Below are 50,590 nucleotides of genomic sequence, written 5' to 3' on the forward strand. Positions count from 1 at the left end.
CCACATGAACACTTGTGGCAACCACCCTGATATAGATAAAAGTTTCAGTGTTTTGTTGTTGTTGCTGGTGTGTGTGTGTGTGTGTGTGTGTGTGTGTGTGTGTGTGTGTGTTCGTGTGTCCGTGTCCGTGTGTCCGTCCGTGTCCATGTGTGTCCGTGTGTGTGTGTCCATGTGTCCGTGTCCGTGTGTGTGTACATGTGTGTGTACATGTGTGTGTGTGTGTGTATGTCCGTGTCCATGTGTCCATGTCTGTGTCCGTGTGTGTGTGTGTGTGTGTGTGTGTGTGCGCGCGCGCGCGCGCGCGCGCACGTGTGTTTGGCAGAGAAGAGAGCTGGAGAAATGGCTTGGCTGCCAAGAGCACTTGCTGCTCTTACAGAGAACCCGGTTCAGTTCTCCCTCTTTTGGCCTCCTCTGACACCTGTATGCACATGGTACACAGACATACACTCAGACAGACAGACAGAGAGACACACACACACACACACACACACACACACACACACACACGCACATTAAACTTTTTTTTTTTTTTTTTTTTTGGTTTTTTGAGACAGGGTTTCACTGTGTAGTTTTGGTGCCTGTCCTGGAACTCACTCTGTAGACCAGGCTGGCCTCGAACTCACAGAGATCCACCTGCCTCTGCCTCCCGAGTGCTGGGATTAAAGGAGTGTGCCACTGCCACCTGGCCAAACTTTTTTTTTTTTAAAGAGTAAGTATATTAAATGGCTTTACTGTGTTTATATTTTTTGAAAAAAATAGATTGAGACAGATTTCTGTGTTTACTGATACAAGACAATTTCTAAGATGTAGGAAATGGGAGGAAACAAAAACAGAATAGCATGCAGACATTGTCATCAAAACACAAGTAAAATCCAGTCATTCTACGAAGGTTCCTTCTAGGCTCACGATGGGGACACAGCTGGGCATGAGCAGATTTCCTGGTGTGCCCTGCCCTGCGAGTTCCCTAGCAGAGCCTTTCTACATGGTCATGGCTTGAGCTGTGTTCCACAAAAGACATGGTGAAGCTCCACCCCGACTGCCTGCAAACACAACCATATTTGGAAACTACGTCCTTACAGTGCAATCAAGAAGAGGGCGTCAGAGTGGACTCTGGTCCTGTGGTACTGTGTCCTTCTAAGAGGGTGATCTGAACAGAGGCAGCCAAGAGGAGGCATGTGAGGAGGCTGGAGTGACGCCAGCCCCAGATCACCTGAAACAGCTGAAAGGCGGGAAGGATCCTCGCCCAGCGCCTCTGGAGGGAACACAGCCCTGCAGGTCCACGCCTGCCTCCAGAACCTGAAACACATTCCTATTGTAAGCCAGCCAGCGTCGGGCATGCTCCCCATGTGTTGCTGAGGTTTTAAGACTTATCTGGGGGCTGGAAAGATGATGGGTCGCTGGTTAAGAGCACTTGCTGCTCTTCCATCCAGGGGAACCGGGTTCCCCAGCAGCCACATCAGGCTGCTCATAACTGCCTGTAATTCTAATTCCAGGGATTCTGACACAGGCTCCTGCACACACGTGGCACACATAAACCCATGCAGGCATGCACATACACACACGTAAGTGAATAAACAAAAACACGTTTTTAAATGTTTAATTATGTGCATGTGGAGGTATGTGCATGTAAGTATAGATGCCAGTGGAGGCCAAAGGAAGCCAGATGGCTATGTTCACACAAGGGTGACCAACCATTGCCTACTGGGCAGCAGCCCAAGGTGGACTGACAGAGTACTGGGAGAGGGATGACAAGGCCTGAGGAATACATCATAACACCTGTCTCGTGATCAAACGAACAAGCGCTATGCCTGACCCTGTCTGGAGTCCTCCATGCTCCCTGAGGAAGGAAGCAAGTGAACTGAGGCAGAGGCCAGCCTTTGGCCTCCCCCGAGGTGGAATGTGTGGTCAGACTTTTGACTCAGGACTGCAGGCCCCAGAACTTAGGCGGGAGCCATCGTGGCCTGTACTTGCTGGCTCTGGGCTTTGGAGAGCCTGGAGGTGCCGAAGAAGAGGATGCTTATGCATGAAAAGGCTGCACAGGCTCAGACGGGGCATTGTCTTGCTTTGAAAATCCCCAGATTTTGTTTTGCTAAAGCGTGCAGTTTCTTCTGTGTGTGAATGGCACTTAAAACGTGTTTGTAATGGAACTTGACTGTATCCAGCTGTCACCAACTGTTCCTGTGCCACCCAGAAGGCAGCTGGCCACGCGCCACATTGGGGCGTTCACTCCAAAAAGAGGAATTATTGCTCTGGTTCCAGCTTGACTTCACCAAAATGCTTTCAAGTATGAAAAAGACAAAGGGGCGGGGTGGGGCCCTCAGAAGGCACAGGAAAGCCAAATGGGTAAGGAGGCTTCAGAGGCCTGGCTCTGTGTGTGTCGGTGCTGGGGGAGGGGCTGGCTAAGTCATGGTCACGGTCATGCTTCCTCCACACGCCTCTCTAGTTCACCCATTTGTGGGGCGTTTACCCACCACCCCCACAGCTTCCCAGAGTTTTCTTGAGTGCGAGCAGCAGGAAATATTAGATAGAAGGATTTATAGCGGAGAATGTTGCGGAGATAAACAGATAGAAAATAAAGGATAGCCTCGAGAGGGCCTGGAACCTATTCCAACGGGCCCCGACTGTCTCTGGTCCAGGGTTTTTATAGAGACGCCAAGGGGTGGAGCAAAAGACCTCCTCCCCCAGCACAGCCAAGTGCAGGCCATCTCAGACACCTGCACTCAGGCCCATGGTCCTGATCATCCTCTATTCGGACCTGCTGGGTAAAGCCACGAGGAACCCCAGAACGGGCTCCCACACCCATTCAACAAATGTTACCATCAGACAATGACCCTGGTCCCTGACAACGGGACCTATTTAACTATAACAATGTATGAAAGAAATGTCAGAATAGGGGCTGGAGAGATGGCTCAGCAGTTAAGATCACCGGCTGCTTTTCCAGCGGACCCAGATTCAATTCCCAGCACCCACACGGCAGCTCAATCCTGTCTGTAACTCCAGTTCCAGGGGATCCCATACCCTCACAGAGACATACATGCAGGCAAAACACGAAAAAGAAAAAAAAAACATAAATAAATAAATTTTTTAAAAAGTCAGAAAATACGTCAAGGTGTGGGGAAAATACACTTACAGGGGTTGGTTGCTTCTAATATCGCAAGAACAGAAGGATCACAGGCAGGGGGGAGATGGCTCTGAGCTCCATCCCTGGAACCTGCACAGTAGAAGAAAACGGGCCCCCATACACTACCCTCTAACCTTTACTTGTGTACCCTAGCACGTGCCCGCACCCCACAAAATAAATACATATAACTCAAAAATAGAAACCAAATCCTGTAAGGTCTATTTTAAGAATGTCCACTCTGAGCATGGGGTGGGTGATGATGGTTTAGATTTGACGATACAGTCACAAAGGGCTGGAGAGAAGGCTCCGCAGCTAAGAGCACTGGCTGCTCCTGCAGAGGACCTGGGATTAATCCCCAGCACCCACATGGAGGCTCACAACTGCCTGTAACTTCAGTTCCAGGGGATCTGACACCCTCTTCTGGCCTCTGAGTTCCAAGCTAGCCAGGACTACATAGTAAGACCCTGTCTCAAATAAATAAAATTTGTAAGAGTCGCACACATTTCAGAGCAGGTGTTTGTTATGTACCTAGACGCTGTCAGAAGACACCCAAGCACAGTAAGAAGCCGCTCTGTCCCCACAGCCTGGCTGTGCTGCCCACTGACGCTTCTGTTGACAGCGCAGGCCATCCTCCTAAAGGAAGGAGAACAAGCAGATGAGAGCCAGGGTGACAATGACACCGGGGTGGCTCCACCCCTGCGCTTTAGAGGAGCAACACAGAGCTGACATAGTGGCAAGGCTGACTCGTGTAAGACCCTGTTACACCCTGGTCTAGATTCCTGTCCTCCTCCAGATAGCAAGTCATGATCGAAAACCTCGGTCCAGCCGGGCAGTGCTGGCACACACCTTTATTTCCAGCTCGTGGGAGGCAGAAGCAGGCAGAGGATCTGGGTCCGAGGCTAGCCTAGTCAAAGAGTGAGTTCCAAGGCTATATAGCGAAACTCTGTCTCAAGAAAACCAAAAGAAAAAGAAAAAACCTCAGTCCAGCCTGACCTCAACCGTGGCAAAGCTGGATCCAGGCGAAGCAGCTGTCCTTGAGGAAGCCTTGGGCCTAAGCAACAGCCTCCAGTTGGCTAACTGGCAAGGGGCTGGTCCCTGACCTAAGGCACCTGGTAGAGGTGGACCTGAGACAGGCGCTCCAAGCTCACGGGGCTTCAGGGATGTCTTGGCTGAGAGCAAGGGTACATCACCTGACTCTATCCTCTCACGGGAGCGTGTCTGTCCCACCATCCATCCAGTCAGGGTTTCCTGTTTTAGGAGACAGTGAAACTGGAGAACTCGGTGGGAGACCAAGTCCAGGAGAATGACAGCGTCCCAGGCTTAGTCCGGTGGAAGGAGGGCATTTCAAGACAGTAGGCAGTTAGATCGGGTGTTCAGGAGCAGACAGGGGAAGAACTCCAGGCTGAAGTCAGGGGCTGTGGCCAACTACAGGAGTGAGTACAGATCAAAGGGCAGACCACAACATGCCAGCAGGGCGATCCCAGCGGGCCACTTGAGCTGTGTGAATCCATACTTGAGTGTCCACTGGCTCACCCTGCATGGTGCATGAGAGGAACGGGGGAGGGGCGGTGATAGGCGGTCCTCAGAAGCCGGGGGGCAAACGCACATCACACATGGGAGCTGAACGGGGCCACGGATGGAGCAGAGAGAGAGCAAGAGGCTGAAGCATAGTAGAGGAAAGCATAACATCGCAAGACAGAGGCTTCCGAGCACAGTGGAGAGGGAGACACAGGCGGCAGCAAGGTCCACCCCCGGAAGGGAAAACCAAGTGGGAGCCCAGGCCACCCCAGAGAGGCACCTCTTCCTGTGGCTGCAGGCCACAGAGGCTAGAGGACAATGGTGTCCATAGCTTATTTCAGGCATGCAATGGTTAATATTGCCAGCTTGACAGGATCTAAAATCACCTAGGAGGCACATCTCTGGGCAGGCCAGTGATGAAACTTCTAGACTGGGTTTACTAAAGTGGGAAGATACACTCTAACTGGGGGTGGCTGAGGACAGACTGCATAAAAGGCAGGCAGTTAGGCAGCAGCATTCATCTCTGCTTCCTGAGAGCGGATACAATGTAACAGCTGTCTCCCGCTCCCTCCGCCATGACTCTCCCATCAGGAAGGACTAGAGGCTCAAACCGAGCCAGAGCAAACCCTTTCTTAAACTGCTTTCGCCGGTGCTGGCCGAAGAAAAGTAAGGAACACTACACGTGTGGGTCTCTGCACTTAGCTCGGGGCTGGGAGCCTTCTTGGCCTCCCACAGGCCATCTTCCCGTGTCCTCTGTACTCCACCCCTTTCCAGGTGCAGAAGCTGTCAGCTCAGGTGTCGAAGAGGCCAGTCAGACCAGGCTGGCCAGTACCGCCTGCCTGGGTCACGTTTGTCACTGCCTGGAGTTAGTTGTGTCAGGAGCCCAGGCTGACCTATCAACACCCTCACTGCCCTCCTCCAGGCACTTCCTCCACACCTTCCTCCAGCCGTGGGGTCCTTTGTCCCCATAGTTCCTACATTGGAACTGTCAGCTCTGCCTGTGGGATGCTCCTGCTGCCAGCAAGTCATCCGCTTGGCTTCACACTCATACCAGAGCCAGCTAGGGGTTGGGGAAGTGGCACTAAGAGGGTGATCTTAGCACCCCGTCACCACTGTACCCAGAACAGTCACTGCGCCCTCCTCAGGTTTGTGGCCAGCAGTGGCCTCACCTCACCTGCATGCTTGCTTTTCTGTCCCCATCTTGACATGCCTGGATAAACATCTGAGAACACTGAGCCAAACTCCCTGTGTCTGCTAGATTGGAAGCTTCCAGAAGTCCCTAAAGGAGGAGGCATAGAGGTGCCAAGTCGACACGGAACTGCTGAGTGGCACTTGGAGCAAAATCCACTAAACTGGAAGCTGCTTCTGCCCCAGCAACTGTCCAGACCTGAAGGGTGGCTCTTCTAATTGGAACCCTCCTGCACACAGGCACCCTCAGAGGGACCTATCTGATCCCAACTTTTAGGACAGGTGCTCTGCTGAGAAAAACCAGAGGCTGGGATAGACATGGAGAACCCAGCAATTTCCATACACACCTAATGAAGTCCTCTGTCAATGGAAGGAACCCCTCGTCCACACAAAACACAAGTGTCTTCTCACCATGCCTCCAACCTGCAGCTGGGAAGCTGCTGGAACATGGTGCCACCACGAGGCCAGAAGGGACTATGGTATTGCACAACACTATCCTTGGAACATAAAAGCCACTGTACAGCACTGACTCAAAATGGGGTCAGTTGACAGCTGACAGCCCTGCTGAAGGATGGGCTGAGGAGCCTCACTCATCTCCATCATTTCCCCCGACTCTTCCCAGACAATCGTCCATCCGTCTGTCCGTTTGCCGTAACTTACATGAACCCGTGGTCTCAGAACTTGCTGGGGTACATACACTGAGGAGGGTTGGCAGAGGGTGGGAAGTCACTGTCCACGCCTGTGGTGTGGCTGCCTTGCAGTCACAAATGCTCGGGACTTTTCTACCGTTTGACACTGGTGCCCTATGAGGTGGTGGACATTTGTTTATGTCTCCCCAGAAAGTGTTCCCCACAACAGATGGCGACAACATTCTCCACCTGTATGTAGGTCAAACTCAGATCCAAATCCTCATCCTGCCCTCTTCTCGCCATCTGTGAGGCAACCTCACTTCCTCTGAGCTAAACAAAGCAGCACATCTCTGAAACAATGCTGCCTGAGCTTCCTTTCTACGGTGTTCATTTAAAGTCACCCCAACATTTACAGAACCAGAAGCTGCCGTTGTCCTCCTCCTCCTTACAGGGTTTTTCTGTGTAACAGCCCTGGCTGTCCTGGAACTCACTCTGTAGACCAGGCTGGCCTCAAACTTACAGAGATCCACCTGCCTCTGCCTCCCGAGTGCTGGGATTAAAGGTGTGTACCACCACTGCCTGTCCGTCTTCATTCTTAAATTTAAACAAATACAATTATGGGATAAATTTACATGTATTTCTTTAAATCTTTTATTAAAAAAAAAAAAAAAAAAAAAAAAAAACTTTTCCCCCCTGAGAAGGGGATTCCAGTACATTGCTCAAGATGGCCAACACTCCTAGGCTCTCTGATCCCAGCTGTGGATGGCCACCGAGAGTGCAGCATGGAAGTACATCCACCTGACCAGGAGAGGCAGCCTGGCCATTGCTGGGATGTGCTTTTTTAAAAAAAAAAAAAGGAAAGGAAAAGGCAGACACAGAAGGAACTCACAAAAATGCATTACTTTATTGCACCAAGATCTTGGCAATATCTGGGGGCTCCTGAAGAGGGAATGAAGAGTTTGGGGATCCCTGTACACATACAGATGCAGCCACATAAGGATGTAGGATGAGAAGAGCCCCTAACAACAGGCAGGTGAGGGAGAACAGAAACACCGGGAGGGGGCCCTCTGCACACGGGCCCAAACCATAGCTACGGCCAAGCACGCAGTTCAAATGATGTGACTTGATCCAACAAAATGGCTGCTTTTAGAAAAGCTTCAGTTATTTAGGACAGTACACGTCACCTAGAACTTTAATGATTTTTCCAGGCCCGTTCTGTCCCTAGCCTGTTTCTAATGGCTTCTGAGGAAGGAGAGGACTTACCTTCACTGACAGCAACACATGCTGCCAGAAGTCAGGATGTCAGTTGGGGGACCATGACTACCCAAGAGGCAGTGGATTACACTCCCCTGGAAGAGATTTTGCAACAGATAATCTATTGGACAAAGGAAGGAACCCATCTAGAGGAAACATGGGAGACAGATCAATTCTGTGCTGGCAGCTCCTACAACTTTCAACCAGAGAATGTCATAGGAAAAAACAAATGTGGCCAGGAAGCAACTGATAAAGGAACAAATGACAATACCTCAAAGGAAATGATAATCCCTGCCCATGAAGGTGCCTGCCTCCCTTCAAGACAACACATGAAGGCCACACCACTCCTGGACATGATATCCAGAACTCAGCCCACACAAGACTCATCACAGTTGGCTGGGAGACTCAGCCAGCAGACCCACCACAAACTGCTGCTCAGAAACGCCCACATGGAAACAGGACCTCACCTCCCCACACGGAAAACACAATTCTTTTTCCACATTTGCAGCAAGTGAGGCCCTGATCAGGCAGCTGGATAAAATGCTGCTCGTGGAATTGATAAGACAGCTCCTGCCCCTCCCAAGAAGCCCAGACTGAGGAGGCCAGCCCAGAGCAGCCTAGGACTCTGGGAAAGAAGAGGTGTGCCCCATGGGGAGGAACCTTCTGGCACTTTCCCTCTCCTGGGTGCTGTCTTCCCCTCACCAAGGAGTCTTGTTTGTTAAACCCTGAGTCCACAGGGGCAGCTGGAACAGGGCAGGAAAGGACTCTTCTTGAGTTGTACAATCAGCTCACTTGCAAAGCACTCACAAAACTGAGCAAATGAAGCCAGTATTTGCATATTAGAGGAACAAATTGCTACTGGAAGCCACAGGCCTGGTCAAAAATAAATGTTTTATCGTAAGTAGTAAAATAACGGAGAATTCACCTCTAAAGACCACCACCTTGACAGAGACCCGCAGGCTACTGCAGATGCAGGAGAAGCTCATCAAAGTCACCTCGGAGGGGTCAGAAGCTTTAGAAGCAGAGGCGCTGGCACGTATTTCAAGGCTCTCTGATCCCTAGCAGCTGCTGATTTCTAGAAGGTGTGGAGTCCTTTTGAGGAGATGCACTTGGGGGTGGGGGGCAGTGCAGTCACCAGGGGGTCCTCCTTCCTGCAGCTGACAGTCAGTCACACAGGGGCCCCTCTGAGGAGAGGGCCACGAGACAGCTCCAGTTCAGGAAAGCAAAGGAGGGCTCACCACAAGAGGCACTAACATGCCGCCATCCTGAGTGAAGGACATGCTGGGAGGTGCTGGCTCCAGTCCTTGTCTCTGACAGTCCCAGACCAGGAACAGAGGGGTTTTCCTACCTAGACCCCAGGGTCTATGAGGATGCTCAGCCTTTCCAGATGTCTCCTAGGTTACTGTCAGCATGACATCACAGGCCAGGCTTTCTCTTGTGAGGTTCATTATGAATGCCACCAGAGGCCCTGAGCTGAAGCCCCAGGGCTCCTACACTGGATCATCTATGAACTGTGGCACCAGGAGCCTCTGCCATGACAGGCTCACAGTGCAGTTGAGGCTGCAAGGCCGCTCCTCAGATCCACGTGGACAGTCCCCAGGGTATGATGTGACAGCTCTGGGATGCAGTGACACAGGCATCCTGGTCTTCCTGGTGAGAAGAGAAACCATGACAATCAATCCTATGACTTCCCTGGGTCCTTCAAAAGACATTGTCAGTCACACCTACAAACAGACACAAGACACACACATCATTAACTTATGCACCACACACGTAATACATTTACCAAACAAACTCACCACAAACACACACCAGACAGAACACATATACCAAATGGCCACAGACACCATACATACCACAGGCCACATGTGCCACATATATACGACACACATACCAAAGACAGATACATACCATACTCACACCAGACACATAAGACAAACACCACAGATAAACACATACACCACAGACCATACACCAGAGACTACACATGCTACACAAACACCAGATACACACACATCAGCCACCAGAGACAGACAGACACAGACCACAGAGCACACACACTGCAGACAGACACACATCCAAGCTGACCTCTAACAAGTGCAGCAAGCTCAGCGGCGATAGCCGAGGCTGGCCACCTTAGCAGGGTGAGTCACAGACCAAAAGTTCCGTTTACTCTGAAGCTTCTGGAAAGCGTTGAAGTTTCTCTTCTTTTCTCTCTTGAACTTTTTAATTTTCTTTTCCTACATTAAGAATCACAGTGTCAGTTCCCAGAAAGGCTCCCCCAAGCCTCGGAGGGTTCTGGCTACATACATGGCATATGCCTCCTAGACATAGGTGCCGTTCCCGCCCATGGACAGTGCCCTCTGAGGGAGGCTCCTGCCGCCCCCACCTTCCTGAGGAAGAGAGAGGTGAAGAGACCCACACCTGCCCAGGACACTGGATGCACAGGAGAAACATCCCAGCGGGAGGGGAGCCAGGAGGCTGACTCCAACCTGGCCTGACCGCTCTGTGCACACCTGCACCACAGACTGCTCTCAGCACTCAAGCTGCCCCGAGCCTGTGGTCACCGCCGCACGCCATACCTTCCCTCGATCAAACTCTTCATCCCAGTCGTCAAGGATGGTCTGGGTCCGGGCCAGTCTGCTGTCTTTGATAGCATCCTGACTGACCGCTGAAGGCTCACCATCCCAGGTCAAAACTGCACAAGACAGGGTCCAAGGTCAGTGCCCATGGCTCCCAGTCACCCTGCAGACTCTCGTCAGGACTCATTTACCACCAAGGCCCGTCTACGCTCACCACTCCAGGTTCTACTGCCTTTTAACAGAAGGCACCTGACAGGGGAGGGGAGTGTGATCAGTGTGAGCTCCAGCTCCAACTGTGAATGTCTTCTCTGTAACCTGTGCTCTCACTTCAGAAAGAGTCTCTTGTTTATGCTCGCCAAAGTCAGGACTGCCAACACCAGAACTGGAGGGTTCCATCCCCTTGGCCTTCTGAACTGGGGATCGGGATATTCTGGGCCCAGGGTTTATGCTTCCCATTTTGTCTCCTGCTCTTGGGCCTCAGATCTTTGGGATCCATGAACAGAATCTGCCTTTGTGCCCCAGCAGGGGTCAGGTTAAACATAGTCAATAACTGTTTAAGTTCTATAAATCTGAGCAGCATGTCTACCACATATCAGTACACCAGAACCCCCCCCCACCCCCCCCAAATGAATCAGTCCCTAGGAAGCGAAGCCCTGCCTCAGAGCCGTACCTTTTTTCCCATAAGCCTTATCAGATGAGTCCTGGAGCAACTCTTGGACCACATCAGGTTCTCGATCTCTGTTCCAGGTCATAAGAGGCGCTTGTCCCAGCCCTGTAATCAGAAGACACACTGAAACCGAGTCACTGAAGAGACGACCACACGTTTGTAACGGCACCACAGGACGAGCTGCCAAACTGCTCCCTTCCCAGTGACGACCCTACCCCATGTCCAAAACAACAAAAGCCAGCAGCACGAGACCCCATCCTCTGTCTGACAGAAGAAGGGGACTAGCTCTAAGGGAAGCCTCCTAGCCAGCCACAAAGGGCCTGCTGCCGTGGAGACCTTCAAGTCCCCCACAGGCCCATGCCCTAGAGGCCTGGACCCGAGAAGGCGGCTGCTCCAGGTGTTCAGGTCACTGGCTTGCCCTCCCTGGGAAGAGTAGGACCACAGCCACCCTTTCCCTCTCTCTCTGGCTTCCTGACCACAGTGGCAGTTTTGCTCTGCCATGTGTCACTGTGACAAGCTGTACCAGAGGCCCAGAACTGCATGGGGCACGGAGCCGAGACTAGAGCTCTGCCTGCCTCCCTCTCAAGCTCTTGGGTTATACACTCAGGCACTATGCCCAGCCACGCTTTTTCTCTAAGACGACCATCTCAGGTATTAGCTAGTGACAGAAAGCTGACATCGGTTAGTGCTCCCAGGAGCCTGCAATGAGGAACAGTAAGTTGCCACCTCGGTGGCTATCAGCAGGAGTCCTCACCTAGGCGGTCACTAGAAAGATGGCCGTTCACACTCAGCTCAGGGACTGGGGTGATGCTGGGCCTCGGGCTCCTCTGGCCTTCTGGGTGCTTGCTTTCCTCCTCCTCCTGCTGTGACTCACGCTTCCTTTTTCGCCTTTTCTTCTTCCTCTGCAACTCTGTCCTGGCCTCAGGCTCACAGTGGTCTGCAGGGGAGCAGCTGTGGGAGCTAGAGGAGCAGCCAGTCAGCCCCCCTCCAGGTACACCTGCAGGCAGAGCGCACTCGCCCCTGCAAGGCACCACAGCTCCACCCGAACTCTGCAGAAAGTTCCACCCTGAGCCTGGGAGACAGCTCAGCTATGAATGGCACTTGGCACCAAGCCTACTAACCTGGATTGGATCCCTATTCCCTCAAGTCGCCCACTACACATGTGTCATGGTGTGCAAACATGCTCACATGCACACAGGTAAACAAATAAATATAATGTTTTAAAAAAGTTGTTGAGATGGCTCAGTGGGTAAATATGCTTGCCATCAAAGCTGACAACTTGAGTTTGATCCCCAGAACCTACATGGTGGAAGGAGAGAATGAACACCTGCAAGTTGTCCTCTGACCTCCACATGCATGCATGTACACACCCACACACACACACACAAATTAAGGGCGGGGGAAGAACTTGGAAAGAAACCAAAGCAGGGCTAGAGAGATAGTTCAAGAGCATTGGCCGCTTTTCCAGAGGACTCGGGTTCAATTCCCAGCATCCACATGGCAGCTCATAACCACCTGTAACTCCAGTTGTAGGGGACCTGATACTCCCACATCAACACACATCAAACAAACAAATAAAAAACGAAGCTCCCCCACGACACTCCTAAGACTGCTGGCAGTGCTGTGTGAATGGTGGCGGTTCACTCCAGAGCTGAGGAGTGTGTGGGAGGCTTGCTGTCCACAGCCACAGTCAGCATGATGCTAGAGAGAACACACGGTCCCTCTGGCTCTATCGGGCACATACACTGCATCCACAGGATGTTGCTGCAACCTTCTAAAGACAGTGCCTGGCCTGGGGCCACCTGACCCTGTGTTCTTGGCTGTTCTTATGCACAGTGATAGCCATGGCCTAGATGTCCTCTTCTACCCTAAGGGAACTGGCACAAACGGACACAGGGCACATTCCACCCCATGTCAAGGCCAGCACTATACTGTTAGCCCACAGCACCTGGGAGGCTATGGGTACATCCCAGCCATGCTCTTACCCATGCTGTAGTAGGTTCTGGGACAGGGTGGCTTCCTGGCTAAGTCCCTCTGATCTCTTCCTCTTCCTCCTTTTCTTGCTTCTCACATGGTGACTGTCCAGGACGTGATTCACTTGATGGCCATTTACCTGGGGATGTGTACCCTCTTCCTTCCGGCCCCTGGGACTCCAAGGCTGGTCCTGAGACTGGCCTTCCTGCTGGGGAGCTGTGGCAGCCTCTTCCTCTAGGCACTTCTTCTTCTTCTTCCTCTTCCTGCGTGCTGCTGCAGGTGCACCCCCAAGGCACTGTGGGAGGTGTGTATCTATGCCCAGTCTCTGGGGATCTCCATTAGGGGTCTTTTTCCTTTTTCTGGAGGGGCTGTGCGGGGCCTCGCTGGCCTCTGGCAGCTGGTGTAAGTGGGACATGAAGTGCCCATTGACCTGAGGCGGGGGCATCCAGGCAGAGGCGCGGCAGCTCTGTGGCTCTGATGTCCCTAAGGGCTTGGCGCTACTACTGGACAGTGATGCAGAGTGGGGGTGGATGGAATGCTTCAGGAGGGTAGATGGTTGGGGAGCAGGTGCAACAGCCCTGTAGACAGCGAGTACAGGGAAAGTCACTGTAGAAGATCTGCACAAGTCATTCTTCCACCAACCCCCACTCCACCCGCCTTTACACCGTAAGAATTTGGGGGGAGCCAGGCGGCGGAGGCGCACGCCTTTAGTCCCAGCACTTGGGAGGCAGAGCCAGGTGGATCTCTGTGAGTTCGAGGCCAGCCTGGTCTATAGAGCGAGATCCAGGACAGGCTCCAAAACTACACGGAGAAATCCTGTCTCGAAAAACAAAACAAAAAAGAGTTTGGGGAGATGAGGTCTCCCTATGAAACTTGGGCTGGCCTTGAACTCACAGAGATACATTTGTCTCTGACTCCTAAGTGCCTGGGTGAGTGCCACCATGCCCAACTCACCCTAGAATTTTAAAAGGTTATTTTGCTCTGTAATTCTTAGATACACAAATCCCATGGTTTTTGAAGACAGGCTAACAAAATTCAGTTTACCTAAAATCAGAGTTAATAAAAGCAATACATGTCTCAGTTTTTTGTTACAAAGCATTTTTTTTTTTTAATAGTGCTGAAAGTTGAACCAAGAATCTTGGGCATGCCAAGCAAGCACTGTACCACTGGGCTACACACCCAGCACAGATCTGAGTATTATAAATTCTATTTTTTTTTAATTTAGGCATGGTGGTACACACCTGCAATCACAGCACTTAGGAGGTGGATTAGGAGGTAGAGGCAAGAAGATCAGGCATTCAAGGCCAGCATTTACTAAGTGAGTTGAAGACCAGCCTGTACCACTTGACAGCCTATCCTTAAACAGACAAACAATAAAAAGTGTTAACACTTGCTTGTGAACCCAGAACTTAGGACATAGAGGCTGGAGGATCAGAAGTTCAAGGTCATCCTCCAGCACATAGCCAAGGGCTACAACAAAACAAACAAACCACTGGGCATCCCACCAGAGGCCTCAGACAGCACCTGGGAGGCAGAAACGGGTGAGTTCCTGGCCAGCCAGGACTATAAAAGTAAAACCCTGTCTCAAAACCAAACCCCAAAACCCTCCCTTCAAACAACAAAAACTAAAAGCAAAAGAAACCAAATCCCAATGTTTCACATTTTCAACTGGAATGTGATAGGAGGTGAAATGAACAAGACGTCCTGTCCAGATTTATCTTCCAGAGGCCATCATGGTTCCCCTTGGGGACTGAGCATTCCAAGAACAGCCCAACAAGCCATGCACCATCCATGGTTACGTTCCTCTGAATTCGGGGTGGAGTCTGGGAACCCACTTTCACAGAGGCGACCATTCTAAGAGAAGGCAGGGCTGAGCAGGCGAGGCATGCCTGTGGGACCCACAAAGGTTTAGTGGATTCACAGAGACTGTACTTGCCATCATCCAAACTAGAACAGACTGGCAGTGCTGCCCGGACTAATGTGACTCTAAGTGTCTGCCAGAGCTTTAAGACACACCTACACGGGGCTGGGAGGTGGCCCAGCAGTGAGGAGCACTTGCTGCTCTGGTGGGTCATTTCCAGCACCCACATTGCTCACGTTCCCCTGTAACGCCTGGTCCCCTCTCCTGACCTGTAGGCACCAGGCACACACATGGTGCACAGATACACACGCAGGCAAGACACTCACACATAAACCTAAAGTAATTAAGACAAAAGCGTCTATGCCAAGTGTGGTGGTGCACAGCTTTAGCTCCAGCACTCGGGAGCAGATGGAGGAGGATCTGAGTCTGAGGCCAGCCTGGTCTATAAAGTAAGAGCCTGTCTCCAACAAAAACATGAACAATTCCCGCAGTGTCTCAACATTTAAGAACACACCAACAATGTTATGCTGGAGACAGGACGTATGCACGTTCATGTTTGGGGTGGAGGCAGCAACAGCGACGTCACCCTCACAGCATCCGGGACTGGAGGAGCCCAGCAGTGCCACAGGACCTCACCCTTGCCCTCTCTCCATCCTTGTCTCCCAGCTGCCGAGGCATCTGGTCCCTGTGAACCCAGACAACCGTGGATCTTCCTATCCTGCACTCAGCACCCTAAGGGACACAAGCACCGTGTATTCCAGCACCCCTCTGGATCGGGAAGGTCATCCACAGATGAGATTAAAGGGCCCTGAAGAATGCTACAGCACTTGAGAACCCAGTCTCGCCCCTGCAGGCCTGGCATGCGGCCGGCAGCCCGGAGACTCAGGATGCCTTACAGGGAGGGCTAAGGCAATGGAGGCACTGTTGGAGACGAAGTCATGAGCCTGTAGGAAAGCTGTCCCCGCGGGGTTCCCGTGCCTCTGGACTCACATGGGGTCTGACTCTCTAGAGGGCACAAGTCAGGACAGTGCACAGCACTTCAGGTTGCAACATGCTGTGGCAGGCAGCTGAAAACTCAAGACTTGGGACCCCAAAGACTAAACCAACTCTGACCAACTGAGGTTCCTTTACCAGACAGGGGTGGACAAGAGGGGCCTCTGTCCTGATGGCCCATGGGCTCTTCACCAGCCAAGTACACGAAACCACAGGAGGGAAGGAGTCGCACCCAGGGGCCTCTGCCCAAGCTCACCTGGCTTTACTGACAGGCCGAGTGGAGGCAACGACGGGGTGGGTGGCTTTCATGGGGTAGGTGAGGTCGGAGAATGCTGAGGGGGGAGGTGAACGGATGTCATTGCCGGTCGCCCTCCGCAGGGTGCTGGCCTGCAGTTATTGACATAAATAAAAACTTGGTGGTCTAAAAAAGGTTTCCGTGAGTGAAGAGGGAAAACAAAATTAAAAATAAATAAAAATAAAATAAAAGAGCCCAGAACGATGAATAAAGGGACAGAAGAAAAAAACAGGGAGGGGGAGGGGGAGAGAGGGGATGGCAGAAGAAGAACCAGAGAGTGTTGTTGGTTAGAAATAAAAAGGAAAAAGGAAGGACATTTAAACAAGTATCCCAGCACAGTCCCCACATACCACTCTCTGCCCCCACAGCTGAGTGGGAAACTCCTCCTGCCCACTGTGCCCCTCTCCGTGCCCCCCCCCCCCCCCCCCCCCCGCCAGCTGTCCTTCCCCTGAGCAGCCTGCTGGCCCACAGGTCTTCCTCTGCGGCTCAACTAGCAGACCCATTTGTAGAAAGCTGGTTAGTACTCTCAGCCTACACTCCACTAGTAGCCTGAGGTGCTGACCTACCACCTCCACCCAAACATCCCTTCCACCTGTCACACTGCCGGGAATACCCATCGGCAGGCACTCGGGTCCTCTGGACTACAGGAGTGAGGGAGGCCACACTCCTCCGTAATTTCTCCTCTCCCTATCCTCACATCGAGTCCCAAGGCAGAGAGGAGACGCCCCCAGACCCACCTTCTTGGCAGACAGGGCCAGTTTTTTGGCTGGTGGAGGAGACATGAGGCTCGTGGGCTCGGTGGCGGTGCCGCTCAGGGCAGGGGACTTCTGCTTCACTATCTTGGAGTCTACTCCGTTCAGCAGGGCTTTGGAATGGCCAGCAGTGGGAGAGTCTGTTTCCTGAGAATCACAGAAATGTGCAGCTCTGCTCTCTGGGGTCTGTGGGGCCTTGACAGGGTCACTGCTGGCAGAGTGCTCAGGGCTCGAGCCGCTCGAAGCCCCCTTCTCCAGGTCCACACCATTGCCTTCCCCCTTCAGCCTGTGCCCATTAGCAAAGGCTTTGGCCAGGAGCTTTGGTGAGGTAGAGAAGATGGTGTCCCTGCTTGACCAGGAGCCAGGCCGCTGGCTCCTGGATTCACTGGTCCCCGGAGAGCCCTGAGAAGTGGTAGGGGATGCGGTGAGGGACTGCGGGGGAGCTGATTTCTTCGCCTTCTTTCCAGGCTCATCTAGAATGGTGGGCATGTTTGTGGGTGTTGGGGTGAGTCTTGAAGGGGACCCGGCAGGTGCCTTTGCCGGAACACATCCATTCTGTAACTTCAGGCCTGGCACAGAGCCATTCCTGGACACAGGCACACCAATCTCCTCAGGGGTCTGCAGCTTTCTCATCGGCACAGAGTCTTGTCGCTAAGGAAGAGCAAGAAAGAAAGTCATCAGAGCCCCCACGGAGCACTGAGCAGGGATTACGGTCAAGCCAAAGCATGCATCCCAATCAGGGCAGCTTCTGGGAGCAAGCTGGGCTCTGGGTAATGGGAGAGACTTTCAGTGCTTCAGGACTTGTATACAAAACAGGCCGCGCTCTGTGACTATCCTCACTGTAACAGCAACGGGGCTTCACCAAGATCTGGGAGAGCACACGGGGAGAGAACGGTACAAAGCCCACCGTGTGAACACCGTTCCCTGGGTCTCCTCTGCACCCGTGTCATCACTGTGCACAAGCTAACCCGTCCGTCCTCACAGGGTCCGCCCTCACAGGGTCCGCCCTCACAGGGTCCGCCCTCACAGGGTCCGCCCTCACAGGGTCCGCCCTCACAGGGTACGCCCTCACAGGGTACGCCCTCACAGGGTACGCCCTCACAGGCCTCAGAGTCTCCCTGCAGCTCTGCACCTCTTGAGGGCTTACATACGCTTGTCTTACTCCCTACGCCATGACTAAAACATACAAACAAATGAACAAAACATTTGATAGTTTAGAAGCCATCTTAAAAAGTCCACGAGGTCAATCTAAAATTCCTGGAAGTCAATGGGAGCAATTTTGAGGGGCTGGAGAGATGGCTCAGTGGTTAAGAGCACTGGTGCTCTTTTAGACCTTGGTTCAATTCCCAGCATACACCAGTTCTAAGGAATGCAACACATTCTTCTGGCCTCTGTGGGTACTGCATGTACATGATGTACAGATATACATGCAGGCAAAACACTCATACACAGAAATAAAAACAAATCTTTAAAAAAGGGAGCCATTTTCTTCTGGTACCTCTTAGTCTGCCCACTGCAAAGAACTAAGGCCCACAATGTACCACAGCATGCTTCCAAAAGGGGTTTCTTTCACTACCCTTAGTTGAAGATTTAAAAAAGGTCAAAACCTGCTTTTTGATATGCATTTACTATGAAATAAAAAAAAATCCTAAGACCAAGATTATATGAGAGCAATCCACTGTTTGTAAATCTTTCATGGTGGCCACCTCCTGCTTGAGCACACACCTCCCTGCATCTCTTTCCTCAGTCACCAAAGTCCTTGCAGCTAATGCAAGGCCTCACACCCAGTACATTAAAAAACAACAACAACAACAAAAAAAAAAAAACAGATGGAAGCCTGTTCTGTACTCCACAGCCATGCTAGTAATACAGAAATGGGATTCCTGGGCCATGGATTACCTCGTGACCATCAACACACGGGGTCAACCTGAGTTTCCTCTTCACTGGCCATGTATGCGTGTCTCCACACACTGACAAGGCACCCTGGCTCTCACCACTCCACCATCCCTACCTCCACAGCAATCGCTGCAAACACGAGCTTCCTGTACCTGCTACAGTTCTATGTGTGTGTGTGGGGGGGGGGGAGGGGGGGCGCAGTACTGGTGCTGGAGCCTGGGGCCTCACACCAGCCAAGTACACAATGCTCACTGAGTGACACCTTCCCAGCCCTGCTTTGCAAACATTTTTAAAATTTTACTGTTTTTGTTTTTTGTTTCAATTTTTTGAGAGAGGGTTTCTCTGTGCAACCGTTTCTCTGTATAACTGCCCTGGTTGTCCCAGATCTCTATCTGTAGACCAGACTGGCCTCAGACTCAGAGATCCGCCTGCCTCTGCCTCCTAGCGCTGGGATTAAAGGTGTAAGCCACCACCTAGTAATTTTTATTTTATTTTATTTTACCTAAAAAAGTTTACATTTTACTTTAGCCAATTGCTACGTTTCCTACCAATTCAAAAGTTAAAAAGCCTTCTTTCTTTCAGAAGTTTAATTAGTTCAACTTTCTTCTGAGTTTTTGGCTTACATTTTATAATAATTTTTATAATACTTTTGCAACCTGTTTCCTGACAAGAACACATCTCTTTCTCTCTCTGCAAAACCTTGTCATCTGTTGAACATTACACCTGCCTGGACTCACGGAAAGTGAAATGATGCTGGGTGTGACAGCTCACGTCTATAATCCCCATATTCCCAGCACCCAGAAGGCAGAGGCAGAAGGATCACTTTAAATCCAAGGCCAGCCTGGGCTCCAGAGTAAGACCTGGTCTCTTCCCTGCTCTTCCCTGAAAGGTAGCTTTACCAATGTGCAGTATAGGAAGGTGTGTGCTGACCTGGATCATGCAAGCAAAGCAGCCTTGCCCGCATAGCTGCACTGCCATTGCCTCTGCATGCCCAGGTTTGCCTCCTTCAACCGGGGGCACCTCTGCAAGTGAGGCCTCCCCACGACTCAGTGACTTCCAACTCTGTAGTCAAATGTGGGTTAAAATCCAGAAGTCCAAGATGACTACGTTTCATTGCTGTGTATGTATGTGGGTATATGTCTGTGTGTATGGAAACATATCTGTTTCTACTCTGAACCATTTGAAGAAACTGCAGACACTACATCCTTTTACACACAGGTATGTCTGTATCTAGCACCAAAGAAACACAAGGTCATGACTAAACTCAGGACACCGGCATGAACAGAAAACACAGTGGTTTCCCTGGCACTCCTGGGCAGCAGCTGAGCCCTACGTTCCCATTTTCCCCTTCCCAAGGCAGCTGGTAACCAACTTATGGAATAATACGATTGGTACAGCGCCACAGCCTGCAGGTTCCTCCCACCATGGCAAGGTCCCCAGAGGAGACCCCTGGTCCTCTGAAACGTTCAAAGCAGCAGTGAGCAGGGCCGCCAGGCCAGCTCTTCCACTTACACAGTACCTTTGCCATCAGCGGGGAGGAGACGACCCCATTGCCAGGGCTCTTCTTGGGGTGATCTGGAATGACACTGGGACGACTGGGAAGAGTGGAAGCCACCCTGGAGACAGGGCCCTCAGGACTTTTCTTAGAGCCTGGAATTCTGCATAAGAAAGAAAGGGATGGGGATTTTCCCACCTGTGCCAAGAATGTACAAGAAGAGCACCAGAGGCCCGGGCCCCAACAGGCTTCCAGGAACCCGCCTTGCTCTCTACATCCTAAAGGCTGTACAGAAGCCTTGGACATCCACATGTGAGTGCACAGAGCCCTTCTAGAGCAGATCCTCAAGGAGCCAAAACCAAAGAGCCCCAAATCTGCCACCCAGACTCGGCAGGGTGGCACCAAGTGACATGAATACCCCAGGGACAGTCAGCCTCCTGGTGGCTTCCTAAGATCTGCTGCATGCCCATCCCCAATGTGAAATGGGTCACGTCACCAGAGGAAGTTGTCCAGGCTGTTGCCACACTACGGCAAAGGCCTCATTAAGGCCTCCCCGACCCAATGCTGTGGGCTGTCAGAGCCCTCCCTCACTGCCATCCCTCTTCCCCACCTCCCAGGAGGTTCGGCTGGAAGGTCCTTCCCAGGACACAAGCTCCTTACACGTGCCTGGGGTGGTCTGCCCACTATCTCCCCTCCAGCAGATTCCCAGGAGCGTATAGACAGGAAAGGGCTGTGGAGAAACCCTGGCTCAAGCAGAACATGCTCTGGGGCACGGACAACTCTGGGGGGGTGGAGGTTCCTCACCGCAGGTAGAAGAGCACATAGGCCTGCTGGTTCAGAACCACCTTGACGTTGCTGGAATGGACCAACGAGTCATTCATCTGGTACCACTGTCCGTTGCTAGCCTGAGCAGCAAGGGGAGGGGATGGTTACAGGAAACAGCAATCAACAGAGGGGCCACAGCCACACTTCTCTTCGATTCTGAGACAGAGGCGCACTATGTGTTTTCAGCTGAGCTTAAAGTCTCAACCTTCCAGAATACTGGAATTACAAAGGCATGGTTTACCATACCCACTAGTGGGTCTTAAAAAACTCCTAAAATTTACATTTATTTACTTATTTTCTGGGGGGACGGCAAGTGCACGTGCCACAATTCAAGTGTGGAGGTCAGAGGACAACTTAATGGAGTTAGAGCTGCTCTCCCACTTTGTGGGTCCCTGGGAAGAACTCGGGTGGTGAGGCTTGTGGTGAGCATTTTTACCTGCTGAGCCATTTTGCTGGCCCCAGGACCATGGTACAAAACACATCTTTTCTATACATTCATGGAAAGGAGGAACAAAACACAAACGCAAAGCACTGCTGTTTACCAAAAAAACATAAAACAAAAAGCGCAGTGGCCTCATTTGGATTTTTGGTCACTGGCCACTTGCCCCAAAGGCAGCGCAAGCTCACCTGCCAGCACAGACGAGCGCAGCAGCCAGGCCAACACTCACCTTCACGTAGCAGTAGTAGTGCCCAGCATGGCAGCTGTAGCCTGAATGCACCAGGACAGCATAGAGCCCATACATGACAGGGTCACCACTGCTCTGCGACATGTATGGGCGGATGTTCAGGAACTCGGGATAGCCAACATCCTATTTAAAAAGGAAAGCAAGTAACACTCCCTCAGGAGAATAAGGGTAATTTACATCCACGACCTCAGAAATGTTTGCTTTGACCAATCTTCACTAAGTGCCCTAGGACAGACTCCAACGCACTATGTCAGGCTGGCCATGAACTCGTAACTCCTCCATCTCCATCTCCCAGGTGCTGAGATTACAGGCATGTGTCACCAGACCCAGCTTTTTCTGTCTTTCTATGACAAAATCTCATAAGCCAATATATACACAATGGGCTCACAGCCTGACCCAACTTGGTTATAATGCAGAGTCTTCAGATCCAAACAGACAAATGGTTCACAGACTGGAGTCCTCTGAACCCCTGTCAAGAGGGGCTCACAGGAAACCCCGGCCCCTCAGGATGCCGCGGCAGCACTACCCCACCAACCATGTCTGCACTGTCCAGCTCAAGAGGGTTGTGTCTAGTTCTTTCATTACGTTTTTCTATGTGGGTACGTATACGGTACAGCCCTCGTGTGGAGGCCAGAAGACAAGTTTCAGGAGTCAGTTCTCTCTTTATACCAAGGAGGTCCCAGGAATCAAGCCCAGGTCATCAGGCTTGGTGGTTGGTGCCTTTACACACTGGGCCATCTCATCAACCCTAGACAATTTCTTATAATAAATCCTCTTAGAGATTCAAGATTTGATAGAGCTTCTATAGCCAGGTGGTGGTGGAGCACATCTTTAACCCCAGAGGCATGAGGATCTGAGTTTGAGGACAGCCAGGGCTCAGAGAAAGCCTGTCTCAAAAAAAAAGTGGGGGAGGGACCTTGAGAGACGGCTCAGCAGGTAAGAGCACTGGCTGCTCTGGCAGAGGACCCAGGTTCAATTCTCAGCACCCACATGCAGCTCACAAACATCTGTAACTACATTTCCAGGGGATCTGACACCTCCTTCTGGCCTCTGAAGACACCAGGCTTACAAACAATGCACAGATAAACATGGAGGCAAAGCATGTTTCATACACATAAAATAAAATAAAAAACTTTGTTTTGTTTTGTTTTTTGAGACAGGGTTTCTCTGTGTAGCTTTGGAGCCTTTCCTGGATCTTGCTCTGTAGACCAGGCTGGCCTTGAACTCACAGAGATCCGCCTGGCTCTGCTTCCTGAGTTCTGGGATTAAAGGCGTGCGCCACCACTGCCCAGCAAAATAAAAAAAATTTAAAAGAAAGAAATGCAGATTCCCAAGGCCTACCCCTGTGATGAGCAGCCCGGATGTCAATAAGTGGTGCACTCACCTTGGTGATCTTCCCCCCGCTAAAGTTGGCAAAGCGCTTGAGGGACAGAGTTAGGACATTGGATGTTCTGTGGATGGTGAAGCGCTTGCTGGCTGGAACCTTCTTCTTACACCTACAAGAGGGAATGGAAAAGCCATTGGTGAGCTTGGCAGGTGTCCTGCTGCCTTATCGTTATAACAGGAAGGCCTGTGCCAACAGGCATCTGAAACCAAAACCCACATGCCCGGAGCTACACCATCAGAAGTCCCAAAGCAAGAAGACCTCCTCAACCAGAAGCCTAAGTGACTGGTGCAAAAGACTTTGTGTAACCCAGGGAAGAACACACAGTGTTGATGTGGCCACAGGAGGGGGAAGCACAAAAGAGCCAGATGAGAAATGGGCAGGAAACTGAGATAGATGAAAGACAATCGCACCCCAAGCCGGGGGAAGCAAATTTAAAGAGGGATAAAAGCAAAAAAAAAACCCCAAAGCCCAACGTAGCTGGGCATGGTGCTGCATGACTTCAATTCCCAGCACTCAGGAAGCAGAGACAGGAGGATCTCTGTGAATGAGGCCAGCCTGGTTTATAGAGCAAGTTCCAGGACAGCCAGAGCTACATGGTGAGACCCAGTCTCAAAACAAAAGAAAAGCCCAAGGCAGGGTTGCTGGCCTTTAATTCCAGTATTCAGGAGGTAGAGCAGGTGGATCTGTGAGTGTGAAGCCAGTCAGGGGTGCATAGTGAGATCCTGCCTCAAAACAAAAACAAAACAAAACAGTGCTGTGACAGGAGAAACTTGAAAAACGGAGTGAAGGTACTTTTGGTGGCCACAGCTTTAAAGTGACCCCCAGGCCAACACCCCCAGAGTGTGCCTCATAAGGACAACTGTTAGTGCTGAGACAGAAAGATGCCTGGACCCCTACAAGCAGGAGCTACACACAGGTCTCATTTAAGATGCAGAACAGTGGGGTAGAGGGTTCTCCACTGCATCCTCTGAGGGGCACTGGGGTCAGACCCCCTGCCTCTCTATGACGCAGTTTCCACCACAGACAAAGGAGAAAACAACACATTGCTCTTCAACATGCTAACACATGTGGAGCCTGTCCCAAAGGCGGGGGCCAGGTGAGCAGCAGCTATGGGCCTCGGGCTGTTGGTGAACTGTGTCCATGAGCCAGGTGAAGGCCACTCAGGAAACGTGACCAGCGGACATCCCTGAGGGCGGGTCAGGAACTATGTATAGTGGTCTGGACGGTCACTTTCTTGCAAGCAAATGACACTTACTTAGCACACATATAGGCGTTCTCTCCGCTCAGGACATCTGGTTTCACAAAAAGTTCCAGAGCACGCACGATATTTGCAGCTTGCTGAGGAGGACGGAAATGGAACAGAATGAGCAGCAAAAGAAAAAGCCTGACTCAAGAGTCCCAGATTTAAGGGCTTGTCAGGCTGAGGCAGCAAGTGATAAAACCTGACTTGCATAAAAATTGGCCTGCTAACCCACCCCCACCCCCACCAGAGGAGCAAGGAGCAGACAGTGTCCTCTAGAGGTGACAGGTGACAGCCATGTGAGAGCTTTCACTGTGACTGCAGTGGGCTGGCTCAGAAACTCAAGGTCCCAGCAAAGGCAAGGAGAGGCTGACAGCGCAGGAGAACAATGTCCCCAGCATGGCACACACATTCTCTCCTCAAGCCCCAGTGTGAGGCGCTGTCACTGTGGTGCCTCAGAACACAAAACCGTCTCAGTTTTACCTTTTACTCTCTAACTGGAAAGAATCTGCACAGGCAAAAGGCTCGACAGATCCCAAATGCCGACTTCTTTCTCTGTGCTATGTGCAGCAGAAGCCACCACACCTCGGCAAACAGGGGCCGCAGGGGAGCCAGCACCCCTTATCCACGCCTACTCTGACTCACACCCTTCTCGCTGTCACCCCAGGAACACAGGCCACTGCCCAAGCATACCCGAATCTCCAGGGCTATGTCCAAGTAGGGATCGTATGTGTCTGAGACGCTCTTGCACACAGAGCACTTTACTGCAAAAGAACAGAGGCAGTGGGCAGCGGTGACCCACGAGAGCACCACCCAGGTCCAGACACCTAGAACCACAGGTCTAGAACATTCAACTCAGCTCTCACAAAAGGTGAATATCCCCTTAACTGGAGACACAGATATGGGTCATGCCAGGTCCTTTTATCAGGCCTTGCCTGCCTGGCTGCCTGGCCACCACCACAGGCCCGTGGGCAAGCTCTCTGCAGCAGAGCACAGGCCTCACCCCAAGGACCGAGGAGAGCTAAGCAGAGTTAGTTCCGTAATCACTTCATGCACTGTGCTTCTCAGCTCCCTTAGGAGATAGTCCTACAGTGGGCAAGGACGGCCAGGCAGAAAGACAAGACTCCAGCCCCCACGCGCCCACAGTCTCACAGCTGGGGCACGCCCCATCTGTCCGGAATGCTGAGGACTTCCTGGCTCAATGTGCAGATCTGCTTAGCCAGGGTAGAGAACACATCAGCTTACCTCGGGACCTGAGATAGCCTCCAAAGATCTGATGCACCAGGGTAGTAGCTTGTGTCTGCCGATCCAACCTAGAAGAAAGCCACAGCCATGAAGAGCACAGCATGGCATGGCGCGGCACGGCACAGCGCGGCACGGCACGTGCCTCAGGCCAGTATCCCCACCGCTCGAGCAGTCCCCACCAGACCCGTTGGCGGTGAGATGCCTTCACCCTACCTAGGCCCCCAGCAGCTTTCCTAACTCCTCGCAGGACCTCCATCTTCTTGGGCCCCGCCCCCACAACAGCACCTTCAGCCTTCACAACCGTCTCAGCACGGAACTTCCCTTGACCCCCACAGAACACCTCAGTGTTTTCACCCAACAGTATCTCTGCTCTCCACCCCCTGTAGAAGGCCCCATCTCTGCTCGCCTGGGAGGCAGGTCCAGCCCTGTGACCCATGGCACCGGCCCTTGCCATGCCTTCCACTGGGCTGTGCAGCCGGAGCCTGCAGGCTCAGCAACACTTCTTGACTGGCTGTCACATGAAGGGACAGGACAGCAGGGGCCTTGGACAGAGGAGCGCCACCCTACCCCTTCCTTCCTGACACTGCTAACAAGACACCTGGGCAGCGAGCACCAAGCCACACTGACTAGCACCTTCTTTGCCTGGCCAAGGCACAGTTCCTCCACCTCAGCATTCTACTTAACTGGCCCTGCCTGCCACAGTCACCCTCCCGCACTGGTTACAGCCCTGGAGTATTCACTAGAAGAGACAGCAATGGGAGGGTGTGGCCAGCTCCCAGTCGTTTGCTGACTCCCGTTCCTGGCCAGCTGCTACATCCTCAGCCACTGCCGCTGAGTGGCACTACATGTGGAGGTCTCCCAAGGCCATCTCCTGTGGCTGACATCACCCGTTCATATCCCATGCTGCACAGTTCACTGCCCTCTGAATGGATGATGGTGCCAGGGTTTACTCTGAACTTTTTAGACACTGATCACCAAAACATTTGGAGAACAAATTTTTGTTGTGCAGTGACAGGCGATGAAAAAACATGAACCACCACTATGAATCAAAAGAAGGGACAATGGACTGCCCACATTAGCAGGTACACTGGAACCCAAGAGCTGTCGGAACCCACACGGCTACTGCTCAGAGGCTGGAGCAGGGTCTCAGATGCAGCTCCAGCCCGGCCCAGGGGCAGGGGCTATGAGAACTGCAGGAGGTGGAGGCAGCAGGTTCCAGAAACATGCAAAGAAGGCAAAGGGACAGAGAAGCATCTTGACACTAGATGGGGAAAGGTAAAAGGGACACTTAGGATATGCCCCCAAGCCCCAAACTATGAGCAGTGACATACACGCTACTCCAGAAAAAGCCATCAATGCAAGAAGGTGCGCTTCACACTGCCCGTGTTGGCAAAGGATAGGTGGATTCCGGAGTAAAGAATCACAGACGGCTTCAGTCTATGCACAGGCATTCTGCATAGACAATGGCAACCAACGGAAAGGGCACCATCAGGTGAAGCCATCCCCAGGGACAGAGGGAAAGAGTGACAACCACGTCTAAGTTTAACTAAACAGCTCGAGACAGAGAAAGAAAAAAACAATCCTGAACAGAAACCTTCAAATAAACAAACACATGCTAAAAACCAAATAAGCTAAAACGCGGATCTCATTTGGGGTTGGAGGAGGGCTCAGTGATTAAGAGAGATTGACTGCTCCTACAGAGGACCCTGGTTCAGTTCCCAGCACCCATGTCCTGTGGCTCACAACTGCCTCTAACTCCAGTTTCTGTGGATCTAGCACACTCCTCTGGCCTCTATGGAAACCCACACACACGATAATCACTCACACAGACACACATCCACAGACACACACATAAATATGATAAAAATTAATCCTAGCCAGGCGGCGGTGGCACACGCCTTTAATCCCAGCACTCAGGAGGCAGAGCCAGGCTGAGCTCTGTGAGTTCAAAGCCAGCCTAGTCTACAGAGTGAGATCCAGGACAGGCACCAAAAACTACACAGAGAAACCCTGTCCCAAAAAACCAAAATAAATAAATAAATCCTTTAAAAAAAAAAAAAAGGCGCCAAGGCATGGTGGTGCACACCATAACCTCAGCCCTTGGGTGGCAGAGGCAAAGGATCAAGAGTTCAAGGGCTCCTCAGCACCCCGTCTCAAAGAAAAAAAAATCCCCGCACTCTGGAGGCAGAGGCAGGCAGATCTTTGAGTTCAAGGCCAGCCTGGTCTACAAAAAAATCAAAATCAAAACCCAAAAAAAAAAAAAAAAAAAAAAGGAGAGAGAGAGAGAAAAAGAAATAGCATGAACTGAAATGCAGAAAGAAACAATCAAAAAACAGCCTTCCAAGGTAGAGACAGCATAAAGAGGCCTGTCCAAGTGAAACTGGACCTGGGCCTACAGACAGGAAGCCACCAGAGACCAGAGCTGTGGTAAAATGTTACAGAACTACCTAGAGACCCTGAAAGCCAAGTCAGCAGCACAGAAGTGCAGCCCCAGAGATGACAGCAAGCAGAACGTCAGAGGGGGAGAGCCACTTCCGTCAGCCAGACACCTTCCAGATATTCCAGAAGGATGAGGCTACCAGGTGGGGTCCGAAGCTAATGCCACCTTTTCTGAACGAGCAACAGCCCATCCATGGGGTACCTGCTGCACAGAGCAACCGGCTGGGGAAGTGACCCTGTTCCACGCCCCAATGTGGGAAAACAGTGCACACGAGGCGCCACACTTCTGCACTCCTGCTCTGGGGAATGAGGCAGCAGAATCAAGAGCTGAGGCCAGCTGAGGCCACAGTTAGGCCCTGACTGAAACACCAAAACCCAAAAAGAAAACCTCCTAGCATCTAACAGAATTATAACTTTTCACACGCTGTGTTTTCCTACATGCTTCTGCATTTTCACAGAAGTGTGAGCCCCACCTTCTCTAAGTGTGAACCCCCCACCTTCCTTCTCAAAGTGTGAACCCCCACCTTCCTTCTCTAAGTGTGAGCCCCACCTTCTCTAAGTGTGAACCCTCACCTTCTCTAAGTGTGAACCCCACCTTCTCTAAGTGTGAACCCCCACCTCCCTTCTCTAAGTGTGAACCCCCATCTCCCTTCTCTAAGTGTGAACCCCACCTTCTCTAAGTGTGAACCCCACCTTCTCTAAGTATGAACCCCCACTTTCCTTCTCTAAGTGTGAACCCACACCTTCCTTCTCTAAGTGTGAACCCCTACCTCCCTTCTCTAAGTGTGAACCCCACCTTCTCTAAGTGTGAACCCCTACTTTCCTTCTCTAAGTGTGAACCCACACTTTCCTTCTCTAAGTGTGAACCCACACCTTCCTTCTCTAAGTGTGAACCCCCACCTTCCTTCTTTAAGTGTGAGGCCCCCCTCAAGTGTGTGTCCTCATTTCCCTCTCTATTCAAAGTCACGAAGTGGCGTTAGAGAGGCTGGATGCGTTCACAGCTACAGGGGAACTTCTGAAGACATCTTCTGAGCCCTTCCCCTCAGCAGATCTTAGCCCCAGGTTTTAGAGCACCGGGCAGTCAGATGCCTGAGCACCGACACAAAACCTCCTAGAGGATGGCCTAGAGAGAGGCTGGCTGTGCTCCCAAGAATGCCCTGCTGTCTGCCCTCAACATAAAGAAGGGGTCCTCAGTCAGGAGGACATGTGGGAAGGCACGGCACATACTTAGCATAACCGTTCAAGCAGGCCTTCTGCATGGCATCGATGGTGTACCGCAGGAATTCATGCGCATCCTCTTGGTTCCCAAAGCGGAAGTGCCGGGCAATCTCTGGAGGAAGAAGAGAGATGCAGAAGGTCGATGAGTGTGTTAGGTCAACTGCCGGAGGCCACGTTTCCAAGAGCTGATACCATGTCATAGTGCTGCAACCTCTCTGCCAAGTGACTGGAAAGCTGCAGGGTCTCCACAGCACATGGCAGCTGGCTCCACCGATGCCGTCGTCAGCACCTCCACGCTACCCACACCCAGCTTTCATGCTCACCTGCCCATCTTGACTTCAAACACAGCCCTCTATCTGGCTAAAACCTAACTGCTCTTCCAAGCAGTGCCCAGCAGAAAGCCTTCCTCAGTGAAACCCTGAGCCCAGGGTCTGCACTGACGACCATGCTGGGGTCTGACCACTGGACAGGACCTTCCAGACACAGGGATCCCTGGGACGTCATTCATGGCTTTTCTCTTCCTTTCTCCAACCACAGACCTATGCTTGGCAGATACTCAACCAAAAATCCATTCTTACTTTTCAGGTCTCTGATGAAGGAAACAGGCTTGATGGCATTGCCGCTGTTGGCAAAGGCCTGGACCATGTGGTTCTGCATGACACACAGCATACAGAAGCTTCCCTGGTGGCCTGCAGTGAGGAAGAAGGAACTGTAGAGCGAGTGATTTCCAGAACTCCTAATGATACCTCATTCCACACGCAGAGTAAAAGCAACACAGACCATGTATGACAGCCTAGAGAAGTTCAACGGAAGTTAGTGACTAGCAAGCCAGGACCAGATGGCCTGCCTCCTGCTCTATACCAACGGGCTGGTTTCTCATTAGCACTACACTAGAAGAGGATACATTCCTGTCTTTACAACTGTGACTTTTTAAATAGAGATGTAGAAAGAATATGACCCCACCCTGCTTCAACTGGCTTTGGGCATCTGTTAAGTGAAACACTGATTATCAGAGTCCAGCTCCCCACAATCCTTCACCCACAGGCACCTGGCCCTTGAATCAGGCATGACGGAGCCAGTCAGAGTGCTCCCTGCAACACACTCACAATGTCATCACAGCCAGAGGCTAACAGGCTTGCCGAGATGTTCTGGCTACACCACACACCTGCAATTTGCTTTCCTAACATCCACGCTGCCCACCCAGTTCTTTCCCCTGCCCTACAGCTGGAACATTCTATGAATGGACAGACAGGCCTCCTCATGTTATCCACCTTTTAACTTCTCCTACCACCACTGCAATGAAGGGACCTGTCACTTGTCTCCTGAGGCACTAAGGAACACACCTGGAAAATAAATTCCGGGATCAACTTTGTGAGGACTGATGTTACAACTCTGAATCTTGGTTACCTGGCACAGGTTAGCTGCCTTGTCAGATGCACCTTCAGTTCTGAGACAGCCCCTGAACATGATGCTTCAAGCCAATCTTGCCACACAAAATCCAACCCAAACCAATTAGTTCCCCTCTCAGCAGCTGAGACCAGTGTATTAACCCCTCACCAACAGCACTGGCTGCTCCTGGGTGGGCAGGTGCTGCTCACAGGACAAGTGGCCCACACTGAGGACACAGAGCACAGCTGTGATACTTCATGCCTGTCAATGTCACACTGCAGCTAACCTGCACCAGGTGACCAGGTTTACAGCGTTTACCTAAATCAACCCACAAAGTTGACAAGTGGCTCAAAAAGACTCCTGTGGAGCAATCACGGATGGAGGAGAGCTAGCTCTACAGGGAAAGAGCAGACAAGAACAGAACAGAAAAGAGCACTTACGTAAGGCTTGGGTAGGAGGATCCTACTGCCAAGACCATGAGGTCAAGATGACAGTCCAAAAACTCTTACAGCACCTCCAGCCCCTCCTGAGATCAAACCGTAGACCCTGCCCGTGACAGACAAGGACACTACCCCAGCCACACTCACTCTTCTAAGGAACAGAATGTCCTTGGACTCATCACGCAACCCAACGCCATATTAACACCGTTCCTCGTCCCCATCCACTCGCCTCAGGATCCAGCCTGACTCCCAACTGTTTAACCATCACCCTCCCGCCCGTGACTTCTCTCTCTCCTCTCTCCTCTCTCTCGCTCTCTTTCCCCTGAGACAGGGTTTCTCTGTGTAGCCTTGGCTGTCCTGGAACTAGCTCTGTGGATCAGGCTGACCTCAAACTTGGAGATCGTTCTCTGCCTCCCTCCTGTGCTGGGATTAAAGGTACGCGCCCCCACTGCCCAGCTGAGCACTCTCCTTTTCTAGCAGGGTTACAGAGGGGTGATGCGGCCACCCACGCTCCACTGCACCGCACAGCGTATACCTACAAGGTCACTCTCTAGACTAGCGCCCCACTGCTTCCTGTGCCTGTCAGAAGGGAAGGCCTTCTTTACTGCTGTCGACAGTGTGCTCAGGTCCCCTTTCACTCACTAACAGAGTGACCACTTGACCACCTAGATAGGAACACTCATAGCAGCACATCTTCCGTGCCAACTGATGTAACACCAAGCCTTTGACAGAATTCATTTCATCCTTACAATTCCGTATGGAAGTCAGTATTACTCTGTAAAGCAGGGACAGAAGGCAGAGGAAAGTCAGAGAACATTCTAGAGACACAGCTGTTCAGCAGCAGAACTGGGGCACAGACAGGCGGGAGGCTCTCTCAGCATGCTGAGCCCACAGCATCTGTGGGTGGGAGGCTTCCCTACAGAATGCCTGCACTCTCAGGATGAACTCAAGTTTCTCCAGAGGATGTCTACAGATGCCCCAGATGCTTTCGTTTTAGCTGACAAGTTTAAACCAGTTCATTAGTAAGGCAGGGTGGGGATCTTTCTTTCTCATGTTGTCCTGGGTTTTGCTCTCCAGGTTTAAGAACCCCCAGCATAAGCCTGTGAGTGTCATCTTTCTGTTCACTAGAAGAGAAGAGCTACTGAGGAAACATGAGCTAGCTCTGGCAAGTCTCACTGCTCCAGCTACTTCACTCAATTTTAATTTCTGCTTTGGGGTATTTTTGCAATGTGTATAAAACATATTGGTTCAGTACACACATAAGATAGTTGAACAGACACTGACTGTGTGGAGGTATCACTCAAAAACCATTCTCTCTAGAGAGCATGACCCTGCCTGAGTGAAACTGAGGCATGGCCCATCCTAAAGCGGGTGTCAATCACCATGCTCTATTGGCTTCCCTTTAACTGTCAGACAGACAGAAGGACGGCCCCTCAAGCAGCACAGGGGTTTATCTAGCTGGTGTTGCGGGGGGCTGCCCGTTCAGCTGACTCATGGCAAAGCCCACCGTAAGCCCCACTCACAGCTCCGCGCGTGCTCTTTGGAGAGCAGGTAGTTGGCCAGAGGTGGCGTGTAGGTCAAGCACTGGATGGTGGAGTTCAGGAAGCAGGTGTTCCCCAGGTTGTGCAGCCCTGCACCAACACGGAAAACGCGCTCCCATCTTAGAGACAGTCTCTCCATAGGGAAGAGCACTTTCTGTGGGGCGGGGACTCCATCACCTCCACTTCCAGACACACGCTCGGAGCCTAGAAGAGAAAGAGATGAGACCAGGTCATCCCAGGGCCCTTCCATGCTCAGTCCAGAGGTCAAGCCCTGTGGATAAGATGCAGCAGGTCCTAGCTCTGGGCCATACTGTGTGCTAAGGAACCCACCCTACTTCTGTATTTTCAACCCCGACTCCCCCCCCCCCCCCCCCCCGCCCCCCGCCAATTAACTGCGTGTGGGTGTACATGAGAGTAAGATGGCTGTGTGCTGGGGTCGAGGACAGCTTCTAGGAGTCAGCTCTTCACCTCCCACCAGGCCGAGGCAGTGTCTGCTGTTGTTTCTCTGCTGGCTCACACTCCAGGCTAGCTGTCCGAGAGCTTCCTGGTGACCCTCTCGTCTCCTCCTCCCACCTCACTGCAGGTGTGCCGGGGTGACAGGGACAACGGGGCACCAAATGTGGCCGTTTGTGTTGGCTCGAGTCGCAGACTCACAAAGCTAATGCTTTCGTTAGCTGAGCCGTTTCCTTGGCCCCTGGGACCTGCTTTCTGACCTCATTAAAGAAGGGGTGTTCAAGTACACAGACATCCTTCCTACTCACCCTGTATCATGACATCTATCACGATAGTCCAGTGACTCCTGGAAGCCCAAAACTACGCCAGCTGCCAACTCAGGGCTACCCCAGTACCTGGTTTCCTGGCCTGTAGTTCGTCTCCGCTCTTGTGGCGACTAGCTCCCTCGGCCCTGGAGTTCAGCAGCACATATTTGCTCTTCAAGGACTCTAGCTGGTAGGAGAAGCTCTTGCTGGCAGGTTCGAATTCAATCCTCTGCAAAAGGACCTTCTTGGCAGAGGCAGCCAGCAGCTTGCCCAGGTCCCCATCCTCTGCTGAGTCCTTGCGGCCAGGCTTGAGAGCCTCCTTCAGCTTATCGACTATTGGCATGGTGCATTCCTGTGGGGTGGGAAGGACCCCAGACTCATAAGCAGCTATTCCCAGAACAAGCACATGACTTCTGCTTGCTCACTATATACAGCAGCCACCAGGACAGTTACCCAAAAGTACAGGGGCAGTCAAAGACAGAGCAAGCAGCGCTGCATGTGCCAATGGGCATTATTTCCTGAAACTACTCAAAAGACAGTGGATGGCTGATTCCCATACTCTGGTTACCAGCAACAAATGTGAGAAATGAACTGGGGCGGGGGTTGCAGAGACGGCTCAGTGTACGCACTGCTCCTGAAGAGGAGGCAAGTGTGGTTCCCAGCACTCATGTCAGGAAGCTCACAACCACCTACAGCCAGATCCAGGGGATCCAACACCCTCTTCTAGAATTCACAGGCACTTGCACTCACGTGGGCACAAACACACATATCTATAACTAAAAATAAATATTAAAAAAAAAATAAACTCTTGTCTGGGAATAGTCCACACACCTTTAGTCCTAGCACTTGGGAGGCAAATCTATGTGGATCTCAGTCAAGTGGAGATCAGCCTGCTTTATACAGAGTTTCAGGCCAGCCAGGGCTACACAGTGAGACTCTTTCTCTCTCTCAAGATTTATTTAATTTTATGTGTATGGGTATCTTGCCTGCATGCACAGATATGTGCAGCACGCGCATGCTTGGTGCAATAGATCCCCTGGAACTGGAGTTACAGTTGTGAACTGCCATGTGGGTGCTGGGAACTGAACCCAGGTTCTCTAGAAGACCAGCCAGTGCTCTTAACCAGAGACATCTCTCCAGCCCCAGAGAGACACCTTCTTAAATTAAAAACCAAACACACACACACACACACACACACACACACACACACACACGAATGAATCAGCATATAAGTCAGATGGCCAGGCACATCTGCACAGGCCTCTCTATGTTCTTCTACAGAGGCCAGGGGCCACATTCGATACTGAGCATGTGAAACAAGCCTGGTTCAGGCCAAGAGCTGCGAAGATTCACCATCAGGTTTCCATGGCCTACTTTAAGAAAACAACACAAGGCATCTCCATCTCTCACCTGGCAAGTGTTGAAACAACAATATCTTACATAAATTGGTTCAAATAAAACATATCATAAAAATCTATTTTACCTTTTTATTTTTCTCGTGTAGCTGCTGTGAACTTTGACCTTGCATCTGGCCATGCTGTTTCTAGTGGACACACAGACTCTTTCTCAGCTGGGCATGGCTTACTCCCAGCACTTGGGAAGTTGAGGCAGAAGGACAACTGTGAATTCCAGGCCAGCCTGGGCTACAGAGTATGACCATGTCTCAGACACACAGACACAGATACACGCACACGCACGCACATGCACAACCTCTCTATCCCTGAGTGAAGAGCTTGAGAAGCTAAGTTAAGTGGGCAGCAGGACACCGGCTCCAAGAGCGGCAGACCTGTGTCCTTTATCTCCGCACAGCCCCAGTGCTCCAGTCTAGCTGGGAAGCTGGCTGCTGGGGTTGGTCAGGAAGCCTCTGCACAGGAGTCCCTAACAGAGGCCCAGTCTGCCGGGACAACAGCACAGACACTGTAACGAAGAGGCGCCCCTCCATCACCTGACTGCCACACCTGTACCCCCATCCCGCCTACCTCCTAACTCTCACCATTAGCTGTTTGAGTCACATTTACAAAAATACATCCCTGAAACTGCTCGTTCACATCGGACAGATGGCACCCACCACTCTGACTATCCAAGAAGCAGTTACACAGGTGTACCCCAAAACAAGTAAAATGAAAAACAAAAGCAAGCATCAAGTCCTCTGACACAAGAATCACAAAGTCGTCTGTGGTGGGGACTCACCAGGACTTTCACCCACGGACAGTCATTACCAGGCTCTGGCCTCTGGAAGAAAGGGACAAGGAAACCTCCGGGGCTCACCTGGGGTGTCTGAGCCTGGGTGCTGCTTTTCTCTGCAGCAGGGAATCAGATTCTCAAGGCAGGCCCGGAGCTGACCCGGCAGGTGCTCCCCTGGACTTCAGCCTGCTCAGTCACCAACACTGCCAAGTGTAGAGTCCAGAATAGGCACCAGCACCTGGAGGATGAGCAGCGAGACTGTCACCCGTGGCTGGCTTCTCCCGCTGGCCCTTTACCCGAGCTGTGTGATCTGTGACCTTCTACCAGGAAAGTGGCACCAGTCATGTCAAAGGAAGCCAAGCCCAAAGATGCACGCCATAATCCCAACATTCAAGAAGCAGAGGCAGGAGGAGCAAGTATTCAAGGCCAGCCTGGGCTATGTAGCAAGACTTTGTCTTTAAAAAACAAAACAAAAAACTCTGTGCTGAATTCACAGGGAGTCCAGAGGACAGCTGTGCTAACAGATCACTAAATTCATGACACGAACACACTACCCCCCTGCTCTACACCATGATCCTCACACTTCCCACACCCCTGGGGCAACCCCAGTCTGAATATAATGTCTAAAGACTATGAGTTAATAAGGACAATCAATAAAAATCTCAAACTTTTTTTAAATTTCATTAGCCGGTTTTTCTTTTTTGGAAAATAACCATGACATTTTACTAACTATAAACCCTTTCCTCAGTTCCCACCTACAGTCCACCTGATCACATAAAGTAAAGGCATGTTCCATCTATCCAAACACACACAGATTCAAAGGACAGCACATCAGCACAATACACCGCTGACAGGCTTAATGGCTGTCTGCCCAATCTTTGTTCACCTCCCCGTTCCTAGGTTCTGTTACAGAATGCCTCAGAACTTCCACTCCATCTAACCAGTACCCCTCCCCCAACAGAATGTTCTCAAGCTGCAGAAGGAAGCCAGCCTGTCTCCCGAAAGCTCCATCAACATCACTTCCAAAATACCTTCCCACAGGGAGGTGAGAACTTTGTCCTGACCTAACATGGTCCAAGCATGACCAAAGTCATAGACACCTTACACTTAAGTCAGGTTCATGCAGTCAGGATAATTTTTGAAGCTGTGACAGTCAAGTCTATACAGTTCTACCTGAGACACAGCCCCGTGATGTAGGAACCAAGGAAAATGCTCTTGTGATTCCCAGCAAGGCCTCTGATATGCACACGCAGCATGTGTGACTCTGAGGCTGAGGGATGTGCTGCCTACCCAGGTCTCTTAAGGTCTAGGATACTCTGTGCCCTCAATATATATACATATACCTAACTCTGAACTCAAGCCTGGCTCCTCCATCCAGACAGACACCATTTAAACAAAACATTTCCCTCTTAAACTGTTTCCCAAGAAAACCTCACTTAAGACTCACAGGGTCAATTACAAGCTGCAGGAGAAGAGGGGCAGGGCTGGGGCCTCCAAGGCTCCAAGGCAGAGCATTCCTAGCCAGGAACGGCTGAAATACACGTCTCTTTGGCATCCATTCTGGGTACATCTCTCCCTGTTTTAGGATGCTATTCTACCATCTCCATCCCTAAGGGATACGCCACAGACGCAGGCAGGCGCGCGAGGGCGCGCACAAGCGCGCGCGCGTGCACGTGCACCCACCACCACCACCACCACCACCACCACCACCACCACCACCACCACCACCACCACCACCACCACCACCACCACCACCAGAAGCAATGGGCATTTTGGTTAGAATACTGCCCTGCTATTACAATTCGGTGTGGATCCGCGTTAAGGATCTGTAACCGCCCTAGACTACAAGCTGGACTTCAGTTCTGCCTGACCACCCGGAGGTTTGCAGCGCCGCGAACCTCCTAAGGAACAAGCCGTTCCGAGAGTGCAACCTGGGGGTCACTCAGATCCCTGCGACCCCAAGTTCCGGAAGAACCCCGGGATGCACAGCGACTGATGCAATTGCCAGGTCACGCTAGGGTTCGCAGGCGCCCCTCGCATCACCTGTCCCTTCCGCGGTCTCCGGCATCCCTTGTTCCTCCACGCTCCTCACACCCCATCCCTCCTCCGCGTTCCCTATGCCGCTCGCGTCCCCTGTCCTCCCCGGGAAGCCCAGTTCCTCACGTCCCTAGTCCGTCCTCCTCGCGGTCCCGGGCGCCCTCGCCGGCCACGCACCTGTCAGCCTTCTCTGAAGTCCCCAAGCCCCGCGGGTGGACGCGCACACCTCCCGCCCTGCCTCGTCCCAAGCCTGGCAGATTCACCTGCGCTCCGCCGTGCTCGACCTCAACCTCACAGGCCTCTCGGCGGCCCGCGGAAGGCCGGCGCAGCTCTAGCGTCCGCTCCGGGCCGGGGCCGCACGCGCACCATCCGGGCCTCCGGAGCCTCACACACGTGTCACCACGACCTTTAAAGGAGCCACACTGCAGCGTGCGCCCCGAGGCCGAGAGGAGAGGTACGTTTTCCTTTAAGAGGCGGGGCTAACTCCTAATCCTCGCCCTGGACCCGCCCTCCTCTGCTATTCGCGACTCACACGTCACCCCTCCGTCCCGCAGCCCTGCCAGTCTACGCGATGACGCAAGCGCGCAGCGCTAAAAGCTCCGGAAGCACCCTGGAGTCCATGGACTCGGCTGCAGCCTGGCGCGGTTCCCGCGGAGTAGGTGAGGTGGCGTCACTTCCGCCTGCGTGCCTGACCCTGCGATTGCGCAGGCCTGGGCTGGGCCGTGAATGGTTGGAAGCTGGGTGCCGGCTACGCACAGGTCTGAAGGCTCTGCAGTGACGCCGGTAGAGAGTGCAAGCCTGGCCATCCTGGGACCGAGTCTTTGAAGATTTCACCATTTGTTAATTTCTTGGCTGCTGGTGTCCTTTTGAAAAAGACCAGCAAGCGGGGCTTGGGATGAGGCCCCGGGTTCCATCCATCACGGCCTGAACCAGGCGTGGTGGCACAAGAATGCAGTTACTGCAATTCTGAGGAGTGGCTGTGGGGATGATGAGAATTTAAAAGTCGTCCTTGGGATAAGGATATTCTGTCTGTAGATAAATAAAGCAAAAGTCACTGCACCCTCTTTAGTGGCTGAGATTGGAGGATCATGGAAAATGTTGCCCGGGACCACGTGGGAAATCCTGTTAGCCTATGCCTATGTCTAGCTATTAAAATGCCCCCTTTAGAGCTAGAGAGGTTAAGAGGGCTTGTTCTTGCCCATGACTTCCTAGCGCCTACACACTGGCTCAAAACCTCCTGTAACACCGACTCCGCAGGACTTTTTGACCTCTAAGGGCACCTGCACACACATGTCATATGCTCACAGATGAACACACACATTAACGGTAAAGAAAAAAAGAAACGCTCTCTTAATTTGTTTTTGTTTTTGCTTTTCGAGACAGGGTGTCTCTGTGTAGCCCTGGCTGTCCTAGATCTCTATCTGTAGCCCAGGCTGGCCTCGAGCTCACAGAGATCTCCCTGCCTCTGCCTCCCGAGTGCTGGGATTAAAGGTGTGTGCTCCACCGGCTTTTTCTTAATTTATTAAAGATTTACTTTTATTATTTTAAGATAGATATTTCTATGTGAGTGTAGGTGCCTATGGAGGCCAGAAGTGTCCTATCCCCTTTTAGTGCTGGAATTACAGGCAACTCTGAGTTGCTGGGAACCAAACTCTGGTACTCTGTGAGAGAAGTATGGACTACTAACTGTTGAGCATCTCTCCAGTCCCAGAATCCTCCCTTTATTTAGGCTGATTTCTTTGTCCTCTGACCACTCTTCCTCCCCTGGCTGGAGCTGCCCCTATAAACCCACTATTCCAGCCTGGATACAATGTATTGCTACTCTCCCCAGCCTGATGCGAGCCCTCGAGCCCTCGCCAGATCACTGTTTCACCATGCTTCCTGTGCAGGAGCTGACACCTGGATGAGATCTAGGTTTTCATCCTGACTTTGCCCTAAGTAGCCTATTACTCTAGATATTTCTCTTACCTAGGGCTTGATTTCTCATCTCTGTGTGTGTGTGGAGGGGGAGTAGGCAGGGGATCACCTAGACCAGTAGTTCTTAGTCTTCCATGCTGCAACCCCTTAATACAGTTGCTCATGCTGTGGTGAGGCCCAACCATAAAATCTGCCTGGCTCTGCCTCCCAAGTGCTGGGATTAAAGGCGTGCCCCACCACCGCCAGGGATAAAGTTACTTTTGTTGCTACTTCACAACAGTAATTTTGCTACTGTTACGAATCATAATGTAAATATCTGAGATGCAGAATATCTAATATGACCCCCAACACAACCCACAGGTTAAGAACCACTGACCTAGAGACAGAGTCAATAGTTCAGTTGGCAGGTGATGAATTCAATCCCCGGAACCCACCAAAAACAAACAAACAAACAAACAAAAAACCCTGGCACAGTAGAGTTGTAGAAATGATATGAGAAATTATTATGAACACTTAGAGATCAGTAAAGGAAAAGCTCTTTATCTGCAACCAGATATGGCTAATGCTCAAAGTGAAAGCCAGCCTCGAATAGGAGGTTTTATTAACTTACATACATGTTAGGCCTGTGCATTTTGCATGCACGGTCACCCTTAAATCTCTTTCAGGTCCAGACTCCATTACATTTTCAACAAATTAAATAGAGATGGGAAACTCTAGTCTGACCACTTGGGCAGAGGGGAGATCTACACAGCAAAGATGTCGTCAGAATTATGTCTTGAGTACATCAGTGTTGCCTTTGAATAGTTGTTACCCAGGGTCATCTTGCCCACTGGCAGAATTATGCTTTTCCTGATAAGAGCATATGGGACTTAATGGCAGACCCGGGCTTAGAGGTAGTTATGGCCCTGCACAGGCCCGCTAAACTTCCTGATAGGCATGTTCTTTGGGGGTGAGCCTAATGGCTGGTCAGTCCTGGTGAACATTTACATCCTAGTGTTGCAAGTTTTGCTTCTTTGTTTCTTTTTTGGGGGTTGTGGTGGGGTGGGATTGTGGTTTGAGACAGGGTTTCTTTGTCTATGTAGCCCTGGCTGTCCTGGAACTATCTCTGTAGACCAGGCTGGCCTCAAACTCAACTCACAGAGATCCACCTGCCTCTGCCTCCTAAGTGCTGGGCTCAAAGGCATGCACCACCACCACCACCCAGTAAGTTTTGCCTATTCCTTTTTTTTTTTTTTTTTTTTGTTTTGTTTTGTTTTTTGAGACAGAGTTTCTCTGTGTAGCTTTGCACCGCCTTTCCTGGAACTCGCTTTGGAGACCAGGCTGGCCTTGAACCCACAAAGATCCGCCTGCCTTTGCCTCCGGAGTGCCGGGATTAAAGGTGTGCGCTGCTGCTGCCGCCGCCGCCGCCCAGTAAGTTTTGCTTATTTCTTAACAGGCCTAATTAGCACACTACTTATCTTTGGGTATTTTAGAGGCAGCACTCCCTTAGCTAAATCCTACTGTGTGTGATGTCGTGTATCCTAGGCAAATCGTTAGGAAATGGTTTACACCATCAATTCTGGTTGGGTTTCTCCTACAGGTGCAGCGTGCACTTGTAATGAGACAGTATGTGGGGACTCCCTCCGTTCTCCGAGCTCTTGTCCTACCGTCCCGCAAGAATGGTGTGGACAGACAGCTAACGGTACATAGGGGAGCTACTTTACTGCTGATTCAGGATTAAAATAAGTTAAAACAGATGGCCCGTCTACCCCTAACAGTAATCCCAGTGTTTGATGGCAAAGACAGGTAGATCTTGTGGCTGCCTGGCCAGCTGGCTTAACTACTTGGCAGGTTCAGGCCAGTGGGAGACCTTGTCTTTTTTTTTTTTTTTTTCCCTTTAAGTGGCATTTTGGAGGAATAACACCTGAGTTGGTTTTCTGGCTTCCACATTCACCCCATACACACAAACACCAACACTTATAACTGCTGAACTTATAATAAGTAGCAAATACCAAGCTGGCCACAGTTAAATACCCAGGGCAACCCATAAAAAACATACTGTCCGCCTGGCGGTGGTGGTGCACACCTGTAATCCCAGCACTTGGGTGGCAGAGCCAGGCGGATCTCTGCGAGTTCAAGGCCAACCTGGTCTACAAAGTGAGATCCAGGACAGGCACCAAAACTACACAGAGAAACCCTGTCTCGGGGAAAAAAAAAAAAAAAAAAAGCCGGGCAGTGGTGGTGCACACCTGTAATCCCAGCACTCAGGAGGCAGAGGCAGGTCTCAGTGAGTTCAAGGCCAGCCTGGTCTACAGAGCTAGTCCAGGACAGGCTCCAAAGCTACAGAGAAACCCTGTCTCAAAAGAAACAAACAAACAAAAACAAAAACAAATAAAAACCATACTGTTGTTCCCATTTTACAAATGAGAAGACAGCACATTCAAGACCCCAGCTCCAGGGCTGGTGAGATGGCCCAGTGGGGAAGCACCACACTTGATGGCCTGCGGTTGGAAGCTGTTTAGGTAGTTCTGCCCTTCCCACCCCACCTCATCTCTGAAATTGGTCCAGTAACTTCCAACTGCTGGGTTTCTCCCCTTGAATGCTCCCCTGGGCACCTCAAACTCCTCATGTCCTGAAATGGACACATCTCCACCTTCTCAGAAGAGGCCATTCTTCTACCCTGTTTGCCCATTTAAACTGGTGGGGCAACACTCAGACTCCAGTCTCCTCCAGCTGTCTTCAGTGGGTGAGGCGGGACTACCCTTGTCCTCCCTCTCCCTCCTGTGGTCTGGCAGTGGCCCTCTCTACCTGTGAGAGTTCTCCTGAGACACTGACACCACCCACCTCCATTCTCTGTCCTTCCAATTGAGGTGGTGCCAATTCCCTGCCATGGCCAGTTTCTGGTTGGCCACTGCTCCCCAGCTGGCATCTCTGGTGTTCTTCAGAGAGAACATGACCAGGCTCTGTATCTCTGATCACAGAGATATTCTGGTTATTTTACTTGAGACTGTACAGCTATTACCCTATAGCAACTGCTGGCCTATGTCTTGGGCTCCCCCCCTCAGGTAAACCACCAGCCTGTTGTGGGATAGTGCAGTTGGTAAGTGCTTGCCTAGCATGCGTGAAGTCTTGGGTTTGATTCCTAGCACCTCATAAATGGGGTGTGGTGGTGTACACTTGTAATCCCAAAAGGATCAGAAGTTCAGGGTTGCACTTAATGACAGTGTAATGGTATGTTTCTTTGGTCCTGCCCAGACCCCATGGTCCTGCAGCCACTTATAAAATAATCATTCAGAGGCTTAATGTTATTTACAAACTGTATGGCCTGTGGCTCAGGCTTCTTCCTAGCTAGCTCTTTCATCTTAAATTAACCCATTTCTATTCATCTGTTTTGCCACGTGGCTATGGCATTGCCGGTCTGCTGGCATCTTGCTGCTCCTTGGGCAGTGGCTAGGCATCTCTCCCTCCTCTTCTTTCTTCTCTCCATATCTCCGCTTGGATTCCCCACCTGCCTCTAAGCTGCCCTGCCATAAGCCAAAACAGCTTTATTTATTAGCCAATGGGAACAGCACATTCACAGCATACAGAAAGATGTCCCACAGCACTTCTCCTTTTCTATCTAATCAAAAAGGAAGGTTTTAACTTTAACATAGTAAAATTACATATAATAGAACAGTTATCAAGCAGGAATTACAGTTACAATATCTAGTCTATTTGTATTTGGCAAAATTAAAGAAAATATTCTCTTTATCCTATATTTGTGAGTCTAAGTTTTTATATCTAATTTATCTTTTATTATTTATAACCAAGAAAAATTACAATTATAACTAGTCTTCAACTACATCAAAGACCCCAAAAGGATATAATATTTACCTAAGTAAACAGGAAGTGCATTGTAAGCAACTTCCAAAAATCTAGAATGACAGAGACAGCTAGCTGCCTGGACAGTCACCCAAAGTTCCTCTGCAACATTGGGGCATCCATCTTCAGCCTATAGGCCTAGAGTTTTTTAGTCCCTTCTCCCTGTGTCTTGTAGAATATCTGGCAGTCTCCTCTGTGAAGCAGGAACCTGAAGGACCAACTCGCCTTGTTTTGGTAAAATTTTGTGACTAGCCTCAGGATATAGAAGATCCTGTCTCAAAAACTAACCTATTAAGTTTGTTAATTTTACCATTCAAATATTTCTCAAAACACACTCCTCCCATTCAGTTGTTGAAGAAGGAGATCTTAAAAAAGAAGAAGAAGAAGAAGAAGAAGAAGAAGAAGAAGAAGAAGAAGAAGAAGAAGAAGAAGAAGAAGAAGAAGAAGAAGGAGATCTTGCCTGGACTAGAGAGGTGGCTCTTGCAGAAGACCTAGGTTCAATTCCCAGCACCACCACATGGCAGCTAACAACTGTAACTCCAGTTCCAGAGCATCTGACGCCCTCTTCTGGCCTCTGCAGGCATCATGCTTGCACACTGGTCCACAGGCATACATACAGGCAAAACACACACACACACACACACACACACACACACACACACACACACACACACGAAATAAAAATAACTATCTTTTGCCGGGCGGTGGTGGCGCACGCCTTTAATCCCAGCACTCGGGGGGCAGAGGCAGGCGGATCTCTGTGAGTTCGAGGCCAGCCTGGGCTACCAAGTGAGCTCCAGGAAAGGCGCAAAACTACGCAGAGAAACCCTGTCTCGAAAAACCAAAAAAAAAAAAAAACAAAAAAAAAACTATCTTTTACAAAAGAAAAGTCCCACTGTGCAGTGGTGGTGCACACCTTTAATCCCAGCATTCTGGAAGACAGAGGCAGGAAGATCTCTGTTAGTTCAAGGCCAGCCTAGTCTACAGAAAGAATCCCAGGACAGCCAAGGCTGTTACACAGAGAAACCTTGTCTTGAAATATAAAACAAACAAACAAACAAAAAACCCCAAAACAAAAGAAAAATTCCTCACAATCTTCATCAGTATTAGTGGAATAGCCAAGACATTGCTCAAGTGCCAAATAGAATCATTTTTAAGCTGGGTGTGGTGGTAGCAGATAACTTAATCCCAACACTCAAGAGGCAGAGACAGGAGGATCAGGAGTTCAGGGTCTTCCTCAGCTACATTAACTAATCCAAGGTCAGCCTGGTCTACATGAACCCTGTTCTAAAATAATAACATTCATAGCTTCCCCTTGAATGTATGCATAGCTCCCCTGACTCAAACTGCTCCTGAACCCTGGTGCTGACTGAGAAGCTGAGCAAGCTGCTCAGCTACCTCCTGCCTTTCAAGTTGACTTCAGCCCCAAGACACTTGCAATTCTAGATTCTTCACAGACAAATCCAAATTCTCCATCTGCACCCCCAATCAGACGTCTCTGCTTCAGGCTCAAACTAGTCTTTGGCCAGGAATTCCTTTCCCGCCTGCCTCTCAACTCTTGGCTTAGGCATTGCCCACTTCTAAGTCTCCCTGGATTTCCTCCTTCCCTGTCATTCTTTTGGAATATTCTGTGGATTTCTCTGTCCCTACCGTGACTCCCAAGAGCCAGAAACCATGGTATCTCTGGAACTAGTGTGTTGCAGGCTCACTGTGGACAGATGTTTTGGAAGAGACAAAACGCAAAGCAAGATGCTTTAGATGAGACAACTGAATGATCTCAGAATCCTAAAAGAGAAACCCAGAGAGATGCTGAAAAGGAAGGAAAGCTTTCTTGTTTTTCTCAATCTACAGACCACGCTGACCTTGAACTCACAAAATCTGCCTGCCTCTGCGTGCTGGGATTAAAGATGTGAGCCACCTTTGTTGTTTTAAAGCTATACTCCAAATTAATGGAATTAGATTTTACCTTGGGAAAAAGATGTGTTGCTAGAACTGTAATGTTGCTCAAATCTACTTGGTCGGCTCCCTGCCTTGGAGGTCAGAGCAAAACAGATTCAGTTCTGCCCCAACTTCAGGGCCTGTGGTTGTTGGAAGATGTCTCCAGATGTCAAGACCGGAATTGGGGCAATGGTTCAGTGGGCAGAGTGCCTGCTGGGTAAGCATGAGGACCTGATGGCAGCTCTCCAAGCACCCACAGAATGGGTGTGGTGGTGCACATCTGTACCCCAGCACGGTGGCGGGTGGGGAGCAGGCATATCCGGGGCTCTCTGATGTCAGCCAGTCTAAGTGAAATGCAAGTTCCAGGTTCAGAGAGATCCCTGGTCTCAAATACAAGGCAGAGAAGCAACTGAGGAAGACACCCTGGTGTCAGCCTCTGGCCGTCACAGCTGAGTGCTCGCCCATGCCATTCCCAGTGAGCTCTCTCTGTGCTTCCTGCTTGTGGATCAGATGCAAGCTCTCAGCCATGGCTCCAACACTACGCTTGCTTGACTACTGCCATACGTGGTAATGGACTCCAACCCTCTGGAACCACAGGTTCCCAAATTAAATCCTTCTGTAAGTTGCCTTGATTGTGATGTGTCTTCAGGGCAGTAGAAAAGTAACTGAGACACCCCTCTCCCCCATCATGAACACCGCTGGTGTCTCTGCACATTAGACAGAGATTCTAAATCGCATTAACTCTGCCAGCTTAGTTGTAGGCCCCCTGAAGCCCCAGCAAGCTAAGGGGGCACCCTGCCCCTGAGTTGCCATGGCAACGGACTTTTCCAGTAAGCAGAGGCATTATTTGACCTTCCGATGCCCCGAGGTTGTCATTCGCAGACCGAGTGACCCAGGCACAGACTGCTCTATGCTGAGGGTGGAACTCACCTCTCTTGAGCTTCTGCTCCATCTGAGTGCCACTCAAGCCCAGGCCCATTCAGATGGTGTTTGCCGCCCAGAGGGCGTGACGTGTACTGACAGCCTTGGCCACTGGCCTCTGACATAGACCCATCACTTTGTTTGCACAGTCCTCAGGGACAACAGTGGTCCATGCCATCCTTACCCATGCAGACAGGACCAGGGATCAAGGTGGTTGTTGTCTATTGGTGTTGTTCCAGAAGCCCGACTAAGGCAAGTAAAAGCCCCTACTCCTGGGCCTAGCCACTTGGGGAAAACATTTATGGCGCTGCCACTTACTGGTTCCTGAAGTGAATACCTCATTCAGATAATCGGCAATCTTGTGACAACAATTTAAAAAACGCAGGAAACTGACTTTCCTAAATGATATTTATTTCTCAGCAAGGCAGGCAGAGGCCAGGACAGGGCCCCCGAGGATCTCAGCAAGACAGACAGAGGCCAGAACGGGGTCCCTGAGGACCTCAGCAAATTCAGCGACTGCTGTGGGACTCTTCTACACAGCCAGGACAAAGTTATTCCGTTTTGTTTTGTGCTAACAATGTATATTTATTTAATGCTCTTCCCACAGTGTGGTTAGGAATCCTAGCTTCAGTCATTAGGGCTCCCTTTCTCTTTGGGATACATCAGTCCACCCCAGGGCTTAATGAGACTCCAAGTTGCCATTTTTAAAACAGGAAACTGCTGGGATCCTAGGTCCTTACATCTGTCCCTTGGAACTGCCCTGGGGCCCTGGCCAGCTTGTGCCCAGGCTGGCAGGATCCTTCCCCTGAATGAAGCTGGGCAGGATCCACTCTCTCCATGAGTATGTTGGTCCAGGATTGCCGCTGCCCAGACCTACACATGCACACTCCCTGCCATACTTCCGTAACACACACCACACACATCCACACAGTGTTCACAGCCACATGTCCCATGCACTCGTTTCTTCCCACTCTGAGCACACACCTTCCACACTCATGCCCTCTCACACCTTCACAACCTTTGGGCCCTCACACACTCCACAGCCCTTCCCATCACTGATGCCCACCTCCCAAGCAGCTGCGACCTCACCTTTCTGTTTTACTCTTAGAGACAGGGTCTTGCTAAGTTGCACAGGCTGGTTTTGAATTTTCTATCCTCCTGTCTCAGCCTCCCAAGTAGCAAGGGTTACGGTCCTGTGCCAAGCCCTGTGCTCTTTTGCCCTTATATACCTTTCCCCTGCACCCCAATATTCATCCTCAGTAGGACATACAGGTGCTATGGGAAGCTTCCTGAGAGGACCCCAACCCTGAGCTCAGGAGCCTCTTCCCTTCCTCAGAAGTTCCCAGGACTTTGACACACAGCCTTCCCACTGTCCAGAGGTCACACCCCTTCCCAATGACCCCACCCACAGCACTAAGCCACACCCCTTCCCAATGACCCCACCCAAGGCATATGCAGAACACTTCTTGTTTTCCACATTCCGTGATTGGTCACTCCTACATCCTCCCCACAGGACCAAACTGTATTCCAGTAACATGGAATGATTCGGTGTTCATAATGAGACCTACAGGTGACATCCATACTTCAGCCTGACCTTCTTCCAGTGTGACACTTACCATGAGAACCTGAGCCAAGAATGAGACGAGCAAGGACCAGGAGTGAGAACAGAAAGAAGATTTCAGAGGGAGGGCCCAAAAGAGGCCCAGGTCCAGGACAGGAGTGGTGAGCACTTTCCAGAACTCCAGGAGAAGGCCATCTGGCACAGAACAGGTAAAGCAGGTGGGTCCCTAAGCTTGCTTGAGGTTCTCCTGAATCCTTCACAATGTCTACCCAAAGCTGTGCAGTGGTGGCGCACGCCTTTAATCCTAGCACTTGGGAGGCAGAGGCAGGCAGATCTCTGTGAGTTCGAGGCTAGCCTGGTCTACAAATGAGTTCCAGGACAGCCAAGGTTGTTACACAGAGAAACCCTATCTTAAATCCCCCTTCCTACCAAAACAAAACAAAAAACAAAACAAAACAAATGTATATGCAAGATTGTCGGAGCCAGCCGACAAGTCAACCAGGTAGCTGGCTGGAGGTGTGCGGATTGTAGAGACAATGAAGGAGACAGAACAGCGTCGAGAGAACTGCCACTCAGTGCTGGACAGTCCTGAGTTCACGTCACAGCCAGCTTATGTACACTCTTGAAGGACAGAGATAGAACAATGCACAGCCCAGGCATTCAGCCACTCTCTATCCTGTCCTTGAGTCAAGGAGCAGACAGTTTCATTTTCTATCTCGATGTGCCTCCGGCTGGCGTCAGCAGCCTGCGTTTAGCTAGATAGTGTGTTCCTTCCTGTGGGCTAATCAGGACTTTCTCACAGCCCTGAAACAAGCAAGCTTGAACTTTATTGACTCAGAATAGACTTCAGATTCAAACTGGGAAACTGAGTCAGTTATGGGCTCCCACACAAGATGACTCATGATTCATGATTTTCAAACTGATTTGGATGTCTTGTATGTGAGTGTAGTGTGTGTGCGTACATGTGTGTGTGGGCGCTCACACCTGTACACATGCAAAGACCAAAGGAGAGCATCAGGTCTCCTCTATCCATCTCTCCCTTCTTTCTTTAAAAAGTATTTTTTTTTTTTACTGATTTTTTTTTTTTTTTTGGTTTTTTGAGACAGGGTTTCTCTATGTAGCTTTGTGCCTTTCCTGGAACTCGCTTTGGAGACCAGGCTGGCCTCAAACTCAGAGATCCGCCTGTCTCTGCCTCCCGAGTGCTGGGATTAAAGGCATGAGCCACCACCGCCCGGCCAAGTATTTTATTTTTTATTATTTATTTTACTTATGTGTGTGTGTCTGTGTAAGTGTATGCCGTGTGCATGCAGGTGTCCATGGAGACCAGAAGAAGGTGTCCAACCCCCTGGAACTGGAATTACAGATGGTCATGAGCCACCATGTGGGTGCTGGAAATTGAACCCAGGTCCTCTGGAAGAGCAGCCAGTGCACTTAACCACTGAGCCATCTCTAGCTTTCTTTGAGGCAGGGTCTCCCCCTGAATCTGGAGCTAGCATTTTTTTTGGCTAACCTGGCAGCTGGCAAGTCACAGAGAGCATCCTGTCCCTTCCCTGCACAGTACTGGGGTCACAGGTCCACACACGACTCCATCCGGTTTGTTAATGAGTGCTGGGAGTTGAACTCATGTCCTTATGGTTACACAGCAAGCCCTTTCAACCACTGAGCCACTCTCTGACTCTGGGTTTGTTTTGTTTGTTTTCTGTTTTTGAGACAGGATCTCACTGTATAGTCTTGGCTCACCTGGAACTCACTACACAGATGAGGCTGGCCTGGAGCTCAGAGATCCACCTGCTTCTGCCTCCAGAGCTCTGGAAAGACTGGACACAGCATTTCCCGGAAGCTTTATTGCCTGCCAGGGTTTTGTAAGGGTGGGGCTGTATTTAAGAACTCACCGCTGGGGCATTAGGAGTATCCCACTGACTCTGTACAGCTACTTCCTCTGAGCTGACATGTTCCCTCCTGGAACTAGAAGGAGGCTCAGAAGCCTCAGTCACAAGATTCACAAGGGCCCTCCCTCCCCGGGTTATGTCAGAAGTAAGCGATAGCTGGGAGAGAAGAATCGGGGTGGTGCTGCCTTCAGGCTGAGCAGGGGTTTCTAGTGGTGTGGCATCAGCCACGGTGGGGCACCCCTTCTGGTGATGCAGCTGCCTTTAAGCCACCCATGCCCCAGTAAATAACGCCAAAGCTCTTGGGTTCATCAAGGGAGAGTGCTGGGCTTTTGTTGTTGCTGTTTTGAGACAGTCTTGCATAGCCCAAGCTAGCCTGGAGCTCACTGTGTAGCTGAGGATGGCTTTGAAATCCTCATCTCCATGCCTCTGCCTCCTGAATACCAGGATTACAGTCATGTACCACTACAGACAGGGCATTCAGTGCTGCAGATACGATCAGAGGCTTCATACATGCTGGGCAAGGCAAGCCACACCCCCAGCCTCTGTCACGGTGGATTTGGGGAGACCATTTCTCTGGTTTGTCACTGTTTTCTATCCAGAGTGAATAAACATTTGTTCACGTTGGCCCAGAAAAGTCCCACAACACTCGCCTGGGACAGCACTTTTGGAACACTGTGCCTGGCTTTCCTGTGGCTCCCCTTAAAAGGGGTGAAACGAGACACAGTGATGGACTACACACAGAATTTGGCCGTCAGTTTTATTTCTAGACGATGCCTGTAGAAGTACCCCTGTCCCCACAACCACACTCCATCTTTCTGCAGGCTCAGAGGTGAGTTTGCCAGATAGTCTAGCTATGTAGTCCAACTTACCTCAAATTCATGATTCTCCTGCCTCGGCCTCAAAAGCCAGA

General features: G+C 51.0%; 2 protein-coding genes across 15 annotated transcripts; one reads left to right on the plus strand and one right to left on the minus strand.

The window, feature by feature from the left end:
- Positions 1 to 7,341: 7,341 nt before the first annotated feature.
- Usp36 (ubiquitin specific peptidase 36) lies at positions 7,342 to 38,024 on the minus strand. Of its 14 annotated transcripts, none has more exons than XM_042283196.2 (22): positions 37,878 to 38,024; positions 35,662 to 35,815; positions 34,877 to 35,036; positions 33,484 to 33,745; positions 32,618 to 32,839; positions 29,844 to 29,954; positions 29,275 to 29,377; positions 25,609 to 25,676; positions 25,057 to 25,127; positions 24,379 to 24,461; positions 23,121 to 23,232; positions 21,719 to 21,859; positions 21,030 to 21,130; positions 20,250 to 20,388; positions 16,820 to 17,485; positions 16,044 to 16,174; positions 12,945 to 13,511; positions 11,714 to 11,919; positions 10,963 to 11,064; positions 10,293 to 10,408; positions 9,799 to 9,950; positions 7,342 to 9,360 (listed from the first exon to the last, which is right to left on the minus strand). In XM_042283196.2, the coding sequence occupies exons 3-21, from the start codon at positions 34,919 to 34,921 to the stop codon at positions 9,819 to 9,821; spliced, it is 3,378 nt and encodes a 1,125-aa protein (XP_042139130.1). In that variant the 5' UTR covers positions 34,922 to 35,036; positions 35,662 to 35,815; positions 37,878 to 38,024; the 3' UTR covers positions 7,342 to 9,360; positions 9,799 to 9,818. The 14 variants fall into 14 exon arrangements, with proteins under 14 accessions (XP_042139130.1, XP_076399954.1, XP_076399957.1 ...); XM_076543839.1 differs by having other exon boundaries at positions 34,877 to 34,986; positions 37,878 to 38,014; XM_076543842.1 differs by lacking the exon at positions 37,878 to 38,024 and adding an exon at positions 37,025 to 37,182 and having other exon boundaries at positions 34,877 to 34,986.
- LOC107402858 (uncharacterized) lies at positions 37,438 to 38,533 on the plus strand. The gene is made up of 2 exons (XM_016008539.3): positions 37,438 to 38,068; positions 38,169 to 38,533. Exons 1-2 carry the CDS (start codon positions 37,573 to 37,575, stop codon positions 38,390 to 38,392), a joined length of 720 nt encoding a protein of 239 aa, XP_015864025.1. The 5' UTR covers positions 37,438 to 37,572; the 3' UTR covers positions 38,393 to 38,533.
- The last annotated feature ends 12,057 nt before the right edge of the window (positions 38,534 to 50,590 follow it).

This window comes from Peromyscus maniculatus, chromosome 8, assembly GCF_049852395.1.
Source record: "Peromyscus maniculatus bairdii isolate BWxNUB_F1_BW_parent chromosome 8, HU_Pman_BW_mat_3.1, whole genome shotgun sequence".
NCBI classification, from domain to species: domain Eukaryota; kingdom Metazoa; phylum Chordata; class Mammalia; order Rodentia; family Cricetidae; genus Peromyscus; species Peromyscus maniculatus.

What these genes read in the sequence shown, in the direction of transcription:
- Usp36 (XM_042283196.2), bottom strand. Translation starts at nt 34,921, where the DNA reads ATGCAAGGTCAAAGTTCACAGCAGCTACACGAGAAAAATAAAAAG. An exon ending in TGCTTGAACGGTTATGCTAA is followed by an intron (nt 25,677 to 29,274) that starts GTATGTGCCGTG and finishes GCTTTCTTCTAG; the next exon opens with GTTGGATCGGCAGACACAAG. An exon ending in GCGGGGGGAAGATCACCAAG is followed by an intron (nt 21,860 to 23,120) that starts GTGAGTGCACCA and finishes CTTTTTAAATAG; the next exon opens with GATGTTGGCTATCCCGAGTT.
- LOC107402858 (XM_016008539.3), top strand. Translation starts at nt 37,573, where the DNA reads ATGCAATTGCCAGGTCACGCTAGGGTTCGCAGGCGCCCCTCGCATCAC. An exon ending in CCCCGAGGCCGAGAGGAGAG is followed by an intron (nt 38,069 to 38,168) that starts GTACGTTTTCCT and finishes TCCGTCCCGCAG; the next exon opens with CCCTGCCAGTCTACGCGATG.